Source organism: Miscanthus floridulus, chromosome 3 (genome assembly GCF_019320115.1).
Source record: "Miscanthus floridulus cultivar M001 chromosome 3, ASM1932011v1, whole genome shotgun sequence".
Lineage (NCBI taxonomy): Eukaryota > Viridiplantae > Streptophyta > Magnoliopsida > Poales > Poaceae > Miscanthus > Miscanthus floridulus.
In genome coordinates this window covers 117757550-117829638 of record NC_089582.1, presented here as the reverse complement: position 1 = coordinate 117829638, position 72089 = coordinate 117757550, and the positions used below count along the sequence as shown (strand labels likewise).

Here is a 72089-nt window from a genome sequence, read left to right as displayed (position 1 = left end):
TGGAGAATAGGCAAGGGATTGTGGTGAGAAGCCCTCTCCCTTCCCCTATCTAAGAAGAAGGCGCAATAGTTGGGGAAACATGAGGGATTGAGGCGAAAACCCCTCTCCCTTCCCCCATTCAATGCGGATGGGAAACGACGGGACACGCCCTGACCGATGGAACGACGCCTAGTTAGATGGGACATGGCCTGGGTATGGCCCACCACTACCATATGTTGGGCGTGAGAACCAAAGCGCCACCATGCGCAGGCGGCTCTCTACGTTCCCAGGTGGGACTTTGGAAGGCCCAACTACGGAATCTCCGCCTAGGAGAGACCATCGGGCTTCCTGAGTTAGTCTGATGGCTTAGGCAAACGTTAAGAGATAGGTAAGAAGTAGAGGGATGCCCCATGTGGGCCATACCAACTCTGTCATAAACGACGAGTGTGGATCCCGGCCAGACATTTCCGATTGGAGCTCCTCAAATCCCATCACTCGAGTTATCAAGGTAACATTACCAACCCCCACTATTTCTTTATATAATCATTCATTCATCTATACATGCATTCATTCATTTCATACATTTGAGGCATCACATGTGCAGTTAAATGCATCATAATGCTCTGTGTTGCACCACGAAGCAGCAGTTGCCTCACTCAATATGAGCAACGACCGACCGGGGTTCAAAGGCTGGCCCACAAAGGGCTCAAGGATGCCTCACATCAAATAGAGCCAGGAGAGAAAACATAGATGAGCCCCGATCAGTCCTCGCCCGGTCTGCCTGGAAGCAAACAGGGTCATCTCAACGTTCTCATTTGATCCTAACCTCCCACCAAACCCATAGAATCTCCATCGAGGGGAGGCCAGCGGGCCACCTAGGTCAATCTCTGGAATGACCTAGGCATCTACTGGGTTACAGGATAAGGAGCAGTGAAGTGCCACATGAGGGCTATGCTAACCCCATCACGAACGACGGATCCGGACTTCACTTGAATATGCCCGTTAGAGAGCTCACCGAGCACGTCACTCGAGCCATCGAGGTAAGCGCCGTTAGCTTAGCCCCTCTGGTTGCGAGAAACCACAGATGGGGTAACGCACTAAACTCAACCGGCCCCTACCAAAGCCCAACGGGCTCAAGAGCTCAAGACACCTAAAACTACCTCGGCTGCAACCAACGCCAGGATCCACGAGCTCTGTCTTGCCTGATCCCTAAACTGCCTCGGCTATGCCTGATGCTAGGATCCACGTGCTCTGTCTCGCCTGATCCCTAAAACTGCCTCGGCTACACCCGACGTTAGGATCCACGAGCTCTATCTCGCCTGATCCCTAAACTACCTCAACTACGACCGACACTAGGATCCATGAGCTTTGTCTCGCCCAATCTCTAAACTGCCTCAGTTGCACCCAACACCAGGATCCACAAGCTCTGTCTCACCTGATCTCTAAAACTACCTCAGCTATGCCCGATGTCAAGATCTACGAGCTCCGCTTGATCCCTAAACTACTTCGACTGCGCCCGATGCTAGGATCCACGAGCTCCGTCTTGCCCAATCCCAAAACTGCCTTAGCTGCGATTGACGCTAGGATCCACGAGCTCCATCTCGCCCGATCCCTAAACTGCCTTGGTTGCGGCCGACGCCAGGATCCGTGAGCTCCATCTCGCCTAATCCCTAAACTGTCTTAGCTGCGCTCGACGCTAGGATCCACGACCTCCGTCTCGCCCGATCCCTAAAATTGCCTCGGCTGCGCCCAACGCCAGGATCCGCGAGGTCTGTCTCGCCTGATCCCTAAACTGCCTCGACTGCGCCCGATGCTAGGATCCACGAGCTCTGTCTCACCCGATCCCTAAAAACCGCCTCGGCTATGACCGTCGCCAGGATCCGTGAAGCTTTATCTCGCCCGATCCCCTGATGCGCCCGACGTCTGGATCCGCGACTCTGACTCGCCTGATCCCTCGACCACGACCAAACGCTTGGGACCACGCTCCTAGAAATGATAGGTCAGAAACCGAAAAAGAAGAGACTACGCCCACTGACAAACCCCCCAAGCGATTCTATCTGAATCGCCTGGGGGCTCGGGGGCTACACCCACGGGTGCGCTCACGCGTACCCACTGACAAAACAAAACTTCCCCCACTGGCAACACGAAAAACCCCCTAGACAATTCTACCTGAATTGCCCGGGGGCTCGGGGCTACACCCGTGGGTGCGCTCGCTCGCACCTACCGTCAAGACAAAAATTCCACAGACGATTCTGCCCGAATCACCCAGGGGATCAGGGGCTCTTGTCGGGTTCATAAACCTAGGGTCCCTCATGTACCGGCTTCCCAACAAAGGCTCGGCCCAGCAAACAACATTGTGAATGACGCGCAACTCCTGGGTCGACCCAAATACCTAAATGACAGGTCCGGAGGGTGATCCAATCTCTGACTGGAAGGCTTGACCAAGGAGGAATGGCATCCACTTCCGACTCTAGCCCACCTCTCCGACCGAAAGACCTCGCTAAAGAGGAACAACGCTCACTTCCAACTTTGGTCCGCCTCCGGACGACCTCTCTGACCGAAAGGCCTAGCCAAACACCACTTCCGACTCTGACCCACATCTCCGACTGGGGATGCGCCAAACCCCTGCTTATATCTCCTCTCTGACTGACGCAGTCAAAGCCGACTGGGACCAACCGACCGGGGATTGTAACACCCCGGGTGTTTAAATACTAAAACTGCCATGTCATCATATGCATTGCAAGACATTTGGTCATATTAAAAACTTTGTATGCATTCACTAAAATAAGTTTGCATTTATGTTATAACCATTGCTTGGTATTGTTTGAATCAAGTTCGAAATCTTTGTATTGGTTTGAAATTCCGAAAACCCTGATTTTCAATATTTAAATGCTACCCTGAAAACTCATTTCAAAATCTAAGCATATTTTGGGGTTGAGTCCAAAAGCAAAGTGTAGAGCTTGACAAGTTAAGTAAAGTTTGTTTTTGGAGTTTTTCAAGTTGTGTAGTAAAATTTGAAGTTATTTAAAAAGGCAAAATTCCTTAAATATCCCCGCTTTGGATTCAAAAGTTCATTTCAAAATGTAGGCCGAATTTGGGTAAGGTTTCTAAAGCAAAGTTGTAGAACTTTTGTTTTTGAACAACTTTTGTTTTTGGAGATTTTTGAGTTGTTATGAAAATTTGGGAGTAATTTGTGAAATTTGGCGAATGGCAAATCTGTAATTTTTGTGAACAGTGTCCACCGCCGAAGCTACATTGCCGGCGTTTCCTTCTTCGGCGTTCTAGGCGTGGTCGTGGCCGTTTTGGCGTCGCGCTGGTGTAGTGAAGGCCACAGCACAGCTTCCTCGAGCTTCTTGGCTCCCTTTATAGCCTGAGCCACCGTCGTCTTTGCCCTTTCTTCTTGCTATGTTTTTCCCGTCGCCTTGCTCATCTCTGGCGAGCCCGCGGCGTCGTTGTTGTGCTCCACCGGCGCTGATAAGCTAGTTCTAGCTTCGCTTACTCCTTGCGCATCCAGCCAACCCACTAATTCAGCTTTTCTTCGTCGGGAACTCGAGTTGCATCGTCTTCTTCCTCGCGGCCGGCAACTCCTCCGCCGAGCACGATTCGCCGCGGCTAGAGCTCCACGGTGCATCTCCGTCCCTGGTTTTGGTTGATTCCGTTTCATTTCGATGTTGTGGTACTTAATCCATAGTTGGTTGCTCATTTTGACCACTGCAGTCGCCGGTTCTTCCCCACCAACGGTCTTTGCTCCGTCGTGATCACCGTGATCGTCGTCACGCCTCTCCGTTGCTTCTCCGACCTCGCTCCTTGCTTCAACGCGTTCAGGGTGAGCCACTGGTGCTTCCTGGATCCCTTGTTTGAGCTCTACTAGTTGCACGCTGCCGGCATAGTGCTGCCGTGCCACCGCGTCCGCCATGGCCAACGATGAGCTAGTATAGGGCCGTAATCAGTGCTGATAGGGACGTCAATCGATGCGCCTAGTCTTGGTGATCATTTTGGTACTTTGGCCATCGCCGTTGGACTCACCGTCGACGAGTTTACGTTGGTCAGCGCCGTCGCCGTTGTGGTCAAACGCGCGAGGTTAGGGATGACAGGTGGGGTCGGGTTGTCAGTGACTGAGTAGTTCAAAAATGGATTTTTCTATTTTTCAGCAATGAATGAATAGTATATGTTTTTGTTATTTTTATATAGATTTATTTAGAGCTCCAAAAATTATGAAAATTTTTGTGTGACCTCTATGTGATGTATATTATTTAAGAAAAATATGAAATATTGTTTTTCAGCACTTTTTGAATGTGATAAAAATTGCTCAATTTATTAATAAATGGATTTTCATGTTTTTTCTAGGCTTATTTAATTGTCCAAAAATTATGAAATTTGTTTTGCCACTTACTTATCATGTAATGAACATTTACAAAAATTTTGAGCTCAATTAGAATAAGTTGATTTATTTCATAATTTTGAATTAAATAATTAATTCATAAAAGCAAATAGTAACCTTTAATGATTTAGGTTTTGTTTGAAATTTTGGATTGAGTGATGACATTGGGTTATTAGTTGATAGTGATCCTTGGCAATTGATGTATGTGTTACGAAAAAGATTTAGTTGTTTGACTTGCAACTGTACCGTGAAGGAAAGTTGTATTCAAATTGTTAATTTTTGCATCCATCATCGAGCATCATGTTTCGTATTCCGCATCATGTTAAACATGGCATTGTTATTACGTGTAGTGAACGAAGGTGAACATGTGGTAGTTAATCAAGTTGTTGAGGAGGTTAATCCGTCTGTTGAGGTCGGATCGAATACTTGTGAAACATCGCTGGAACCAGACTTTTCCGTCAACGAAGGCAAGCCCCGGATGCATACAAACCTACCTTATATTTTACAAATTGATTTCGCTTTTGCTTCTCTTTACTACATTAAGTGATTAGGAGCCAAGTGAAAAACAAATTGGTGCATTACCAACCTTGTTATTCCATATTTACCATATTACCAGTTTTAAATTTGTATATGCCTAGTTTTGCTTAGCTATGCTTAGAATGATAAAAGTCGGGTGATTACCTGTCACCTGCGAACTTTAAACGGAATTTTGGCTAACTTATGCTACCATGTGATATGGGAATGTGGAGTAATAAATCTAGACCGGGCGGACTCGGGTGTGTGAGCCACAAGACATGGAGGTCTTGTGAGCGGGTTCTTTCCGCCTGTGTCGATTAAGACACGTCCGTTGTTGAATTGCATGAGGTGAGAATTTGTAGTACTAACCACATACTTTGGTAAGCCTTTACTTAGCTATTCTATTATGAGAATGGCTACTCGTGCACTAGGAGTGGAGAGATGGCGGGAATAGCGTGTACCCATGTGGCAATGGGCTGGATTGGTGGAGTACTGTATTCTCGGGTGGTGCGGACCCGTTCTTGTTTTAGAGGATCTGAGGGTAGGTTGGTATATGGAGGCCAGGGACCTGCATATGTCGTGTGGTCTGGAATTCCCAGCTGGGTTTTTTAATTGGTTCGAATCGTCGTTGCTCCTCGGTTATGGACACTCAACTCACTGTTCATCATCGTAGTATTAATAACTAGAACTTGAGAAAGGTTTGCGAAAGAGATTGATATGAAGTTCATGATCTCATTACGGATAATGTCAGATTCATATAAGGTACTTATAGAGTTTTACCTTTGAATTAAAGAATTTTGTTAAAGAGCTTTTACGCAAAAGAACTTTGATTATTGTTAAAACCATACCTTGAATCCCATGAGCCGACATTCCTGGGTTCTATCAGTTTTATTTCGGTTAAGTCTTGTTGAGTACTTTTGTACTCAGGGTTCGTTGACCCCTTGTTGCAGGTGAGCCTCATGAGCAGATCTGTTTGGATCGTGCTGTATGACTATCGTTCGTTCTGACGATGAGAAGTAAATGTGTGATCCTTGGGCAGGATGTTTATTTCGTGTGTTATGTATATGTTAATTATGCCACTCCACTACTACTATGGTTTGTAATAATTATTGAACTTAGTTTGTAAGGTTTGAAACAACTGGTTTATAAACTATGTTATCGTAAGACTTCCGCTGTTTTTACTCTGATGTATATATTTGAATTAATGTTGTAATACTACAATGACTCTGTAATGTGATCCTCCTCAGAAATCATGGATGATTTGGGGTTTCCCAAGGACACCCGACAGTCTTCTTAAGTTACTAGAAACATATGCATAAATGTCAAAGGTCATCGGACAGTGACAAATGCATGTGGGCCCTATAACTTAGGAGGTTCTGCCACAGAATGGTATTAGAGCGATCGTTACAAGGTTTTTGTTGTATTGTTTTATAAAAACTTCAAAATGATTTGGGATGACTAAATCTAACTTGATAATTTGGTCCAAATTGCTTCTGACTTATCTTATTTCTTTCTCACCATTCCATATTTGATTAAAAAGGTTTTGTGTGGTAGAGTAGTAATCTTACTATACCCTATATAAAAATAAATGTTGTTTATGTGTATTATAAACTTTGATGTTTTTTTTGTAAGAACGATTCATGCATCATGAATAATTCACTCGTTACTTCCTTCACCTCTTAGTCTAGAGTTGAGTAGTGAGACTGGTTTGAGTAATGTAATCCATCATAGCTGCTCTTTAGACTTTGATCAAATGGTCTTACTTGGATTAAATTGGCTTTCTACAGTATAGCTCGTGCCAAGATGACGCCCCATAAGTCCACTGGACCCAAAGGAGTTCCTCGTCACCAACTTGCCCCTAGAAATGATAGTGCTAGCAGTAGCAGTTCTAGGCCTGATCCCCAAGCAGAGATATAGAGGATTTCTGTAGAATTAGCACAAGCTACTAGAGAAAGGGCTTTGGATGCTATACAGGTAGGAGAATTACAGGATCAATTGAGGTGTCTCACCACCACACACAGGAACTATGAAAGCATGTTAGTTCGCACGGTGGAAGGACAAAATGAGGCTTGGCATAGGGAAAATGTAGCTAGAGCTAGAACTCATGAGCTAGAATTCTATGTAGAAGATTTAGAAGAACATAATACCTATCTACATGAGAAAGTTCATAGGCTTAGCAATCTACTAAATCTGAATCATGAGCCTCAAGCTGGTGCCATGGACCCCGGTGTCATCCTTGCCGATGATAATGAATCGGAAGAAGAAGAAGATCCTAAAGAATTAGTAATGATCAATGAAAGTGATGATGAAGGCAGTAATAATTCCGGAATGGATACCGAGCCTGAAGTTTGAAGTAATTACGAAAAAGAGTAGAGTTGTATAATAGTTAGTTATAGTTAAGCTATGTATCTTGTTTTGGTACTTACAGGTTCTGGTGTTTATATTAGTAAACCCTATGTAATGTGTCTGGAGTAAGCTTTTGTGCAATTCAATAAAGGCTTGTGAATAAAGTTTGGTTTGTTATGAGCAGATACGTCGTACGCGGGGTTCGTATATTCCTGGAACTTCACAAGATGAGGATGGTATTCTAGATCTGCCACCAGTTCCAACAAATCTGGCTGATGCTATAACCGCACTTATCAATGTGATGGCCGAAAATTCTTGTTTGCTTCATGAGATAGCTCTAAGTAATTAGAATCAGATGCAAGGAAACCGTGGTCGCCACCATAATAGACAGGAGGCTACATATGTTGATTTTACAGACACAAGACCACCGGTGTTCATCAAGGTAGATGAACCATTGGAGGCTGATGACTGGCTTTGAACCATGGAGTAGAAATTTGACCTTATTCCATGCACGGAGTATCAGAAACCTGCGTTTGCCGCCCAGCAACTTAGAGGAGCAGCAAGTGCTTGGTGGGTGAACTTAGTGGCTATGCAACCAGCTGGCATTCCAATAACTTGGGCTGAGTTCCGTACTGCCTTTAGAGCCCATTATATCCCTGAAGGAGTGATGGCAATGAAGCTAGATGAATTCCTTGCTTTGAAGCAAGGAGATCAAACCATGATGCAGTATGTGGGAAGATTCAATCACCTGTCACAATATGCATCCGAACATATCAATACTGATGCAAAGAAGAAGGGGTGGTTTATGAGAGGTTTGAATACCAAACTGCAAACAACGATGACAACTTGCACCAATGTCACTTACCATGAGGCCATAAATATTGCAATTGCTTTAGAGTCAAAGTATCGGCAGCATAAGGAGCTCAAAAAGAAAAAGAGTATGCCGTCTGGATCTTTTGGGGGAAATCAGAAGAGGTAGAGGGTGATTTATCATCCAGTACATCATAATCGTCCTCCTTACCGTCCGCCGTAGTTTCAAGCTGGGCAACAGTCTAATGTCCATCCTGCTATAACCTATCCGAACTCATAGTCAACCAATGCTCCTGGTGGCAATGCTCCAACGTCCCAGGGTCATAACTATCCATGTTATAATTGTGGAAGGACTGGTCATTTCTCCAGAGAATGTTCATATCCTAGTCAGGCTAATCAAAATTATCAGAAGGCTCCTGCAAATCAACAATAGGGTCAGGCACTAAACAAGAACACCAATCAGAATGCTCAGAAGGGCAAAGATGAGAGGAAGACAGGACGAGTGTTCTATATTCAAGCTGGAGAAATTTCGAAAGGGGAGCTAGTGATGATGGGTATGTTTCCTGTTGTCAATCACCCTGTAGTTATACTTTTTGATTTTAGTGCATCGCATTTATTCATCAATAGAACATTTGTCGTGAAGCATAAAATTTCAATTGGGGCAACAAAGGAAAGTTTCTTTATATAGTCGCCCGGGGGATGTCTGTGTACTAAGAAAATGGTATACCAGGTACCCAGAAACCTGGGTGGGCATATTTTTCCCACTACCATGATTATCCTTAAGGATCAGGATATAGATGTAATCTTGGGAATGAATTGGATGTATCAGCATAAGGCTGTTATAGATGCTTTGAATAGGACCTTAAGGGTGAGTTTGCCTGATAGTAATTCTCAACTTCTCATCCAACTTCCAACCTTAAGAAGATCAGTGGGCAAGATTTGTGCAACTGCTGTCAAAGAGATTAGAGATATTCCAGTAGTGTGTGAATTTCCGAACGTGTTTCCTAAAGATTTACCCGGTCTACCACCTGATAGGGATGTACAGTTTAATATAGAGTTACAATCTGGAACAGCTCTGATTTCTTAGAGAGCTTATAGGATGCCACCTAAGGAATTGGCCGAGTTGAAGGCTCAGTTACAAGAATTAATTGAGAAGGGGTTTATCCAACCTAGTTCCTCACCTTGGGGATGTCCGGCAATTTTTGTAAAAAAAAGATGAGACCTTGAGGTTATGTGTTGACTATCGTCCGTTGAATGAAGTGACCATCAAGAATAAGTATCCATTACCTCAGATAGATTTGCTTTTTGATCAATTGGCCGGAGCTAAAGTTTTCTCCAAGATAGATTTGAGATCAGGATATCACCAAATCAAGATAAAGCCTGAAGATATTCCCAAAACGGCATTTACCACAAGATATGGATTATATAAATACTTGGTAATTTCTTTTGGTTTGACAAATGCTCCCGCTCATTTCATGTATCTAATGAACTCAGTATTCATGCCTGAGCTAGACAAATTTGTAGTGGTGTTTATTGATGACATTCTAGTATATTCCAAGAATAAGAAAGAACATGTGGAACATCTCAGAATTATTCTGACCCGCTTGAGAGAACATCAACTATATGCCAAGTTTAGCAAGTGTGATTTTTGGCTTAAGGAAGTGCAATTTCTTGGACATGTCTTGTCAGCCGAAGGAGTTGCAGTTGATCCTGGCAAAGTGAGTGATGTGCTTGATTGGAAACCGCCAACCATAGTTCATCAAGTTTGGAGTTTTCTGGGATTGGCGGGGTATTACCGTCGGTTTATTCCAGATTTCTCTAAAGTATCAAAGTCCATAACCGAGTTATTGAAGAACCAAGTCAAGTTTGTCTGGTCAACTGATTGTGAAGAGGCTTTCCAGACCTTGAAGAGACTGTTAACCACTGCACTAGTATTAGCCCAACCTGATATCGAGAAGCCGTTTGATGTGTATTGTGATGCTTCAGGTATTGGTATTAGATGTGTGTTGATGCAAGAAGGCCGAGTCATTGCCTATGCGTCCAGGCAACTTAAGCAACATGAAGAACACTATCCGACTCATGGCCTGGAGTTAGCAGCTATGGTTCATGCTCTAAAGATTTGGCGGCATTACCTGCTTGGTAATACGTGCCATATGTATACAGACCACAAGAGCTTAAAGTATATCTTTACTCAGTCAGAGTTGAACATGCAACAAAGAAGATGGTTAGAACTGATTAAGGATTATGATTTGGAAGTACATTATCACCCTGGTAAAGCAAATGTGGTTGCAGATGCCCTCAGTCGCAAAAGTAATTGCAATTGTCTGACAGTGAGAACAATGGGTTTGAATTTATGTCAAGAAATGGAGAAGTTGAATGTAGAAGTAATTCAACAAGGAAGTTTGACCAGCATAATTGTTGAAGCCACTATTCGAGATCAAGTTATTGCGGCTCAGAAGGAAAACAAGGGTATAGCCCATATCAAGGAAAGAGTCAAGAATGGAAAAGCGGAATGCTTTAGCATTGATGATGAAGATGTGTTATGGTTCAAGGATCGCCTGGTGGTACCAAAAGTTCCTGAGTTGCGGCAGTCAATTCTAGAAGAGGCACATGCTACTAGGTTATCTATCCATCCAGGAAGCAACAAGATGTACCATTACTTGAAGCAAAGATTCTGGTGGACTAAAATGAAAATAGAGATTGCTAGATATATAGCAAAGTGTGATACTTGTCAAAAGGTGAAAGCTATACATTTGAGGTCTGCTGGTGAATTACAACCGTTACCTATTTCATCTTGGAAGTGGGAGGACATAAGTATGGACTTTATTGTTGGTCTACCCAAGACATCAAAGGGATTTGACTCAGTATGGGTTATTGTAGATCGACTCACTAAGTCAGCACATTTTCTTCCAGTCAAGACAATATATCCTACGATCCAATATGCCAAGATGTATTTAGCAAGAATTATGAGTTTGCATGGAGTACCCAAGACTATTGTGTCAGATAGGGGTACACAGTTTGTCTCTAACTTTTGGAAACAATTGCATTTTTCATTGGGTACCAAACTTCTGTATAGTACAACTTATCATCCGCAGACTGATGGACAGACTGAAAGAGTCAATCAAGTACTTGAAGATATGTTAAGGTGTTGTGTCCTTAACTATTCCAATAAATGGGATGAATGCTTACCTTTGGCCAAATTCTCATACAATAATAGTTATCAGGAAAGCATTAGGATGGCTTCATTTGAAGCACTCTATGGTCGTAGATGCAGAACATCATTGAGTTGGTCTGAGCCTAGAGAAAGAAGATTCTTTAGAGTTGACCTTGTGAAAGAAACAGAAGATAAAGTTAGGCAAATACAGAGTAATTTGAAGATAGCTCAGTCTCGCCAAAAGAGCTATACGGATAGAAGACAGAGACTATTGGTATTTAACAAAGGAGACTTTGTATATATGAAAGTATCACCAATGAAAGGAGTTACCCGTTTTGGTGTTAAAGGAAAGTTGGCACCTCGATATATTGGACCATATCAAATTTTGGAGAGGTATGGAAAAGTGACATATCACTTGAAATTACCTGAACATCTCGCAGCTGTGCATGATGTGTTCCATGTTTCTCAATTGAAGAAGTGTCTCCGAGTGCCTGAATAGAATGTTGAAGTTGAAGGAGTAGAACTAGAACCGGATTTAACTTATTCCGAATATCCTATCCGAGTGTTAGATCAGAAAGATCGTGTTACTCAAAGACGGACCATCAAGTTCTATAAAATACAATGGAATCAACATTCAGAAGAGGAAGCTACTTGGGAATCAGAAGATTACTTGTTAGAAAAGTTTCTAGAATTTCTAGCGTCAATATAGAATAAAGTAATGTTAGTTGAGCTCGGTAGTACAAGTTGTGTTTTGTAAAAGGACCTCAGCTGTTTTATGGACAAGTTTTGGATGTTTTTGGATTGACACATTTCCTTTTCCATTACTTACCCTATGGCTTTGAATCTCGGGGCGAGATTTCTTTTAGGAGGAAGGATTGTAACACCCCAGGTGTTTAAATACTAAAACTGCCATGTCATCATATGCATTGCAAGGCATTTGGTCATATTAAAAACTTTGTATGCATTCACTAAAATAAGTTTGCATTTATGTTATAAGCATTGCTTGGTATTGTTTGAATCAAGTTCGAAATCTTTGTATTGGTTTGAAATTCCGAAAACCCTGATTTTCAATATTTAAATCCTACCCTGAAAACTCATTTCAAAATCTAAGCATATTTTGGGGTTGAGTCCAAAAGCAAAAGTGTAGAGCTTGACAAGTTAAGTAAAGTTTGTTTTTGGAGTTTTTCAAGTTGTGTAGTAAAATTTGAAGTTATTTAAAAAGGCAAAATTCCTTAAATATCCCCGCTTTGGATTCAAAAGTTCATTTCAAAATGTAGGCCGAATTTGGGTAAGGTTTCTAAAGCAAAGTTGTAGAACTTTTGTTTTTGAACAACTTTTGTTTTTGGAGATTTTTGAGTTGTTATGAAAATTTGGGAGTAATTTGTGAAATTTGGCGAATGGCAAATCTATAATTTTTGTGAACAGTGTCCACCGCCGAAGCTACATTGCCGGTGTTTCCTTCTTCGGTGTTCCAGGCGCGGTCGTGGCCGTTTTGGCATCGCGCTGGCGTGGTGAAGGCCACAGCACAGCTTCCTCGAGCTTCTTGGGTCCCTTTATAGCCTGAGCCGCCGTCGTCTTTGCCCTTTCTTCTTGCTCTGTTTTTCCCGTCGCCTTGCTCATCTCCGGCGAGCCCGCGCCATCGTTGTTGTGCTCCACCGTTGCTAATAAGCAGTTCCAGCTTCGCTTACTCCTTGCGCATCCAGCCGACCCACCAATTCGGCTTGTCTTCATCGGGAGCTCGAGTTGCATCGTCTTCTTCCTCGCGGCCGGCAACTCCTCCGCCAAGCACGATTCGCCGCGGCCAGAGCTCCACGGTGCATCTCCATCCCTGGTTTTGGTTGATTCCGTTTCGTTTCGATGCTATGGTACTTAATCCATAGTTGGTTGCTCATTTTGACCACTGTAGTCGCCGGTTCTTCCTCACCAACGCTCTTTGCTCCGTCGTGATCACCGTGATCGTTGTCACGCCTCTCCGTTGCTTCTCCGACCTCGCTCCTTGCTTCAACGCGTTTGGGGTGAGCCACTGGTGCTTCCTAGATCTCTTGTTTGAGCTCTACCGGTTGCACGCCGCCGGCATAGCACTGCCGTGCCACCGCGTCCGCCATGGCCGACGACGAGCTAGTATAGGGCCGTAATCAGTGCTGATAGGGATGTCAATCGATGCGCCTAGTCTTGGTGATCATTTTGGTACTTTGGCTGTCGCCGTTGGACTCACCGTCGACGAGTTTACGTCGATCAGCCCCGTCGCCGTCGTGGTCAAACGCGCGAGGTTAGGGATGACAGGTGGGGTCGGGTTGTCAGTGACTGAGTTGTACAAAAATGGATTTTTCTATTTTTTAGCAATGAATGAATAGTATCTGTTTTTGTTATTTTTGTATAGATTTATTTAGAGCTCCAAAAATTATGAAAATTTTTGTGTGACCTCTATGTGATGTATGTTATTTAAGAAAAATATGAAATATTGTTTTTCGGCACTTTTTGAATGTGATAAAAATTGCTCAATTTATTAATAAATGGATTTTCATGATTTTTCTAGGCTTATTTAATTGTCCAAAAATTATGAAATTTGTTTTGCCACTTACTTATCATGTAATGAACATTTACAAAAATTTTGAGCTCAATTAGAATAAGTTGATTTATTTCATAATTTTGAATTACATAATTAATTCATAAAAGCAAATAGTAACCTTTAATGATTTAGGTTTTGTTTGAAATTTTGGATTGAGTGATGACCTTGGGTCATTAGTTGATAATGATCCTTGGCAATTGATGTATGTGTTACGAAAAAGATTTAGTTGTTTGACTTGCAACTGTACCGCGAAGGAAAGTTGTATTCAAATTGTTAATTTTTGCATCCATCATCGAGCATCATGTTTCGTATTCCGCATCATGTTAAACATGGCATTGTTATTACGTGTAGTGAACGAAGGTGAACACGTGGTAGTTAATCAAGTTGTTGAGGAGGTTAATCCGTCTGTTGAGGTCGGATCGAATACTTGTGAAACGTCGCAGGATCCAGACTTTTCCATCAACGAAGGCAAGCCCCGGATGCATATAACCCTACCTTGTATTTTATAAATTAATTTCACTTTTGCTTCTCTTTACTGCATTAAGTGATTAGGAGCCAAGTGAAAAACAAATTGGTGCATTACCAACCTTGTTATTTCATATTTACCATATTACCAGTTTTAAATTCGTATATGCCTAGTTTTGCTTAGCTATGCTTAGAACGATAAAAGTTGGGTGATTACCTGTCATCTGCGAACTTTAAACGGAATTTTGGCTAACTTATGCTACCATGTGATATAAGAATGTGGAGTAATAAATCTAGACCGGGCGAACTCGGTGTATGTGAGCCACTAGACATGGAGGTCTTGTGAGCAGGTTCTTTCCGCCTGTGTCGATTAAGGCACGTCCGTTGTTGAATTGCATGAGGTGAGAATTTGTAGTACTAATCACATACTCTGGTAAGCCTTTACTCGGCTATTCTATTATGAGAATGGCTACTCGCACACTGGAAGTGGAGAGATGGCGGGAATAGCATGTACCCACGTGGCAATGGGCTGGATTGGTGGAGTACTGTATTCTCGGGTGGCGCGGACCCATTCTTGTTTTAGAGGATCCGAGGGTAGGTTGGTATATGGAGGTCAGGGACCTGCATATGTCGTGTGGTCTGGAATTCCCAGCTGGGTTTTTAATCGGTTCGAATCGTCGTTGCTCCTCGGTTATGGAGACTCAACTCACTGTTCATCATCGTAGTATTAATAACTGGAACTTGAGAAAGGTTTGCGAAAGAGATTGATATGAAGTTCATGATCTCATTATGGATCATGGCAGATTCATATAAGGTACTTATAAAGTTTTACCTTTGAATTAAAGAATTTTGTTAAAGAGCTTTTACGCAAAAGAACTTTGATTATTGTTAAAACCATACCTTGAATCCCATGAGCCGGCATTCCTGAGTTCTATCAGTTTTATTTCGGTTAAGTCTTGTTGAGTACTTTTGTACTCAGGGTTCGTTGACCCCTTGTTGCAGGTGAGCCTCATGAGCAGATCTGTTTTGGATCGTGCTGCATGACTATCGTTCGTTCTGACGATGAGAAGTAAATGTGTGATCCTTGGGCAGGATGTTTATTTCGTGTGTTATGTATATGTTAATTATGTCACTCCGCTACTACTATGGTTTGTAATAATTATCGAACTTAGTTTGTAAGGTTTGAAACAACTGGTTTGTAAACTATGTTATCGTAAGACTTCCGCTGTTTTTACTCTGATGTATATATTTGAATAAATATTGTAATACTGCAATGACTCTGTAATGTGATCCTGCTCAGAAATCGTGGATGATTCGGGGTTCCCCGAGGACACCCGACAGTCTTCTTAAGTTACTGGAAACATATGCATAAATATCAAAGGTCGTCGGACAGTGACAAATACATGTGGGCCCTATAGCTTAGGAGGTTCTGCCACAGGGATGCCCGCTCGGTAAGGACCAGAAAATGGACGGAGTAAGGCAGGGCACTCAAGTCAACCGCAATACCGAGGACCGTACCCTGTACACCTTCAGGACAGTACCAACAGGGCATGCCAGAAGGGTACCCTGCAACCTTCCTGGCGTGACAGAACCCAAGCAATGTTGTGGACATCGACATTTGCCCTACAGTGTTGTGGGCGCCATTAACTCCTATACCGGACAAACACGGTAAGGCTCCCCCTACATGCCTCCATGCATCAACAGTGTTGTGGGCACCGACATTTATCATACCAGACGAACATGGTAAAACCTCCTATATGCCTTTGGGCATCATCAGTATGACAGGCACCGACGTCTGCCATACCGAAAGACGACGACGCAACCTCCCACATGCATCTGACGTTTAAACAGTGTTATGGCCGCCTACAATCATCTTGTACCCGACGGCATGGGCGACAAGACTTAGTAGCATGTGTACTCTCTCTTGCTTGTAAGGCCGTCTCCTTCACTTATAAAAGGGGATGCACTCTCTCCTAACAGATAGATCGATCAGTTCGCTCACACACAACAACAGAATCACTAGATTCAAACCTCGAGCACATGCTCGAACACTTAGCACATAGCGGAGCTCCCGTCAGTCTCGTCCCTTCAGACCAGAGTCTGATCGGACCTCTTGCACCCCCATCTTTCTCCCTTCCGTTTGTAACCCCACAGTAAATTTCGAGTACCTGGGCTCAGGAATAAAGTCATCGACCGACTTAAACTGGGCGTAGGACATGTTACCTGAACCAGTATAAACCCTGTGTCATTGAGTGCTAGACCACATTCAATCACAACGTACAACAAAACTATAAATATTTACGTGTTGATCACTTTGTGCACGGACACGCATTATCTATTATAATATACATTTGAATCGAACTACCATTGCTGAACGCACAAACGCACACAATTTTAACTCGTACATGCACGGACCATGAGTCTAACTAGGAGAGACATAAGGGTACTTTGGAAAGTAAAAAAGATACGAAAGAATCACTTCACTCTTTAATATTAGGTGTACTCTTTAATACTAGGTATAAATGTAGATGTACATATAAATAAGATATATGAAGATTGGGTTGGCCTATTAGTGCTAACTGATGAAGATATTAAGCTCGGATGTGATTCTTGCGTGTTGCTTCGTACAACTTGATAGCCGACGAACTGGAGATCTGCTCGTTCTGGATCAAATTTGATTAGGAAGGGGAACACATGAGGGGAGGGAAAGATGAGATTAAGCAGCAAGGAACCAAACACCACATAGCAACCCTGGCCTAGCTAGCTTGGGCCGGAAAACAACCAAACAGCCCCTACATATGCAGGCCCAGACTCCTGACAGCTGAATAGCTTATGCAAATATTTTCAGCGCAACTGCCCCAAATGAGCTTCTTTAATGCTCAGGTAGGGAAACTGCAATGAAGGAATCTATCACTGGGAACGCAGATCACTGTTCATATATAAGATGGCACGAGCACTGAAAACTACTGGAAACTGGGACATGCCAGTAACGGCAAGCCTGGAAGAAAATGCAGCCACATTTCCTATCCATGCTTCTAGCACAAAACAGTGAACCATGTACTAAACCAAACACTTATTGAGCAATGTTTCAGAAAAGCCGGAAGCCAAAAGAGTTTTTCTGAACAATATATACTACATAAAAGGCTCAAGTCTCGGTCCCTTACACGAAATCCTGCAGGACGAATGCAACTATGCAGGCCCCTGGATCTTTTATTTATGAGCTAAACTGGCTTCGAGCTAAGATTACCATGGACTTTACTTGTTCTGCAGCATGGACACTGCTGCCTTGTCAGTGAACCAAGTGAATTCTCCATCTTGCAGTACAGCCATCTCAACAGGCAGCAAATTCGATGAGGTTTGCTTGTCTGAAAGTGCTTTCTGCACCGCTGCAGCCTTTCCAGCTCCAGTTACCACCATTGCAACATATGCAGATGAGTTGATTACTGGAAATGTAAATGTGATTCTCTCTGGTGGTGGTTTTGGAGAATCCTTAATGTATGTGACCCATCTCTCTTTCTCATTAACAAGAGGGTGACCAGGGAAGAGAGATGCAATGTGGCCATCAGGTCCCATTCCCAGAAGCTGGAGATCAAACCTGGGAAATCCAGTCGCTGCTGACATGGAAATCACACCGTTCTTAACAAGCTGCTTCAAGCACACTTCATAGTCATCTGCCGCTCCCTCAACTGACAAGGCATCATTTATAGCATAAACTTGTCCAGGAGGAATCGGCACCTACAAAATTGAAAGACAGCACCAAGTTACTCTTAAAGATTACAGGGAACATGAAAACTGCTGAGAATGGAATGAGTGCACATAAAATATATGTTTCATATAACTTCCACACAATTGATGCTGTTATGAATCCCTCTGGGCCTCCACAAACATCAAGTAATTGACAAGATTGTTTAGAGCGCAAGCAGCATTTGAGCGTTGACAAATAAGCATATAAAACTTATCATTGAATAAAACCCAAACTAGAAACTGTATTCTTTTTTTTTGCTAATGACACCTAAACTGTTGGCCTCACTATTGGTAAACCTGAAAAATCTTAATCTAATTTTTAATACCATTTTGAAAAAATATTAAAGCAGAAACTGTATGTAAAGAACTGCAACAAAATTAGTTAAACAATATGAATGACTAGATTATAAAAGGCTACCTAAAAACGCCAAAGTTCATGAATCAGCCATGTGATTCTAATGCAAACTTGAATATCGCCAGAGTACAAGACAGTTGTATCATACCATGACCTGTTTCATTCTGAACGACCGTACCATGACCTATTTCACATTTGCATATGATTCCAAAACTGAAACTTAACACAAACATGAAGCAAAGGTACACAAGAAAATGATTGTGCGTATCTCTGCAATCTACAGGAATAATTTAGATATGTTGTCTTAACATAGCAGGTCCCAAACCCTGGTAAAGGAGGAGGGTTGTGATAGGCGTGACGAGCCAACGTTAAATCTAGCCATTCTAATGAAGATGAAACCCGAAAGAAAACCGTTGGGGCGTAACCTTCTTAGCGACGCGCCATATCGAAACCCGGGTATGGTGTTAAATGGGCAAACACCGGGTCGGCACCCCCTTGGTGACACGCCGTGTCGCGATCTGGGCATGGTGTCAAGTGAGCAAGGATCGGGTCGTCGCTTCCTTAATGGCGCGCTACATTGACGCCCGGGTGTAGTGAAAAATGAGAAGGGTCTTCACATCTGAGTCGACGGGTGCGAATGGTAAGGAAGCTAGTCGAACCAAATAGGATCCATTTAGGTAGTTGGAATGTAGGGTCGCTTACAGGTAAGTTAAGAGAATTAGTTGATACCGTGACTAGGAGGCGTGTAAATATATTATGCGTTCAAGAGACTAAATGGAAGGGTTAGAAGACGAAGGAGGTGGACAATACAGGTTTCAAGTTTTGGTACACAGGGACAGTTGCGAATAGAAATGGAGTAGGAGTTTTGATTGGTAAGAGCCTCAAGAATGGTGTGGTGGGAGTGAGAAGGCAAGGAGATAGGATTATCTTAGTCAAGCTTGTCGTTGGTGATATGGTCTTGAACGTAATTAGTGCGTATGCCCCAAGTAGGCATCGACAAGAGTGCTAAGAGACAGTTCTAAGAAGACTTAGATGGCCTGATTAGAGTTGTACCTAGTAATGAGAAACTTTTTATAGGAGAAGATCTTAATGGGCATGTAGGTACTACAAGCGCATGTTTCGAGGCAGTTCATGAAGGTTTTGGGTATGGTAGTAGGAATCAGGAAGAGGAGGAAGTTCTGGACTTCGCGGTAGCTTTTGACCTGATGATAGCCAACACTTTCTTTAGAAAGAGAGAATCTCATCAAGTGACCTTTAGTAGCGGACAACACTCTATCTAGATTGACTTTGTCCTCGCAAGAAGAAAGGACAAACGAACATGCTTGGGTTGCAAGGTGATACCAGGGGAGTGTATTGTTTCTCAACATAAGCTTTGGGTGGCAGACTTTCGTTTTCAGGTGCATGCCCGTAGGGATAAACAAGCTAAGATTGAAAGAACAAAGTGGTGGAAACTGAAAGGGGAGACGTCAGAGATATTTAGGGAAAGGGTTATCAAAGATGACTCTTGGAAGGAAGAAGATGACATAAATAACATGTGAGAGAAGATGACAACCAACATTCGGAAGGTGGCCTCAGAGGTGTGTGAAGTAACCACAGGAAATGGAGGCGAGGCTAAAGATACTTGGTGGTGGAACGAGAAAGTCCAAAGGGCTATTAAGGAGAAGAAAGAATGCTATAGACGCTTGTACCATGACAGGAGTGTGGACAACATAGAGAAGTACAAGGTGGCAAAGAAGACTGCAAAACGAGCTGTAAGTGTGGCAAAGGGTAGAACGTATGAGGATCTTTACCAACATTTGAGTATGAAGGAAGGAGAGAATGACATTTATAGGATGGTTAGGGTTCGTGAGAGAAAGACAAGGGACTTCAACCAAGTTAAGTGCATTAAGAATGAAAGGGAGCATCTCTTGGCGAAGGAGGATGAGATCCGACATCGATGACAAGAGTATTTTGACAAATTGTTCAATGGTGAGAATACGGAAACAACCTTTTAGTTGGATGACTCTTTTGATGACACAAATAAACGCTTTGTGCGGAGAATCTAAGAATATGAGGTCGGAGAGACGTTGAAAAGGATGAAAGGAGGTAAGGCGATGGGACTGAATGGTATCCTAATCGAGCTGTGTTGGTGTTGTAACCTGATGCAATATTTTTTCTGGTCTTCCATAAAGTGCCAAGGCGGATGGATCTGGGTGAGTGGGTGACATTTCATTGTGCTTGCTCTTTCTGTACCGTGACAGGTTTTCTATTAACAAATTCCTGGTATGAAAGTCTGGCCTTGATGAAAATATCTTGGCTCTGTGGATATTCAATTTCAATACACATTTAGTGGACTGCTGTAGCACGTTCTTAAATAACAAATTGCCCAAGACCATTACTGAAGAAGCAACCATGGTCTCTCTTTGAAAACCCGGCCCAGCCTGCTCAGGGCACTCTAGGGTCATGTCAGAGTTATTTATGTTTGCATGCATGCTACATGTCAGTTGTCAGGCCATGAGCTGGGAGAAAAATTTGCTGCTGAAACTCTTCCAGAATGTATGTTCTGAACATCACCAGAACTTGACATGGGCTTTGCACGACAGTTCCGGTTAGCATCTAATTTGCACCTTTGGTCGAGTAAAATGTAGATGATAGATTGTCTTTTCTGGTCCTGTCACAATTGTTTTCATGGTCTGAAATGCTAGGGAATGGAGGCCCTTTTGGTGTCCCATACGTGATGTGAACATGGCCCTTCCTTCTTGAGTTGACCATTCGATAGACTGTGTGTGCTGGAATATTTTAACAGCCTTGGCAACTGATGAGCGCTGCTTGTCCTGTGTCTGTTATATTGCGTTCCAGCAATTAAAGCATATGGTGCTGCTCAAGCAGTTAATGCATATGGTGCGTCTTTTATATGAAATTGTACGGCCGTCAAAGTGTCAAACACCATTCTCACTCTAATCCTTGTAGGACTGGTCATTCCATGCCATGATCCTGAGGTGACTAACTTATTAGCAGTTTGCATGGTAACAGTCATCAGATAGGCATGGTCCATTCTATCAATAGGGCCGATGTTAGCTGAACTATATTCTTCATATCATTTGAAGCATCCTTCACCATGTTTTCCTCAGAGGAAGAGAACTGCTTGCTTATTTGATTCTGTATCCCCTCAGTTGTGTGGGTTTCTAGAATCTGGATGGAATTTTCCTGTTCCTGTTTGTCATGTGGGCCCGTACGTATAGCCGGCGCAGAAGGAAGCGAGACGTACGCAGGGCAGCAGAACGCGCGGAGGGCGCGTTGGGCGCGCGCGGCGCAGAGGACGGCTCGGCCCCGACGGGTGGCTGCTGAGTTGGCTACGTAGTTTAGTTGGTTTCTATTTTCAGTTTAGTTGGTTTCTGTTTTTAGTCCTTAATTATAGGATCAGTTAGTTTCCTTACGTGTGAGGCCTCAGGCCATATTTATATGCTGTAATCGGATCACTTGAGGATTAAGCAAGAATATTATCTTACTCCCATCTATATCTCTCCTAAGCCTACGGTAGAGAGGTATAACCTCACCGGAGAAGACGGCCGACGGCTACGAACTCCGTAGCCGCGGTGCAGCTAGTCGAGGATTTGACGACCTTGACAACCTGGTATCACGGTCACGTCGATCTTCACCCACCCGCTCCACCCAACCCTCCACAGCCGCCGCTCCAAACCCTAGCCCGCCGCCATCGCCGTCAGCCTCCGCCGCTTCCACGACCAGCCCAACCACCATGTCTGAACCTACTCTCGCCGAGGTCATGGACATGCTGAAGGCTATGAACGCAGAGATGAAGACCCTCAAGTCCGACATGGCGACCATGAAGGACAAAGCCGAGTCGTCCGCCGGCTCCGGCGGTGACCATCGATCCGAGGGACCGCGTGCGCCGGATCATCCTCCACAGCACAAAAAGTGGGACTTTCCCCGCTTCGACGGCACGACAGACCCGATGCTCTTCCTCAACAAGTGCGAGGCATACTTCCGGCAGCACCGCACCATGGCGGAGGAACGCGTGGGACGCGCTTCGTACCATCTGGACGACGTCGCGCAGCTGTGGTACAATCAACTCCAGGAAGACGAGGGCACGCCGACGTGGGGGCGCTTCAAGGACCTCCTGAACCTAAGGTTTGGGCCTCCCCTACGCTCAGCCCCGATGTTCGAGCTTGCTGAATGTCGGCGCACGGGGATAGTGGAGGAGTACGCCAATCGCTTCCAGGCTCTCCTGCCTCGCGAGGGTCGCCTCGACGAGGCTCAACGCGTACAACTCTTCACGGGCGGCCTTCAACCGCCACTCAGCCACGCTGTCCGCATTCACTACCCGGGGACGCTTGCGGCTGCCATGAGTTTAGCACGTCAGGTGGAGTTGATGGAAGCTGACCGGCCGGCGCCGCTACCCGCGCGGGCGCTCCAGCGTGCGCCCCACCCTGCTCTCACGTCGCGGCCAGTACTGCCGGTGCCTCCTCAGCCGTTGGCTGCCTCCCAGCAGGGTCGTGGCGAGACCAACCAGCAGCGCCTCACCCCAGAGGAGATGGCGGAACGACGCCGTGAAGGCCTTTGTTTCAACTGTAACGAGAAGTACTCCCGGGGCCACAACAGGTTCTGCCGGCGCCTTTTCTTCCTCGAGGGCATGGAGATTGATGAGGCCGCCGACGTCGCCGAGGCAGCAGCTACTACCGAGGAGACTGAGGCTCCTGTTTTCTCCCTCCACGCCATGGCGGGCGTGCCCATTGCTGACATGATCCAAGTCCAGACGGCGGTCGGCGCCGCCCCCCTCCTCGCCCTGCTCGACAGCGGCTCAACGCACAGCTTCATCGGCGAGGACGCAGCACGGCGTGCGGGCCTGCCCATCCAGCCCAAGCCGCGCATGACGGCAACCGTCGCCAATGGAGAACGCGTGGCCTGCCCTGGGGTCATCCGGAACGCGCCATTCACCATCGCTGACACCACATTCCATACAGACCTTTTTGTCATGCCTCTCACAGGTTACGACATGGTGCTAGGGACACAGTGGCTTGGTACCCTGGGGCCCATTGTGTGGGATTTCGCCACTCGCTCGATGGCGTTCCAGTACGGCGGTCGGCCTTTCTCCTGGACGGGGGTCGCCTCGGCTCCTACAGCGCAGCTGCGCACCCTTGCCGCGGCCAGTGGGACGCTCCTGGACGAGCTCCTGGTCGCCTACGAGGACGTCTTCAGCGAGCCGCAGGGCCTTCCTCCGCCGCGGAGCCGCGATCACGCCATCATCCTCAAGCCTGGCTCCGCCCCCATTGCTGTCCGACCATACCGCTACCCGGCGGCGCACAAAGACGAGCTGGAACGCCAATGCGCAGCGATGATCGAGCAAGGCGTCGTCCGCCGCAGCGACTCGCCATTCTCCTCCCCGGTCCTGCTCGTCAAGAAAGCCGACGGGTCGTGGCGTTTCTGCGTCGACTACCGCGCCCTCAGCGCCCTTACCGTCAAGGATGCATTCCCGATCCCCGTCGTCGACGAGCTGCTCGACGAGCTACACGGCGCCCGTTTCTTCACCAAGCTCGACCTGCGGTCGGGGTATCATCAAGTGCGGATGAGGCCACATGACATCCACAAGACAGCTTTCCGAACTCACGATGGGCTCTACGAGTTCCTCGTCATGCCGTTCGGATTGTGCAACGCTCCGGCGACGTTCCAGGCGCTGATGAACGACGTGCTCCAGCCGTTCCTCCGCCGGTTTGTCCTTGTCTTCTTTGATGACATTCTAATTTACAGCGCGACCTGGGCGGACCATCTACGACATCTGCGCACTGTCCTCTCCATGCTCCGCCAGCACCAGCTCTTCGTCAAGCGCGCCAAGTGCGCTTTCGGCGTCTCCTCAGTGGCCTACCTCGGCCACGTCATCTCCGAGGCAGGCGTCGCCATGGACCCGGCCAAGGTGCAGGCCATCCATGAGTGGCCGGTCCCTCGATCGGCGCGGGCGGTGCGCAGCTTCCTCGGCCTCGCGGGATACTACCGCAAGTTCGTCCACAACTACGGTACCATCGCCGCCCCGTTAACGGCCCTCACCAAGAAGGACGGGTTCTCCTGGACAGCGGAGACCGCCGCAGCCTTCGACGTGCTCAAGGCCGCGGTGACATCGGCGCCCGTCCTCGCCATGCCAGACTTCGCCAAGCCATTCACCGTCGAGTGCGACGCATCCACGCACAGTTTCGGCGCCGTTCTGGTCCAAGAGGGCCACCCCGTCGCCTACTTCAGTCGCCCCGTCGCCCCGCGTCACCGCGCCCTCGCCGCCTATGAACGTGAACTGATCGGCTTGGTTCACGCCATCCCCCACTGGAGGCCATACTTATGGGGCCGGCGTTTTGTCGTCAAGACCGACCACTACTCCCTCAAGTACTTGTTGGACCAGCGGCTAGCCACCATCCCCCAACACCATTGGGTGGGCAAGCTGCTGGGTTTTGATTTCGCCGTGGAGTACAAGCCAGGCGCTGCGAACGCCGTCGCTGACGCTCTGTCCCGTCGCGATACGGAGGAAGGCGCCGTCTTGGCGCTGTCAGCGCCCCGCTTCGCTTTCGTCAGCAAGCTGCACGAAGCCCAGCGACAGGATCCAGCGCTAATCACCATCCGCGACGAGATCGGCGCTGGTACACGCGCGGGTCCCTGGGCGCTGGTTGATGACCTGCTGCAGTACAATGGCAGGCTCTACATCTCGTCGTCCTCACCATTGGCGCGGGAGATCATTGAGGCGACTCACGAGGATGGGCACGAGGGTGTCCAGCGCACGCTACACCGCCTCCGGCACGACTTCCACATCCCCAACATGAAGCAGCTCGTTCAGGATTGGGTGCGTGACTGCGTGGTGTGCCAACGCTATAAATCCGAGCACTTGAACCCAGCCGGCCTCCTGCTACCCCTGCCGATACCCCAAGGGGTGTGGACGGACATCGCTCTGGACTTCATCGAGGCGCTGCCCCGTGTGCGCAGCAAGTCCGTCATCTTGACGGTGGTGGACAGGTTCAGCAAATACTGCCACTTCATCCCTCTGTCGCACCCATACTCGGCTGAGTCCGTAGCTCAGGCGTTCTTCACCGACATTGTCTGGCTGCACGGTGTCTCGCAGTCCATGGTGTCGGACCGTGACCCCGTCTTCACCTCGACGTTCTGGTGCGAACTCATGAGGCTAATGGGCACCAAGTTGCAGATGACGACGGCATTCCACCCACAGTCGGATGGGCAGTCCGAGTCCGCTAACCGGGTGATTATTATGTATCTGCGTTGCTTGATAGGGGACCGTCCGCGACAATGGCTTCGTTGGCTTCCATGGGCGGAGTTCATCTTCAACACGGTGTACCAGTCTTCGCTACGGGACACCCCGTTCCGCGTCGTCTATGGCCGGGATCCGCCCTCCATCCGGTCCTACGAAACTGGGGACACTCGTGTTGCTGCCGTCGCCAAAAGCATGGAGGAGCGGGCGGAGTTTCTTGCAGACATCCGCTACCGGCTGGAGCAAGCTCAGGCCGTTTAGAAGTTGCACTACGACAAGCACCATCGCCAAGTTACCTATTAGGTGGGCGACTGGGCTCTGCTCCGCCTGCACCATCGTGCGGCCTCGTCTCTTCCTCAGGCCATTTCGGGCAAGCTGAAGCCCCGCTTCTACGGGCCATACCGTGTCGTGGAGTTGATCAACGACGTGGCCGTTCGTCTTGAGCTGCCTCCCCGCGCTCGACTCCATGATGTGTTCCACATTGGTTTGCTCAAGAAGTTCAACGGTCCCCCACCGGCTGCACCTCAGGCGCTACCTCCTCTCCATCACGGTGCCATCGTTCCGGAGCCAGAGCGCGCTGTTCGGTTTCGCCTGGCGCGCGGCATTCGTCAGGTTTTGATTCAGTGGAAAGGGGAGTCATCAGCTTCTGCGACGTGGGAGGACATAGACTCCTTCCGCGCCAAGTACCCCACCTTTCAGCTCGAGGACGAGATGGGTCTTGAGGGGGGGGGGGAGATGTCATGTGGGCCCGTACGTATAGCCGGCGCAGAAGGAAGCGAGACGTACGCAGGGCAGCAGAACGCGCGGAGGGCGCGTTGGGCGCGCGCGGTGCAGCGGCAGCAGAACGCGCGGAGGGCGCGTTGGGCGCGCGCGGCGCAGAGGACGGCTCGGCCCCGACGGGTGGCGGCTGAGTTGGCTACGTAGTTTAGTTGGTTTCTATTTTCAGTTTAGTTGGTTTCTGTTTTTAGTCCTTAATTATAGGATCAGTTAGTTTCCTTACGTGTGAGGCCTCAGGCCATATTTATATGCTGTAATCGGATCACTTGAGGATTAAGCAAGAATATTATCTTACTCCCATCTATATCTCTCCTAAGCCTACGGTAGAGGGGTATAACCTCACCGGAGAAGACGGCCGACGGCTACGAACTCCGTAGCCGCGGTGCAGCTAGTCGAGGATTTGACGACCTTGACACTGTTGTAGCCCTCTGTGTAGGGCCATGTTTAGTTCGCCCTACAGTAGCGTTTTGTTTTTATTTGGTAATAATTGTCCAATCGTTAACTAATTAGACTCAAAACGTTCGTCTCGCAAAGTACAACCAAACTGTGCAATTAGTTTTTGATTTCGTTAACATTTAGTACTCCATGCATGTACCGCAAGTTTGATATGACGGGAAATCTTCTTTTTGCATAGTGTCAAAGTTGAGAATTTGGGAGGAACTAAACACACCCTAGGTGATATTGAGAGACGTCAGTATAATCTGACAGGAAAACGGGCATGAGTCCATGTATTAGATTCTCATTCTGTATTAGAACAGAGCTCCGTGGCGGCGTGGCTTCCTTGTTTGTTTCTTCACTTTCTTGTACTGAACAGTCCTGCAAGTTATCATATTATCCAGGCATGCTGACTTTGTGCTTGGAATGTTCTTATCTGTTCATTGGTTTGCATTCCATGAGCTCAACCCTTGCTTTCATCGTTGACTTCCAGTTTTTTTTTTTTTTTTATCTTAACCTGCTGGATCGCTGAAACTGAATGCAGACACCACGATATATCCACACCTCGTCATTGCTGAAGCTCTTATGTTGACGTCAGATGGTTGAGAAAGTTCAGATGAGCCACCAAGTGTTGATAGAAGACAGTGGTTGTTTTGGGGACAGATTTAGTGAATCAAAACTCCACTGGTGGCAGGTGGCAACGCAATGCCATGCCTGCTCCATCCATTGGTGGGGTCTCTTATTCCCATGAGTCAACCTCGTCACGCGGTGGTGGTGCCTTGTCCATGGAGCTCTGCATGTGGTACACATCCGAGGAGGGCGGGAGCGAGGGGCAACGACGGCTCAGCAGAGTAGCTGTGCTTGGTGGTGGGGGATAGGGTAGACACGGTCGTGTGGAGTGAGCAGAACTATTCGCTGCTTGAGATCTTCAAGGAGGCCGAATGCCACATGAACCATGTCGACCGACATCGAACACCAGGAGATTGCCGCGTGCCTTGAGAAGCAGCGTGACGAGGTATGCCGCTATCTAACGCAAAGTGCTTGCTGGCTGCTTCCAGCATGTTCGGAATTTGCCTTCTCAGCAAGCGATGCCCAAGGTTGGATCATTCACGGTAGAGCAACCTAACCTAGATTGCATGTTGTTAGTTGATCTCCACCAATAGGCCCAACGATCTATTGGGCCTTTATCTCTGCTCCTTGATCGGGGGAGCCCAACCCTAATCCGGTTGGTGGGCCCCCATCGCACAGCACACATAAAAGGAAGGTGGGGGTGAGGGCTCGGACAACGAGGTTCATCGGAGCCACCACCCACCTACAGAGAAACCCTAATCCGATCCTAAAGAGTGCTGCCAGCGACGGGATGAGCCCGCCACCACCGCCGTCGTTCCCCTGCAGGCCTACACTGGACCGCCGTCTCGCCACCGAGCCGGAGCTGCCCCTACACCGGCGTCTACCCTCTGAGGTGCAGCTACCGGGAAGACGAGGATGCTTACTCGATCCTACGGTTACACAGAAAGGTACACACATCGATTCTAACAATGGCATCGGAGCCTGGTTGCCTCTGTATCCCTAACCCTAACCAGGTAAAAGCAAAGAAAAGGGACCGGGGTGGCGGAAGTCACTGTCTACCGGTCGCCACCGCCACCGCGCGGGAAAAGCGCTGCACTGACACGGCAAGAAAGAACAGATCCGTGTTCGGATCAGAGAAGAAGTAAAGAAAGGGGAAAAGGATGTCAAGAACCCTAACCCTAACCCGTGCAAAAAGCTCGGGGAAGAAGAAGAGAAAAGAACCGAATGGGTTCACGAACCCTAAACAAGTAAAAGCCTTCAACGGGGAAGAGAAACAGTACCTAGAAAGTATCCCCATCTCGATCTTGAATCCAAAAGAGAAGAAATCAAAGAAAAGGAAAGAAGGAAAGAAAAGAACAGGGGTCGGCACACGAACCCTAACCCTAACCCTAATCCCCACCTTCGGTTCGGAAAACAGAGATCAATCCAAATCGGAGAAAGAAAAAGGGGAAAAAGGGAAGAGATTCGGATGAACTCCGAAAAGGAAAAGAAATCAAAAGAAAATGAAACCCTAACCCTAGTACCCCGAATCGGGTTAATCCCAAAAGAAGAAGGGAAAAAAGGGGAAGGAATCAGTCTCGAGGAAGAACCCTAGCATCTCGATCTCGAATCAAACAAAAAGAAAACACGGATCAGGTTCAACCGAACCCTAACCTTAGATCTCCTTTTCGGGTGAACAAGCGAAAAGAAAAGAAAGAAGATACAAATCAAATCCGAAAGGGAAAAAGAAAGGAAAAGAATGGATCTACCTTGCCGTGCGTCGGGATGTCCCTTCGCCGGCGAGGGAGAAGAAGAGCCGAGCCAGCCCTTCGCCGACGCAAGAGAAGAAGACCGAGCCGGGCTCGGCAAAGGGGTCACCGTGGTCAGGCCGCTCGACGGCGACGCGCTCACCCGCTGGGAAGCGCGCACGCCGGCGAGGGGGCCGGCGGCGGTGCCATGGACGCCTCCTCTCGCTCTCGTTCGCTCGGTTGTGCTCGGCTGAGAAGAGAGAGCAAGGTAGAGAGAAGAGAGAGCAGTGAGGCGAAGAGAGAGAGAGACCGAATGAAAATGACCTAGGGTTTGCTCGGGGGCGCGCGGCGTCGTGGTTTTATACTCAGCGAGATGCGCGCTCGGCCGTCGGATCAAGACGGACGGTCGAGATTGGATGGGCCAACCCACGGCCTTGGCGGGCGAGCGCACCGGCGCGGCTTTGCCGGCCCAGGCCCAGGTTGCGGCCTGGGTGCGGCTTGCGCGCGCGCGGTGAGCTGGGCCGAGCTGGCTTTTGCCGGTTTTGGGCCGACAGAGGCAGATTGAGCCCAAGATCAAAGAAAAGTGAGAATTTGAATCAGTTTTGTTTTTTCATTTTCCAGTAAAGATTTTATTTTTTGGAAAATGAATAAATGACTCAAAAGGAAAATAGAAAAAGTAATTTTTCCCTGTGGGTAAAATTCAAGAAATTGAGCATACGTTTTCCGCTGCTAAAGAAAAAGTATATTCTCCAGTGATTTTTAACCGACATGATATTTAACTGGAGAAAAGAAAAGTTTTTCCACAGCTAGAGAAATTGTTTATTCTCTAGTTAATTTGTACCAACGTGGTATTTAATTAGAGAAAAAGAGATTTTTTCCGCTGCTAAAGAAAATGTTGATTCTCCAGTTATTTTGAATCAATGTGGTATTTCATTGGAGAAAAAGAGTTTAGATATGATTATGATGTTGTTGTTTTCTGATCAACGTTGTTAATAACAATATCGTAATGTTAATGATTTATGCATTAATTCTAATTCTGCCCAACGGTGATGTAGAATTAATGTATAAGAACAGATATTAATTTTAATGATTTATGCATTAATTCTATTTCTGCCAAACGGTGATGTAGAATTATTGTATAAGAATAATTGTATGTTTTGATTTTGACCAACGTTGGAATCAAGGCATGCAAATGGTATTATTTTTATGTTAAGAAAAGTTTTGACCTGGTTTTCATTTTGTCTAAGGTGGACTGGGTAGTCACCTCACCATGTTCCACTGAGTTTGTGGCACCGGTGAGGGAGACAAAAGAGATTGATGCCACTTGGGCAACTAAAGAAAGGGATTTTGAATCCCAAAAGATATCCTATGACTCCTTGGGCATAGGAAATGAATCACTACCAACACGAAAAAGTTTGGCTATGATAAAGAACATGATTGAACCTGTAATTATGGGCTCAATCCCAGAATGTGACACGGTCACCGAGTACCTCGATAGAATAAAGAGTCAGTCCACTGGCTCTTCAAAGACATGCCACTTAGCTGATAAAGCAGCTGGTCATAGAGTGTTAATCTAGAAAAGGTGGCATAAGAGAGCTCACGATGCGTTGTCGAAATTATGGCACTGTCGTTTAGGCCATATTTCGAGGGGGAGAATAGAAAGACAAGTTAAGAATGATATTCTTTCTCCATTAGAGCTCTCAGATTAAGTTCAATGTAGAGAATGCATAAAAGAAAAGTATGTAAAGAAGATTAAGAAAGATGGCAAACGAAGCGTAGGAATTTTACAGATTATTCACACAGACATCTGTGATCAGCTTTCCTGTAAAGAGTGTGGATGGTTATGATTTGTTCATAACATTCACATATGAGTAAGTATGTAAAGAAGATTAAGAAAGATGACAAACGAAGCGTAGGAATTTTACAGATTATTCACACAGACATCTGTGATCAGCTTTCCTGTAAAGAGTGTGGATGGTTATGATTTGTTCATAACATTCACATATGAGTACTCCCATTATGGCTATATTTATCCAATCAAAGAAAGAAAAGATGTACTGGAAAAATTCAAGATATTAAAGATTAAGATAGTCAGGTCTGACCATGGGGGAGTACTGCGGTCGGCATACCCTAAAAGAATGGTATAGTAGCCCAATATTCTATACCGGGTGAACCTCAACAAAATAGAGTAGCTAAAAGAATCAATCGCATCCTGATGGATATGGTGAGCAGTATGATAAGTTACTCCACCTTACAGTTGAGCCTGTGGATGGAGGCGTTGAAAACGGCCATTCATATTCTCAATAAAGTATCAAGAAAGTCGGTGCCCAAAACACCGTATGAGTTGTGGACAGAAAGAGTACCCTCACTAAACACTTGAGTGTGTGGGGGAGTCCTGCTGAGGCTAAAGTATTTAACCTAAACATTGGGAAACTGGATCCCAAAATAGTAAGTTGCCATTTCATTGGCTACAAAGAAAAGTCAAAAGGTTTTCGTTTCTACTATCCAGAGTGACATACAAAGTTTGTGAAAACGAGACACGCTGTTTTCCTAGAGGATGAAAAGATGAGGGGGAGCATGGTAGCTCGAGAAATTGACCTTGAAGTGAAGCGGATGTATGCGTCCACTCCAATTATTCATGAGCCAATTTTCTCACTACCTGCTGTCGCTGCACCGACAGTGCTAAGTACTATGGTGCCAGCACCTGTTGTTATCCCACCTGTGGCAATAATGAATGACGATGATGAACTTGTTCTTCAGGATTCTATAGAACCTATTGCCACACATGAGGGGGGGCAACAGCAGCCTCAAATAAAAGATGTGCCAAATGTAAAGGCCCCTAGTAGGTCTCAAAGAGTTAGAAAATCAGCTATTTCTGTTGATTATGAAGTGTATAACACTAAGGAATTTCAAATAGAGGATGATCCCACCTTATTTGAAGAAGTCATGAGAAGTGATCATTCATCAAAGTGGCTTGAGGTCATGGAAGATGAAATGAAATCGATGAATGCCAATAGAGTTTGAGACTTGGAAATAATTCCTAAAGGAGCCAATACAGTAGGCTGTAAATGTGTCTACAGAACAAAACTTGACTCTCAAGGGAATATAGAAACATATAAAGCGTGACTTGTGGCAAAAGGCTTTATGCAAAGAGAAGGGATTGATTACAATGAGACATTTTCTCCAGTCTCATGTAAGGATTCCTTCAGAATTATAATGACATTAGTGGCACATTACGATTTAGAATTACATCAGATGGATGTAAAGGTAGCATTTCTCAATGGAGACTTGGAGGAAAATATTTACATGGCACAACCGAAAGGTTTTGTCATGGAAGAAAAAGAACGAATGGGATGCCGCATAAAGAAATCCATTTATAGATTAAAGCAAGCTTCAAGACGGTGGTACTTGAAGTTTGACCAGTCAATAAAGAATTTTGGGTTTTAAAAGAGAATGTAGAGGACAATTGTGTCTATGCAAAGTTTAAGAATGGAAAGTTTATCTTCCTTGTCCTGTATGTAGATGATATCTTACTTGCTAGTAGTGATGTCAGTCTACTATAGGAGACAAAGAAGTTTTGTCCTCAAAACTTGATATGAAAGATCTTGACGAAGCCTCGTTCGTTCTAGGGATCGAGATTCACCGAGATAGAAGAAAAAGGGTATAATGACTGTCACAAAAGGCATACATGGAAAAGATCTTAAAGAAATTCAGTATGCACAAATGTAGTCCCTCACCTGCTCCTATAGTCAAGGGCGATAGATATGGAGATTTTAAATGCCCCAGGAACCAATATGAGCTCAATCAATAAAGTAAAAGTGGTTCCATATGCTTCAGCTGTTGGAAGCTTGCAACATGCTCAAGTATGTACGCGCCCTGACTTGGCATTTGTTACCGGGTTTTACTTGGCAGATTCCAGAGCAATTCTGGAAAAGAACACTGAAATTAGTAAAGAAAGTCTTGCATTATTTGCAAGGAACGAAAGGCCTCATGATGACATATAGAAGATCTGATTCACTCCACATGGTGGGATATTCAGATTCTGATTATGCGAAGTGAATGCATATCCAGACGTGGATTTTCTATCATCTCGCAAAGGGGAGCTATTTCATGGAAAAGCTCAAAGCAAACTGTCACTACATCGTCCACAATGTATGACAGTTTGTAGCGTGTTATGAGGCAACAGGCAGGTGAACTAACTAATAAAGTTCATACCCGGTTTGAAGGTGGTTGACGACATCTATAGACCACTAAAGTAATACTGCGATTATAATCTGGCAGTACAAGATGCTCACAACATAAGTCAAGTGATGCTGCCAAACACATTGACATAGAGTATTATGTTGTGAAAGATAAAGTCCGAGATCAAGTCATAAGTCTTGAGCATATAAGTACAGAAAGGATGCTCGCGGATCCGCTTACAAAAGTCTTACCACCCAACACGTTTAGAGGACATGGTGTTCAGAGAACATATAGCTAGCATGGGTTTAAGGAAAAGCCTATAAAATTCCTGGACAAAAGAAGGCCCAAAGATAAGTATCTATTTCAGAACAGAGTAGTGAGTTGTAGCTGTTAAATCTATCGGCAATGGACCGTGACGATGAGACATGCTATATGAGCTAATCTGTAATGGAATGAACAAAAGTAAATGATATGAAAGTGAAAGATGGAATGAGATCAAGGGGGAGAATGTTAGTTGATCTCCACCAATAGGCCCTTTATCTCTGCTCCCTGATCGGGGGAGCCCAACCCTAATCCGGTTGGTGGGCCCCCGTCGCACAGCACACATAAAAGGAAGGTGGGAGTGAGGGCTCGGACAACGAGGTTCAACGGAGCCGCCACCCACCTACAGAGAAACCCTAATCCGATCCTAAAAAGTGCTGCCAGCGACGGGATGAGCCCGCCACCACCGCCGTCGTTCCCCTGCAGGCCTACACTGGACCGCCGTCTCGCCACCGAGCCGAAGCTGCCCCTACACCGGCGTCTACCCTCTGAGGTGCAGCTACCGGGAAGACGAGGATGCTTACTCGATCCTATGGTTACACAGAAAGGTACACACATCGATTCTAACACATGTATGTCCTGCCTTGGCCCTCCAGCTCCCACAATGCTGCACGGAACCCTCAGCGAAGACGTAGCATGAAGGGGCACCACATTGTTTTGGTGTGATGAGATGTTACTAACCTAGTGTGGCTGTGTGGCCCTTAATTGTTTTGTGGATGCCGCTGTTGCATTTGAGCTAATGTGGTACCAATGACTTCTAGGGAGTTTAAATAGACACTAGACAGACTATAGGATCTTGCTCAGGTCTGGTGTTATCTGTGCATGTGTGATTTAGACAGCTAAAGAGTCCATGCTAATACATGTAGCTCTGGTTATGTATACACCACGAAAGAAATGGTATTTTGAAGAAGTCATGTGCTCTATTGCCTTCCACTGATTGTCCTCTTGGGTCCAACTGTTCAACATGTCCTCCGAACATTTTTTTTTATATCTTTAACTTGGAATTTACAACTTGTCTGCTTTCTTCGTCATCGTTTGTTGTGCATATCAAGGTTGATGTTCATTCTATTCTCTTTTAGAAAAAAAAAACTTGTTGCAATAATGTCGTTCGGTCTGGTAAATTAATTTAAATGATGCTTATCTTATCTTTTGAGCAAGCACACAGCATCTGTATCATTTGGTCATGTGGCCCCATGACATTGAAGAAAGAATGATTATTGTTTGTGTTGTCAACTCTATATGATAATAAAGTTCTGCCACCATCAAAATATCTTCCTGACATGCTGGGAAAGACATGATTATTTGTTGCTTGATGCTTCTTATGGCCTCTTTTATTTTTGTGATTACAATTTTTCATTGCATAAATGATATTGCAGAGTCCCAGCAGGAATTTGCTACAAGAAAATGAAATGATTGATGAAACTCAGCATTCCTTCAAGTTTTTAGGAAGGAGGCCTTGGAGATGTGTCAGGACAAGCGGTGTCAAACAATGACGAACTAGAATCTGTAAAAGCAGTGCAGTTTCCTCTATATTTGTTCTGTCTAGGTTCCCATATCTTTATGTGGAGTTCAAAAATTTGCACAAGATATGGAGTCCAAAATTTGCCACAAGTATTCTTCAACCATCGGTTGTTTCATATGGTGGGCTTTGCTTGGAATCACATTCTGGTACACTGTTAGGAGAGATCTTGATAATGCCCAACTAAAAAAGGTGCTGCATTTGCTTTTGTTAGATTTAAACGTAAAACCAGGCAATGTGTCTCTAAAAGCTTTTTCACATATTCCAGAACTATACTGCCTGCAGGCCTTGCTCTGCTGGAATGGTAGAACCCTTGAGTTGAGGTACCTTAATGTCAGTTGATATTGATAGTGTGGTTCTACATTTCCTGTTGCACTGCACTGCTACTTTAAGGCGAGTTTTTAATCTCTTTCCTATCAGGATATTAGCTTCTGTGAAGAATATACGAGATCAGTAATTATATATTTATATTGCTTGCTCTGGAGTAACATGCAATACAAATGATACCTTAGATTCATCAGAGATTTTTTCCCTCTGTGCATTCAAAGTTTCATCACATGCACCAAATAATTATTCCCAATCCATAGCTGGGTTTTCTCCTATCTACGCTGATCTTTTGTGGGATACATAACTCATAAATTCATTGTGAGCATGAATTTCACTTCCTTCTTTAGTTTCATACCCTTTATAAGGACTGGCGTAGATTGCATCTGTTTGTGTTCAACCTCTATCATTCGTAATCATCCAAGATTTGAACATTCACTTGGATCAACGCTTCAGAATGCCCGTTTCACATTGGGATGAAAAGCAGTTTTTGATGAAGTGCTGCACAGCCTTAGTTATCCTCCATTCAGCTGTCATCCTATATATAGAGAATTTACTAAATCATATGATCTACTCTCTATATTCTGATGTAGTCACATAAAAAAGAATCATTTTATGGTACCTTTATTCAGTAAATAGTTGAGCTGTGTGTAACCTGATACAATACTATTTTGGTCTTCCATAAATTGCCAAGCCGGATGGATCTGGGAGACATCATTGCATAACAAACATGTGTCATCAGATTGGTTGCAACTGTACTTCTGTATTCAGAAGGATGCAGAACAGATATTTTCACTATTATGAGCCTCGACAGCGTGCACCTAGGGTGCTTATTCTTCATCCATCAATGGTGATGGACGCACCTGGCCTACAGGATGTTGCTGGCTACAGGAAGATGACACATGTCTCATCTCCATGCTTAGTTGTGGCAGGTTGGTGCTGGGAAAGTGCCTCATGAACCATTACCTGGATAAGGTTTACCTTCTCATATGCACTTTTATTATTGTTTCAATCATTTCATGAACAACGTAGTATTATTTTCTCATCCCCATTGCTTGGTTTTGACTGCATTATATGCAGGAAGGTATTCAGAGATAAGAGAATTAATGAAAACAAATTTCACATTCATCTGGTTTTCAAAGAAAAAAATTCACATTCATCTTGTTAGTTAAGATCTAAAAGTAATTTACTAATTTTGTTGCGAGGCTGATCCCTGAAGTGAATTTTTGGAAGCTGCTTTCTAATGGAAACTGTTGCCTTCACGAGCCTACAAATTGCATACCGGTGCTGCTGCCAGTCTTTACTTGTTCACATGCAGCTGTAGTCGGCGCTTGTCTCTGCCATTAGATGCCACAGTAGTATGTTGTCAAGTGCTAACTTACAGGCTGCTGCCAGCAGGCAGTAGCTGCTTGTGTCATTCGCCATTTCAAGTGGCTACTGCATCAAACCATATATAAGAGGAGGATGAAAGCGTGTGCAGTTTACTGTTAAATGATAGAGTCGGTGCTGCAGCACATCTTTTTGGAAAGCTGGAATGTACATATGTCAAGTATCTGATGAATGGATTAAAAATTCAATATCTCTCTTGACTATTGACACCTGCTTAATCTGGAATTTGTCAGCTGTTGAAAAATATTCTCTTTCTAGTCCCGATAGGTTGTTGTTATAGGATTTGTGCTGATCAAATTAGACTTTCTTAAATTGATTAGGTTTGTAGAAAATATTAGCAACATTTGTATCTTCAAATAAGTTTATTATGAAAATATATTTAATGATTCATCAAATTATTCTTATTATGCATTATGAAGGGCAGGCCTGGTGCAATGGTGAGAGCTGTCTCACTGAGTCACCAGGTCGTGGGTTCGAAGCAGCCTCTCCGCAGATTTTACGGGGGGAAGGCTTGCCTCGGTTTTTCCCTTCCCCAAATCCCACTCATGTGGGAGCCTCCGGCACTGGGTCTGCCCATTCTTATTATGCATTATAAATATTAATATTATGTGTATATATTTAGTCAAGTTAAAACCGTTCGACTTTTCAGGAAGTGAAAAAATAGAAACTTTAAGGTAGGTATCTATTTTTTTTAACAAATAGGTATATAACTATTCTAAGTACATATATAGGAAATGGAACCAAATCTAGGATGACATTCTTGTAATTTTAGAGTGTAAGCCATCAAATAGTTATCCTGAACACTTCCATATGAAATATCATGCAACTTTGCACTCTTTTATGAAGGTGTCAAATTATATTTTAAAATATCACTTTAATTTCATATTAGCGTTAGGATTGGAGATTGAAAAATGGTAACATGATTAAGTGAACTAATGAGAAATCATTTCATGCAGTATGAGTATGACATATGAATATGTGATTAACCGAAATACAAAGTAGATATCATAAGTTGTTGCCCACAAATTACTTATCATACACATCGTTCTCATACAGAGCATGAACCTAAACCTGTGATTTCAATGGAATAAAATAAAATGGTTCAGTGTAAAGCAAAAATGAATCATTTTATACCTTGTGAGATGGTCACTTTGTCTGAGAATAGAGGTTTCATGGATTTATGGTGGTAGCAATAGTCGAAGTTTGGTGACACTGTTTAGGTAGGCACGCTAATTAGCAGAACAATTAAGTATGACATGTGGAGGAGGTGCATATGAATGGTCATTGTCAGGTGCTTACTGAAAACTATTGCTGAAACTTCAGGCATCCCACATAATATTAAAGGCCTCATGCAGATCAATTGTTGGTCAGGTGCTTAACTCAACGTATTGCTGAAACCTCAGGCACACCACATAATATTAAAGGCCTAATGCAGACCACCTGCAAAGTATTCATATCCTCAAGAATAAATATACCGGCTCACCATCATGCATAAATAATTAGGAAATTTGGATGTCTCAATCACTATGGGATAAAGTAACCGTTCAGTTGGATTGGTTCTATACATTCTCTACTGAGGCGATGAGGTGAAGAATTTTGGACAAATGGGAGATGGTTAGCAGACCTAAAGACCAAGGTGGTTTGGGGATCATAAACACCAAAGTCATGAATGAGAGTCTTTTGGTCAAATGGATTTGGAAAATTCATCAACAACCTGATGAACTTTGGTATAGAATCCTACAGGCCAAGTGTCGGTGCAAAAAGTGACCAACTAGTAAATATTTATAGTTTTGCTGCACATTGTGATCGGAGGACACAGGATTTATACTGGTTCAGGCAACGTGCCCTACGTTCAGTCGGGGTTGGTCGGTGACTTTATTCCTGAGCCCAGGTGCTTGAAGTCTGTAGTGGGGTTACAAACGAGAAGGAGAAAGGAGGGGGAGTACAAGAGGTTCGGTTGGCTCCGCCCGGAAGGGTTGCGGTCGGAACTTGGTGGTCCTGCGGTTGGGAGTGTTGATATCGATCTAGTGAGTCTGAGCTTGAAGAAGTCGATCTCCCTTTGTTGGAGGGAACGCACCCCCTTTTATAGATGAAGGGGATGGCTTTACAGGTGAGAGAGAGAGAGAGTATGGATGTTTCTTGGCCTTGCTGCCCACGGTGATGAAAACTGGATAATGGTTGACACCCCCAATACTGTCGATGTCGCTGTAGGATGTCAGATGTGCACGGGAGGTCGAGCTATCTTCTTCAGGAAGGATGACGCCGGTACTTGCAAAATACTTCTTGATACCTAGTGGCGTGTGAGGAGCCGCGCTATGGTCACCCGGTATGGCAAATCCTGGAGCCCATACTGCGATCAATGTCTAGAGACACGTGGGGGGCTTACCATACGGGAGTTTCTAGCGGCCCCTACAATACTTTATGTCAGGGTGGCTACAGAGCACTGTTTCGTGTAGGGTATGGTCCCTGGTACAGTGGTTTTGACTTGTGAGCCATGCCTTGCCTTTCTCCGCACGTCTTCTGGTTCCTTCCGAACGGGGTGCCCCCGGTCGGATGGCTCTAGTCGGCTCTTAGTGCGCCGGTCGGAGAAGAACGGTGAGTAGGGTTCCCACGAGCCCCAGTCATGGGGTCAGAGTTGGAAGCAGCGTTTTGGGCCAGGCCTTCTGATTGGAGAGGCTGCTTGAAGACGGCTGGTGCCTGAAGCGAGTGCTCCGGTCGGAGAGGTGGGTCGAACAGGTTGACGAACGGACACTTGTTCTTAAGGGTAGACCTTCCGGTCGACGACTGGACTACCCTTCTGGCCCGCTGTGTTTTAGATTTTTGGGCCGGCCCATGAACTATATGTTGTTTTCCTAGGCCGAGCCCGGGCGTGGAAGCCGGTCCTCGAGGGACCCTGGGTTTATGAACCTGACAGGAGCCCTCGAGCCCCCGAGCGATTTGAGCCGAATCGTCCGAGGGATTTTTTTGTCTTGCTAACGGGTGCGCGCGAGCGCACCTGCGGGTGTAGCCCCCGAGCCCCCAGGTGGTTCGGGCGGAACCGGCTGGGGTTTTTTTTGTGTTGTGCCTGTGGGTGCGCGTGTTTTGAGTTTTAAGACATAATTTTGTTTAACCATGGTGTCATTGTGCAGCCGAGGTGTTTTAAGCATGGGGATTGGATTGAGATAGAACTTATTAATCCCGGCGTCGGTGCACGCCAGGGATCGGGCGAAGAAGTTTAGTTTTGAAACAAGCCCTGGCGTCGGTGCGCACTGGGAACAGAGATAGCTTAGTTTTGGATGCAATAGAGTTCGATCTTTGGCGTCGATGCACGCCGTGGGATCGGGTAAGGTGGAGTCGCGAGTAGACCCAGGTGTCGGTGTTCGCCATGGATCGAGAGAGTTAGTTTTAGTTAGTGAAGCCGTTACACGAGTTCGGAGTCGCGGTCCTAAGAGCTGTAGTTGGATGTCGCCGATCCAGTCGACATGAGTTCGGAGTCGCGGTCCCAAGAGCCGTAGCCGGATGTCGCCTATCCTATCGATGCAAGTTCGGAGTCGCGGTCCCAAGAGCCATAGCCGGATGTCGCCTATCCTATCGACGCGAGTTCAGAGTCGCGGTCCCAAGAGCTATAGCCAGATGTCGCCGATCCTATCGACACGAGTTTGGAGTCGTGGTCCCATGGCATTTAAGCCCTCGAGCCTTGTTGGGCCTTCATGGGGGTCGATGTGAGTTGTTTTGCGCTACCTCATTCGGTTCCTCACAACCGGAGGGGCTGAGTTTTGTCGCATGTCCTGATCGTTCAGGCTCGAAGACTAGCTCGGTGAGCTCGCTAACGGGTGTGATCGAGTGGAATCCGGATCCGTCATTCGTGATAGGGTCGGCATAGCCCTCTTGTGGCATTCCACTACTCCTTTACCTGTAGCCGGGCAGATGCCTAGGTCGTTCCATAGATTGACCCAGGTGGCCTGACGGCCTCCCCTCGATGGAGATTCTGTGGGCTTGGCGAGAGGTTCAGGATCGAACGAGAAGGTTGAGATGACCCGGTTTGTAGACCGGGTGAAGATCACACGGTGCTCATCTACGGTTTTCTCCCCTGGCTCTGTTTGGTTGCTCATGTCGAATGAGGCAAGCCGCCGCTTCATGGCGCAACACAGAGTGTTTTGGTGCATTTCGCTGCACGTGCGATGCTTAGTTCCCAAGCCCCTGGGCGGTTCATGCCCTAACCGTCCGGGGGGTTTAGGCATATGAGATGAATGTGTGTATGGATGTATGAATGATTTGTAATGAAATAGAGGGGCTTTGATAGTGTTTTACCTTGAAGACTGGAGAGACGAGGTTCAAAGGGCTCTAGTCGGAAACATCCATCCAGGACCTACGCTCGTCAATCGTGGGTTAGCCCTCGTGTGAATAGTTTTGTATTTAAAGAACACATGCTCACCTTGATGTCCTGAGAGACAAGGTTCGGAGAGCTTCAGTCAGAAATGTCCGACCGAGACCCGTACTCGTCATTCGAGACAGAGTCGGCATGGACCGCATGGGACGCCCCTTCGCTTCCTACTTGTATCTCAGGTGCTTATCCAGAGTGAATCGATCGACTTAGGAGGCCGGTTGATCTCTCCCAGTAGAGATTTCGCTGTTGGATCTCTCTAGATCTGGCCTAAGGAGACAGGGAGCCATTCACGTGCGGTGGTGCTTTGGTTTTTGTGCCCGATGTGCGGTAGTGGTTGGTCGTGCGGTAGTGGTGGGCCATGTCCCGATCATGTCCCGTCTGATCAGGAGCCATTTCATCGCGCTGGGCATGTCTCATCGATCAGGGGGCATCCCATCTGCATTAAATGGAAAAAGAGAGAGTGGGTTTCTCGCCCCGCCGCTTCACCTTCCCGATCGGCATGTCCTTTCCTAACCGCTGCTCCCCTTCCCTTAAGTAGGAGAAGAGAGAGGGTGTTCACCTCATTCTTTTGCCTGTTCATCGTCTGCCGCCACCGTCTTTCTTTTTCCTCCTCGTCGAGAGTGTTCCTAAGAGCTACGGAGGTTTCTAGGAAAGGAAGAGGGAGAGAGCGAGGGAGAAGAGGAGAATGTACTAATCCTTTTTGCAAGCTAGAGCAAGATGTCGGACTGGAGGTTGTCCACCGTGAGGAAGTCGGTGCTAGAGTCTTTCGTTAAGAAGGGTTTTCTGCCGCCGTAGGAGGTGGCGCACTGGAGGGTCCCTAAGGGAGAGGAGTTCCCGCGACCTTGTCCCGGCGAGGTGGTGTCCTTCCTTACCTTTCATGAGCGTGGGCTAGGATACCCTGCGCACTGGTTCCTGTGCGGGCTCCTCAACAAGTGGGATTTGGAGCTGCAACACCTCAATCTGACGGGGGTGCTGCATATCACTGGTTTCATCACCGTCTGTGAGGCTTTCCTTGGGATGGAGCCGCACGCGGATCTCTTCCAGTGGTTCTTCTCTGGGAGGACCTTAATGACGGGGAGCTCGATTGAGGTCGTGCCGGTGGGGGGTTTTGCCCTTCAGAGGAAGCCGAGCATAGGAGGTTTGTACCCCGCATACACCCCTTGTAGTTCCAACCGGGGGTGGCATGGGGAGTGGTTCTACATTAGGAACCCAGAGGTGGTGCCATTCCCGGTGTTTACCGGCAGGAGGCCGGAGGAGCGGGAAGCTGGTCGTGGGGTTGTGGCCGTAAGGAGAGGCACAAGGTGGAGGCCATCGAAGAGGAGCTCCAGAAGCTCATGAGGCACGGCCTTGATGGAGTGCGGGTTTTCTACACCCTCTACCGCCGCCGGATCACGCCGTTGGCGTAGTGGACGCAGCCGATGTGGGAGTATGGCGGCCAGTCGAACCCAAACCGTGTGTCACCGGAGGAGCTATCGGACAACAAGGTCTAGAGTCACATTGGCTAGGTGCTATAGCCAAGGCCTAGGGAGACGGTCATGGGAAAACCCATACCGCTGAATGCCTCGATCGCGTCCACATTGGTGCGTTCCCTTGTTTTCTTCGTGCTTTTTCTCTGCTCTTTCCTATTTCTTTGATCTAGTTCATTCATTTTGTAGGGGCTTGGGAGGTATAAATCCTGACCGCACCTTCCCAAGGGACCAGAGGGCATGGCTTAGTAGACCACTCAGAAGAAGGCGGCCGAGGCTCGGAAGAAGAAAAATAATAAGGAGATCCTGTGGAAGCAAGAGAAGGAGCAGGAGATCGTCCAACACACGAGGGCCGGGGAACATAGGAGCGACGTCGAGTCGGAACTCACGTCGGACGATCCTACAGATTTGGATGATATGGTCTTCTTTGATGAGGAGGAGAGCAGGGGGGTCGTTGCGACCTCGGTGGAGCATCGTGATACCACGACGTCGTCTGCTGGTGATAAGCTGGTGGCCACGTGTCGTGCAGTGGATCCCTCGTTGAGGAAGCGCGTAGCGGGCGCGGACATCATCGGTGTGCGGGCATCAAGGCAAACATGGTCACCGTGCCCCTTAACAGCGTCACCGGCCCCATCCTCACCTGTTGTGGATGTGGCGGAGCAAGGCGGGTGGTCTACTGAGGAGCAGACTGACACCCGCATGTCGCTCGGACCGGTGCCGATGCATGGCTCATAGTGGGGGGAGGACTTGCCTGCTGTGGGTGTGGTCGAGCATGCCAGGCGGTCTGAGGGGCAGACTGGAGCACGTGTGCCACAGTCAAAGGATACTGCGCCTGTTGCTTCGGTCGAGGATTCCCGAGCCAGGGGTTGGGATGACCCATAGGCCAGGCAGGAGCCAGTAGGGACGTCTTTGCCCCCTGCCAAAGTAAAGGAGCATGGGTCGTGGTCTAGAAGCGGTCCTCGATGCGCGGGCCCATCGACATCGATGTTGACCTTCAGAGTTGTGCCACTCGCCACTCGGTATATCTTTCTCTGTTTTCTTTTAGTTTATTGCTGGTTGAGTGTGACTGACCTGTACCTTTCGTTAGTGGCCTAGGGATGTTGGGGATGAGTATTGCCCCGACTACCATGCAGGAGACCTAGAAGCCCGTTCTGCAGCGTGTCACGGTGGCAAGACCTTCTGTTCTGGGGATGGTGCCCCCCGGTTCGGCTGTTGATGAGGCGGCATCTGTGGCATCGGTGTTGGTGGTGATCCCAGTGCCGATGGCGATGGTGGTGTTGGAGGTGACTCTCGTGGCTTCCCCTCCACCGGTTGTGGTGGAAGAGGCAAGGGATACCGAGCTCCCTGTCTTGCTAGGTGGAGGGTCACGTGGCTCACCCTTGACGTCGGAGCCGAAGGTGCTGGGGGAAGACATGGCTGGGTCGAGGTCAGGACACCCGGCGGTGGCCCAGGCCAACGAGGTGGTAGAGATCATGTCTGATGATGAGGCGGATGTCATGGTGGAGCCATTGGTGCCATTGCGGCAACTCGCTGGTGATGTCACGACAGAGCCGTCGGCGCTGTCGTGGGGCCTAGCGGTGGTCCAGTCAGTGGTAGGGACCTCCGGCGGGCTGGTGGTGTCGCCGTGGGATCTAGCGGTGGCACGGTTGGAGGCTAGGCCCTTTGGCGAGGTGTCGGAGGGTGACCTAGAGTGGCCCTGCCCTGAGCACCCAGCGAACACGCGGTTCATCCGCTGGGACTCTCGGGAGCATCAGCTATGGGACATCTTTAGGGGGGGCAAGGGCACGTCATGGTATCAGAACTCACCAAGCTAACCGCGCAGCTTGGAAGCACCCGGAAGCAGGCTCTGTTTGCCCGACAGTTGGTTGAGGGCAACATGCTGCTTGCGGCGGAGGTGAGTTTCTGGGACTCGTCCTTTACCCTTTGAGTCCCTTGTCGGTTGTTTTTAGCGTGCTTACCTTTCGTAGGGGAAAAGGAAGACATCGTCCCGCAAGTCCCACTTCCTCCAGTCAAAATATGCCCGGGTGGCTAAGCTCAAGCGTCGGGCAGAGTCCGCCTGCCGTGAGTCCCGAGACCGGGCGATCGAGGGGGCCACGGCGTGGGCGGAGGGGCAGTGTGCAGAGGAGCAGGCGACTATGGCCAAGCAAGGGCTCAAGGCGGCAAGGGCCCGTCAGGCAAAGATTGAGGCAGAGTTGAGGGCATCCCTGGTGAACACCGAGGTGGTGCTTTAGGAGGCTTTGGAGGCCCTTGATCCGGAGCACGCTGCCCTGGAGTCGGCGGAGAAGGCCCTGGAGGTGGCGCGGAAGGCCCGGTCGTAGGTAAATCGAGAGGTGCTTGCGCTCTGGGGCCAGGTGATGGAGACGGAGGATGCGAGTGCCCAGCTGCATGAGCAGATGACCCAGCTACGTGAGTAGGTGGCTCGATAGGTGGAGGATCTCTCCACCCTTGAGGCTTCTCATGTCGGTTTGTACCTCATTGTTTTCTTGTTGCGTTGGCTTTTCCCTTAGCCTATTTTCTGAGCTCGTTGCTCTTCTCGCAGAGCTAGGTGGAAAAGTGAAGGTGCTGGAGCGAGACCTGGAGGCGACCAAGGCGACGCTTGGCTGGAATACGGAGGTGCTGGCCAAGTCCCGTGAGGAGCGTCGTGCTCTTGAGGGGGATTTGGACCAGATCCACAATGTTGCCCAGCACGTTGTCTCGGAGATCTTCGGGTCGGTGCTAGGCACCAGCGCACCCGCTGTCCAGCTAGTGGAGGTCTCGAGGGAGGTCCATCCAGGCTATTCTACGAAGCATTGGGGGTGCTGACCATGGTGGGGATGCACCATCCGCACCTAGACTTCACCACCATCTATAGCGGATACGCTGAAGGCATGAGCATGGTGGACATCTAGTCGATCGGGGAACACTTGCTGCCGCACGCATGGTCAGTGGCAGATCAAGTCTCCGCCGAGTGGGTGATGGATGTCCACCGTGAAGACCTGGCCAAAAGCACGTGTGGAAAGGATGCTACAGAGCTTTCGGATGGTGAAGAGCCTGTGTCAGAGGTGAACATCGCCTCGGCCTTGATTGAGCCAAACATTGTGCTGCCAGGGAGCGAGCAGCCTGCGCCTTCATCGGTCGCGCTGGTAGCAGATGCCGCTAGGTTGGTTTAATACCTTTTTAAATATAAGTAGTTAGTAAATGTAAGAAGTTTAAGTTTGGGGGGAACCCCTATGTAAAATGTTCGTGTGTGTTTTAATGATTGCAATCGGTTTTTGTTTTTGTGATGGAGTTGCTCCGTTCAGGGAAGCTTGTTCCCTTTCGTTCCTTAGTTCTCCCTTAGCATAATTTTGTTTTAAATTTCTTTCTCTCATACCTACCCATTTGTTCCGTGGGCTACAACTTTGCGAGCCCGGAGCATGGCTCGCGAGGCTCGGCTAGTCGTAGCCATAGGAAAAGGCGAGGTGCGATCAGCCGGAATGTTCTAAAGCAAAGTTACGTAAGGTAAAACAAAGGAACGAACTACCCTTTTGTTCGGGTAGGAAGGAGTTTCTTCATACAAAAGAAAAAGAGTACTTAAGGTAAAAACAAAAACAGAGGGGTAGTAGAGCCTCCTAGTGGAGCCCCCGAGCGCCCTGAGCCAAAAAATGTTCGGGTCGGGGTGCTCTTATAGGAGCATTCACTAAGTAAAGATAAGACTAAAACTTAGGAAAAGAAGAAAAGACATAGCTGTTCCAAGGTCCTCGGAGAGAGCGTCGTCGTCGTCCTTCAGTCGGTAGGCTTCTAGTCAGATCACTTCATGCTCCAGTCATCTGGATCCTTGCCTGCTGTGCCCCTGCCCTTGGCTGCTGCTTCCTTGCCTTCTTCTTCCTTTGGCCTGCCGGCCTACCTCAGCTGGCGTTTGAGGAGCTGACAGTCCTTGTAGAGATGGTTAACGGGATAGTTGTGGTTGGTGCATGGGCTCTCCATGAGCTCATGAAAGTGGCCTAGAGGGTCTTGCTAGGGCTGAGTGCCCGCGTAATCTGCCACGGCGGCCAACGCGGAGTTGGCTGGTCGGCGGTGATCCTTTCTGTTCTTCTTTCCCCTCTGTGTGGAGGGGCCCTCGTCTTGATCCTTGTGCTTGGCCTTACCTTTGTCGCAGCCCCCATTGAAGTGTGGCAGAAAAGGCGCTTGCTGGGGGTGTTGGACAAAGGTCCGTGGTTCTAGGCTATCAGGGCTAGGACTCCGGTCGACGCTGTGCGCATCTTGGTTTGGCCCAAGTCATGCGTAGATAGGCGGTCGGCACGGGGCGGTCGGCAAGTCAAGACGAGGAGCGGTTGTGGCTTCTTGTGCCGTAATTGGTGGTTGAGACGATGACAGGGTGTAGTGCCCCATCTGTTGCGTCCCTGTTCCCCAGACGGGGAGTGAGGTCGTGAGTTGGCATCACGATATGGAGTACTCTGCCTATTGAATGGCGGCGGTCTCCAACAGTGCCCGGAGGTTCTAGTGGATTGCCCGTCTACGAGGGTCGTTCGGCTTGGGCAGGTCATGCAGGAGCATTGCCGCGGTGGCAATGTTCTGACTGGCTCGAGCGAACTGTGGGGGGTCGGTCCCCTAAACCAGAGCATTGCGCTAGGGCTGACGGGCGTGACCCCAGGCGCCACTCATTGGTCTATGCGCATGGGGCGTAGTGTGGTGCGCCATGCGCGTTGGTGCAGTTGGTGGCTGATGCGGCCACTGGCGTCGTAGATCCTCCATGTGCTCATGTGTGAGCTCGAGGGTCTCCGCGTGAGGGCCCAATGGGGGCGTGGGTCCAGAAGGACTCCATTACCCCTAGCGGCTGTTCCGGGGCATCTGTCACAGTGTACTCCCAGGACCGATGGTGGCTAGGTGCCACGTCGCCGATGCTAGAGCCGTCGCTCCCGACGTCGTCATCCATGATGTCGAGGAAATAGGTGGGAGCATAGCTCGCCATCCCCACAAACTTAGACATGAGAGGGTGCGGCGCCAGCACCTTTTGGAGTCCCTAGGTGTATGCGTCCACGGAAGATGCAAGGCCATAGGGGAACTGGCCGTATGGCGGCTGCGATGGGAACAATGGTAACCCACCAGGTATTTGGTGGAAGATAGACTGTAGTAAGTAAATAACATCTTGTATATTACTCACAACGGGGTTTGAGCAGAGAGTTTGCTCGGAATGAAGCGTAGATGCCGCATCGTCAAAGTCGCGCGTCCCAGAGTCGGTGGAGGATGTCCCTCCAATGGGTGCTAGGTCGCGAGCCTCCTCACGGAGGTGGAGTACGCCGAGCCAGTCAGCGACGAAGTCTAGGCTCCCAAAGCGGAAGGCCTGGGATGGCTCGAAGGCGGGTGGAACCTACATCCCAGTGAGCGAGAGCATGGGGAACTCCAATGAGCCAAAATGAATCGTATCGCCCGAGCCTGCCATGGTGGGGGTGGCGGAAAAATGGGCCATCCGATGACCAAAAGAGTGTTGAACGTACAACATCTTCCCCATGGACGGCGCCAACTGTCGGTGCAGAAAGTGACCAACTAGTAAATATTTGTAGTTTTGCTACATGTTGTGATCGGAGGTGGCCTAGCACTCAATGACACAGGATTTATACTGGTTCAGGCAACGTGCCCTATGTCCAGTTAGGGTCGGTCGGTGACTTTATTCCTGAGCCTAGGTGCTCAAAATCTGTAGTGGGGTTACAAACGAGAAGGAGAAAGGAGGGGGAGTACAAGAGGTTCGGTTGGCTCCGACCAGAAGGGTTGCGGTCAGAACTTGGTGGTCCTACAGTTGGGAGTATTGATGTCGATCTAGTGAGGCTGAGCTTGAAGAAGTCAATCTCCCTTTGTTGGAGGGAGCGCACCCCCTTTTATAGATGAAGGGGATGGCTTTATAGGTGAGAGGGAGAGAGTACGGATGTTTCTAAGCCTTGCTGCCCACGGTGATGAAAACTAGATAATGGTTGACGCCCCCAATACTGTCGATGTTGCTGTAGGATATCAGATGTGCATGGGAGGTCGAGCTATCTTCTTTAGGAAGGATGACACTGGTACCTGCAAAATACTTCTTGATGCCTAGTGGCGTGTGAGGAGCCGCGCTATGTTCACCCGGTATGGCAAATCCTAGAGCCAATACTGCGATCGATGCCCAGAGACACGCGGGGGCTTACCATACGGGAGTTTCTAGCAGCCCCTATAATACTTTGTGTCAGGGTGGCTGCAGAGCACTATTTTGTGCAGGGTATGGTCCCTGGTACAGTGGTTTTGACTTGTGAGCCATGTCTTGCCTTTCTCCACACGTCTTCTGGTTCCTTCCAAATGGGGTGCCCCGGTCAGATGGCTCCAGTCGGCTCTTAGTGCGCCGATCGGAGAAGAGTGGTGAGCAGGGTTCCCACAAGCCCCAGTCGTAGGGTCAGAGTCGAAAGCAGTGTTTTGGGCCAGGCCTTCCGATTGGAGAGACTGCTTGGAGACGGCTGGTGCCTGAAGTGAGTGCTCCGGTCGGAGAGGTGGGTCGAACAAGTTGACGAATGGGCACTTGTTCTTAAGGGTAGACCTTTCAATCAGCGACCAGACTACCGTTCTGGCATGCTATGTTTTAGATTTTTGGGCCAGCCCATGAACTATATGTTGTTTTCCTAGGCCAAGCCTGGGCGTGGAAGCTGGTCCTCGAGGGACCCTAGGTTTATGAACCCGACACCAAGTATTTAGGGGATAGTGGTTTTTTATTCTACTAGGACAGGGGGTCTTAGTTTTGGAAAGGGCTACATATAGTAAAGCATCTCTTCAAATGGGGGCTACTTTCAAAATAGGGGATGGGAAGCTAGGTGCAGGAGGCCCCGGTTAAAATCCTCTATACTAATTTATACAGATTGGTTAGGAATCCTAATTGCTTTGTCAATGAATGTTGGGTGGATGACACTTGGTGGGTTGACTTCAAAAGGAGCCTATCTGTCTATGATCATGAAAGATGGCTTGGTCTGTTGCATACACTGAATGACTGTGCTCTAACTGACAATAAAGCTGATTGTGTGCAATGGGCTCTAGATAAGAAGGAGCAATTCACCACCAAATCTCTATATAGGTTTCTAACTGACAGGGGGGTCAGTAGTTGGGTGGCTTGTTTTATCTAGAAGAGTAGAGTCCCTTTGAAGATCAATTTTTCTTTGGTAGTTACTTAATAATAAGCTCCAAGTTGCGGTGAATCTTGTCAAAAGGGGTTGGAAGGGCTCCCCTCTCTGTTGTCTCTGTGGGTGTTTCAAAAATATTGACCATATCTTCTTTAAGTGAATCTTGTCAAAAGGAGTATTTGGCAAAACTGGTGTGGGAAATCATTGCTAAAATCTTCCAGTTGTCATCTTACCCTACTTCCTAGGAAGATTTTTGTGGTCCAGGACGACAAAACACCGGAACTTTTCCTGAAATTGACCAAAGAAAATGAGACCCGATGGCTGCAGGAAAGCAATGCAAGTATTAAATAGGCTTGAATTACTCACTTATTTTTCTTGGAAGCCTCATCGTTCGGTGGAAGAAAGCTAGTAAACTAAGCCACCAGCTCCCTCCAGTGATCGTTGTCAACTATCCCTGTCACTGGAAGTTTCCCCAACCGAAGGCCAAAAATAGCCTTCACGTCCTGCATGGTCAAGGTCATCTCACCACAAGGTAGGTGGAACATGTGGGTCTCAGGCCTCCACCTGTTATAAGAATAGAACGACTGTTAGTTGCCTCAAATTTGTCACAAGAAAGCTTACATACAAAGAATGCACTCACACCTGTTTGCAGCTGTAGTAAGTAGTGCTGGGTCAAGGGGCGGAAGACCATGGTTGACAACATGGACAAGCTCGAGGAAGCCGGCATGCCGTATGTATGGCATGTAACGCTCGTCCCACTGGTACGCCCTGGTGTGCATGCGGGGCCTCAAAGGAGGCAAGGCCACCTCTGTGTCGTTGTCACTCAAGATGTGTGCTCGGTGCTGGTCATCGTACTCTACCTCAAGAATGGGGTACAACGGGTGCTGCGTGGGAGGACCATCCTGTTACAAATTGATAAACAAAGCGTTAGAGTATTCAAATTAACAAAATTCAAATTAACATTACGTAGCATTGCAAAATTTGAACTACTTGTTATGCAATATGAAAGCACATGCATATATTCAAAGTAAAATTAACACACATATCACGCACTAGTAACATAAACAACTTCACTAGAAATATAAGCATTTGACGAAACTTCATGAAGTCATCAAAATCGATGTATCATGCACTAGTAAGTACTGACATTTGTAAACTAGTACCTATACCCAAAATACCTAACTAAATAGCTAACTATAAACTAAATAATAAATACCTAATCAATCCCTAAACCCAAAATCCTAACCTCAAACCTAAAAACTACATACGTAAATCACAAACAAATTCACTAACCTAACTATCCTAAATCACTAACTATCATAAATCAATAACAAATCCTATATTACTAGTTACCCTATATTCACTAACCTAACTATCCTAAAACTCTAACTATCCTATATTACTAATTATCCTAAATCACTAATTATCCTAAAACAATAATAATCAAAATAACATGAAATCGTACCTTAAGAGCGGGCGGCCTTGACGCGCTGGCGTTCGTGGCGCGGCCGGCATAGGCGAGCGCGGCATGGGCGGGCACGGCCACGTGGGGGCACTGGTGGTGGGCGGGTGGCTGGCGGCGGGCGGGCGGGCAGGTGAGGGCGGGGGCTCGATCGCGATATTTATTTAGCTCTGTCGCGCCATGAATCAGGGCGTGGCAGTGCTGCGCCAAGATCGGTGGCGCGGCAAGCCCTTCCGGTCGTTGCCACGTCAGCTCGCTGCCGCGCCACCATGCATTGCGCGGCATAGGCATTTGGCCGCACTAGGGCAATAGGCGCGGCCAAAAGTGTTAGTTTAAAAAAAACCGATCGTGTTAGATTTAAAATTAGTTTTAAAAAAATGTTAAAATTAAAAAAAATCTCTGTCTATGATCATGAAAGATGGCTTGGTCTATTGCATACACTGAATGACTGTGCTCTAACTGACAATAAAGCTGATTGTGTGCAATGGGCTCAAGATAAGAAGAAGCAATTCACCAACAAATCTCTATACAGGTTTCTAACTGATAGGGGGGGTCAGTAGTAGGGTGGCTGCTTTTATCTAGAAGAGTAGAGTCCTATTGGGTACCTAACACTAGGGTACCCTAGGAGGTGGAACCAATAACCATCAAACATTAAAAATCTCTCAGACGAACAAGGACACCGCTGCTTTCCCTGCCCGAATAACGGAAGTTTGGTTCCACCTCGCCCGACGCCCTTGGGCCAGCTCTACCTCGCCTGAGGGCTAAGGGCTAGACTCCGCCTCGTCCAATGTCCTTGGGCCAGCTCCACCTCGCCCGAGGGCTAAGGGCTAGACTCCGCCTCGCCCGACCCCCGAGGGCTAGGCTCGGTCTCACCCAAGGGATAAGAGCTAGCTCCACCTCGCCCGAGGGCTCAGGGATAGACTCTGCCTTGCCCGACCCCTGAGGGTGGACTTCGCCTCACCCGATGTCCAAAGACTGGTTTCATCTCGCCTATCAACCTCTCCCCGTCCCCTCATGATGATAGGTATAGAGTAGGATAAGACGACCAGGTCAACCGCGGCTTCGAGGACCATACCCTACGCCCCGGTAGGAAAAGTACTGCTAGGGAACGATGGGATGGGTGCTTTAGACCCTCCTAGGTGTAGCAGAGCCTGAAAAGTGTTGTGGGTGCATGCTCTTCGCCCTACAGAGTTGTAGGTGCCGCCTTCAGCTCTCGGACACAGAACCCGACGTAGACATACGACAACCACTACGGTCCAGGAAAGAACTCACGTCCTCCACAAATGATGGATGTGATGTCACCACGTTATGGTCCCAAGGGAGCGGTGCCCGCTTCATGGCCCCTTGGGTGCACCAGATCAGAGCACTCACTTCAGCCTCCAGATGCCCTCTTCGATCAGAAGGCCTTGCCCACAGTGCTACTTCGGACCCTGACCCCGCGTCCCTCCGATGGGGATTCATAGGAACCAGAAGGCATGCGGAGCAAGGCTGGGCAAGGCTCATAAGTCAAAACTACTATACCAGAGTCCATACCCTACGCGGAGCAGTACTCTATAGCCATCTTGACATTCTACAATGGCATCAATAGTATTGTAGGCGCTTACCATCCTCTCGTACCCGCCGGAATGGACTACAAGGCTTGGTAGACGTGAACAAAAAGGCTGGGTAGCATATGCACCCTTGCCCTCTCACTTGTAAAGCCGTCCCCTTCATCTTTAAAAGGGGATGTGCTTCCTCCAACAAAGGGAGGGACTTTGGACAACACGAAACACACCACACACAGTCAAGTTGCTACCAAGCTCTTGGCATCCTTTTGACCCTTCCATCAGAGACTAGGGACCAGTCCCTCTCTTGACCGTTTGTACCCCCTGCTATGAACTATTTTCGATGCTAATAACACGAGCAGCAATAGACTAGACATAGGGACATTCAGCCTGAACTAGTATAAATCTTGTGTCCTTTAATGCACCATCCGAGCCTAACGCGCATCACTATAAATTTACTTGCTGGTGCTTGTACAAAACTCCGACAGTTGGCGCGCCAGGTAGAGGAATTTGCGCGTTCCAAATCAAGCCTCGGATGGCCAACCACGCAATTAGCTAGGTCCTAGGCGCACACGTGCATTTCGGTGACCTAGATTTCATTGTCACACTGGGAGGAGAGCTGGCACTGGCCCACACGGTCGTCCAGTCTCTCCCTTCCATCAGCTTCAGCCACTAAAGGCTTGAGGGCTAGCCCGATGACTTCCTTGGACCCTAGTCATCTAGGGAGGCCCCGCACTACATCACTCTCTCTCTCCGGAATGCCACGTACGGAGAGCCCCGATAGCATCACCGTTTGGTCTCCGCAACACCGCAGCGACCGCTATCCACCTTCTGGCGCTACGTATGGTTCAGTCGCCCATGAACCATGAGTTCATGGGGATAATTGAACATGATACAGAGACTCTCCACAAGCTTCTCATGGAGGAGCCAGGATCGTCCTCCAGCTCTGACTCCAGCAGGGGGAGCCATCACCCTTCCTGGGAATGCTTCATGGCGCAAACCCCCAAGGGGCGCGTCGAAAGCATCTCCAGGGAAGAGACTACCCCGACAAGCAATCCTGATGGTAGGTCTAGGGGGAGGCAGCAGCCCCATCTTGCTTGAGGATGGAGCAGCTGAGAGCCCGCAAGCTAGAGATCGATGAGGCCGGACAAGGGCTCGTCCGGGAGTATGCGGGCATCAATCGCGAGATCGAACGCCGCAAAAACGGTGGGCGCGCACGTGCCACTACCCACATGATACACCAGAGGATCCTCACCGATGATAGGACCCTCCCTCACTTTGCTCGGGTGAGCCAAAACATTGCCGCTACGACGGCCTTGCTGCACGGCCTTCTAGAGGCCGCAACGTCCGAGGATCGTCGGGCCCGCCTAGAAATTCGCACGTTGCTCGAGCGTGCGGCGGTGCAGCAGGTAGAAAGCTCGTTGTCTCGATGATGTGAGCCCAATGCCAGCCAGCGCATGCCCTCGGTGTGCCCCACCAAGGATGCGTCCATTCACCAGACACCGCCAGGCGGTAGGTGGCACACCACCGTCTCGATACATCAACGTCTCGGCCACGACCATGACGTGCGTAGCACCATCAACGCCCGTAGGTGCACCCATGATGACGCAGGGGAGGGAGCCCACTATGGCTACCATCCTCAATGTGGCGAACGCTATGGCAGTGGCAAAGACTAGAGCCCAAGCCCTGGCCAGCCAGGCCCTCAGGCCTTCGGCCGACACATCCTCAACGCTGCCTTCCTAGCAAGGTACCGACCGTCAACCAACATCCCTAAATATTCTGGAGAAACAAACCCCAGGCTTTGGCTCATAGACTATCACCTTGCATGTCAAGCCGGTGGTGCGAGTGATGACGATTTCATTATTCGCAATCTCCCACTATTCTTGGCCGATTCGGCACGAGCGTGGTTGGAGCACCTACCGTCCAACGCCATTCAAAGTTGGGCGGATCTCATGGAGATCTTTGTGGGGAACTTCTAGGGCATGTACAAACACCTCGAAAACCCATGGGACCTCAAGAACTGCCACTAGAAGGCCAATGAAACCCTCCATGAGTACATCCAGCGCTTCTCTTGGCAGTGCAATGAGCTCCCTAACGTCGCCGATGCCGACGTGATAGGAGCCTTCCTATCTGGGACAACTTACGAGTCTTTGGTTCACAAGCTAGGGCATAGGGGCCCACAGACCACCAAGGAGCTCCTAGACATCGCCACCAGCCACGCCTCAGGAGAGGAGGCAGTTGGAGCAATCTTCGACTACTCCAACGGCAAGGCGAGGCAGGACGAGGATGCCGGCGAAGGCACCTCCAACCGTCCCGCCAAAAGAAAAAACAAGAAGCAACGGCGCAACAACTCGCTCGTGGCCACTGCTGACCACAAGGGTGGTCGAAAGCCCATGGAGGGCGCTCTGAACTACTTTGAGAAAATGCTCGAGGGGCCATGCCCAAACCATGCTTTCCTGGCCAAGCATCTATACAAGGATTGCGGCCTCATGCACAAATACTTGTCCGAGGGCCTCAACAAAGGGGAGCAGGGGAAGGAACCTGCCCCCACCATAGATGACGCAGAAAGGAAGGACAGCACCTTCCCAATGCCGAACGGTGCCCTCATAATCTTTGGAGGATCAGCGGCCTATGACTCCAAGCGCCGCTAGAAGATCACGTGTCGTGAGGTCTATACGGTCGGACCGGCCACGCCTGCCTTCCTCTGATGGTCAGAATCTGCCATAACCTTCGACCGAATTAACCATCTGGATGCCATCCCACACCCAGGAAGGTACCCGCTTGTTGTCGATCCAATCGTCGGCCCAAAGCGACTCACAAAAGTACTGATGGATGGAGGCAGCGGCCTCAACATCATGTACACCAAGACGCTCAATGAGATGGGCGTCGACCGAACGAACCTTTGCCCCATCCAAGTGCCTTTCCATGGCATCATACCTAGTAGATAGGTCATACCGCTAGGGTAGATCGATCTACCCGTCACTTTCGGGGATTAGTCCAATTATAGGACTAAGACCCTCACCTTTGACGTGGTAGGATTCCCCAGAACTTTCCTCGCCATCCTCAGACGTCCATGCTACATGAAGTTCATGGCCGTCCCCAACTATACATACCTCAAGCTGAAGATGTCGGGCCCCCATGGGGTCATCACTGTCGGCACCTCCTTCCGTCGCGCTTACGAGTGCGAAGTCGAATGTTGCGGCCACGCCACAGCAGTCCTCGCCTCTGAAGAGCTCATCGCCCTCAGGGAGGAGGACGTTGAAGAAATGCCCGACGCAAAGAGGTCATCCAGATCATTCAAATTGGCAGAAGGGTCCAAGGAGGTCCTCATGGACCCCAGTAGCTCTAAGGGCAAAAAAGTCCACATCGGAACCATGCTCTCCTCTAAATAGGAAAGCGCGCTCATCGACTTCCTCCACGATAACAAAGACATCTTTGCGTAAAAACTCTCGGATATGCTAGGCATCTCAAGGGAGGTCGTCGAGCATACCTTGAAAATCCACCCAGGCTCCAAGCCGGTGAAGCAACGCCTGCACCGCTTTGACGAGGAAAAACACAGGGTCATCGGTGAAGAGATAGCAAAACTGTTGGCTGCTGGGTTCAACAGGGAAGTACACCACCAAGTGTGGTTAGCAAATCCTGTTCTTGTGCGAAAGAAGAGCGGGAAATGGAGGATGTGTGTTGATTACATGGGCCTCAACAAGGCCTGCCCAAAGGACCCATTTCCTTTGCCACGCATAGACCAAATAGTCGATTCCACCTCATGGTGCGAAACCCTCTGCTTCCTTGACGCATACTCCGGCTACCACCAGATTGTGATGAAAGAGTCCGACCAGCTCATGACGTCTCTCATCAGCCCTTCGGATCATTCTGCTATGTTTCCATGCCGTTCGGTCTAAAGAACGCAGGGGCGACATACCAGCGCTGTATGCTCAACTGCTTCGGGGACCTCATCGAGCGGACCGTTGAGGCCTACGTCGACGACATCGTAGTTAAGTCCAAACGGGCTAACCATCTTGTCGCCGACCTCGAATGAACCTTTGCGAAACTCCAGGCAAATAGCATCAAACTCAATCCTGAAAAATGTGTTTTTGGGGCCCCGAGGGGCATGCTGCTCAGCTTCATTGTCTCTGAGCGCGGCATCGAAGCCAACCCAAAGAAGATCTCAGCCATCACAAGGATGGGCCCGATCCAGAACATAAAGGGGGTTCAGTGGATCACGGGGTGCCTTGCTGCCCTCAGCCGATTCATTTCGCGCCTTGACGAACGAGGGCTCCCCCTTTATCAACTCCTGAAGAAGTCCGACCGCTTCGAGTGGACAGCCGAGGCCTAGGAGGTGCTTGACATGTGTGGGGGTATTAACCCCTATACCCTTATGGCTAAGCTTGGACTGGCCCGGATCGATGGGTCCGGTCCAACCGAAAGACAACATGCGGCCCAGTCAACCTGGTTGGAGTCCCGCGCAAGGAGTCAAGGCGGATTTGGCGATCAAGCAGGATCCTGGTCGGTTAGAATAGGAATCCTTATCCGGCCACATATGGCAATTGTAACTGACTAGGATTAGTTTGCAGATCTATAACCCTGCCCCCGGACTATATAAGGCGGGCAGGGGATCCCTCTAAAAAACATCTCTCATTGACATACAGCAATACCAATCAGACGCAGGATGTAGGTATTACGCCTTCTTGGCGGCCGAACCTGGATAAAACCTCGATTCTATCTTGTGTCACCATCTTGTTTGTGACTTGCGCATCTGTCTGCCGACAATCTACTACCTTGGGCATACCCCTAGGTAGACTGCCAACTATATTTCGTTGACAGTGGCGCGCCAGGTAGGGGGTGTGCGTACTGCTCTCCAAGCAAACAAGACGGTCATCACCTCCGGCTCCATGGCTACGCCGAACGGCCTCACGTTCACCGTTGGCCAGATCACCTGGACCACTGGCTCCGACGACGCCATCGCCATGACCACGGAGGAGGCGTGGATTCAGTCTGCGAAGACCACTACTTCACTTGCATCGGCTATGGCTCCGACCACTACGGATACGGCTCCGACCACTATGGATACGGCTCCGACCACGATGGATCTAGCCCCGACCATGGTACATCTAGCTCCAACCACGCCTACGTAACTTTCAGCCACGCCGATGACCCATCATCTGCTTCCCCGCTATAATGGGAAGCAGATCGACAACACCGACCTGCTCGACTCCATCGATCGGGTCGGCACCAAACTCGCTGAAACCCTAGCTCTGGTAAGTATGATTCAAAGTCAACCTAATGAGCAGGTAACCGCTCCCCACAACAGATCTATTCGACCAACTCAGACCAATCGTCCTACATGACTTGGAACAGATCTCGTGGTTATATCTACTCTCGAGGGGCGCTCCGCTCGTCGCCAGCCGACCTTCGCAACAGGTCTCCAACTCTCCGAGTACGAAGCCTCAACGGAGAACCACCAGGTCCAACCCTATGGCCTGTGAAACACTGCTTCCAGCTACGCGTACAACCTACAACGCCGCTCGGATCTGTGTTTTATGCGCCGACCTCGGCAGAAGCCATGCAACTTCGTCAACATGGTCTGGATTGAAGATCATCGTGAAGGATCCGTCCACATGATCCAAGAGGGTGACTCCAACTTCTCGTCTGGCACCGCATCTGATGCCTCCGTCCACACCAAGCTCTAGCATCACGAGGATGAAGGCGTCGAGTATGATCTAAATATCCCGGATCACTCCCCGAGATTCCCGCAATTCCTGTCTTTCCTGCCAAGGTGAGGGGGTTTGATCAACGTAGTCAGCAATGACGAAACACCGGTAGTTGGTGAAATAGAACAAGAAAGGATTGCATGCGAAGCATGCAACATTGACCGGTTTAATCGCTGGCAAATTGAAGCCGAAGCAGACCAGGAGGCACGGTGCATAAGGGTCCAGCCACGTGACCTCAACGACGCTTTCGACAGGGTGGGAGACAAACAAGTCTTCAGGACTCCAAGTGCTAATGTAGCCGTCGCCATGGCAACAATGCAATGGCTACCGAACACCCCAGAAACCCAAGCAGTTCGCAATGAAATACAAGCCTATCTGATGGCTACTATGGCCTAGACCGCGGAGATTGCAAACCAAGCTCGGGCTCCATCCGTTTCAGTCGAATCAAGCCACAGCCACCAATACTCAAGTCGCTCACAGCCACTCAACCAACATGGCTTGTGCAACAACGACCCATCGGACAACCGGCAAGGCGGAAACGGTGGTCATGATGGTGGTCGGGACGACAACCGCCGCCGGGAGGATAACCGCCATGACGTTCGAGATGACAACCGCCGAGAAAACCGCATCAATCGCCGTGATAACCATGGTTGCAGGGCTAACCCAGATGGCAATCGAGATTGCCGCAATGGCAATAACGATCTCCACCATTACCTCGGTGGACGTGACCTGCACGCTCGCATCAACCAAAGAGCCAATGATCATGCATCTCATGAAAGCTATCGCCGTATGGAATATGACACTGCCTACGGCCCGCCGGGTCTGAAGCAGTTTACTCCACACCTTCGCCAAGTCATATGGCCCAAGAATTTCAAGCTCGAGAAACTCCAGAAGTACGACAGCAAGGAAAACCCCGAATTATGGGTCATCCTCTACGAAACTGTGTGCCGATCAGCCATGGCTGATGAGCACATCATGTCTAACTACTTCCCAGTCGCTGTTGGTCATGCAGGTCACCAATGGCTGGTTAGCTTGCCAGCAAACTATTTTGATTCTTGGCAGGAGCTCAAGCAGGCCTTCATCGACAATTTCATTACTACTTGTGAACAACCCAGCAACAAGTACGATCTGCAACGGATCCGAGATCAGAAAGACGAACCACTGTGCGAGTATGTTCGACGTTTCTCAGAGATGCGTATCAAGGTCCCATCAATCTCCGACAATGAGGCAATCGAGGCTTTCGTCACTGGCCTCCGCTTCCATGACGCCCTAAGGGACAAGCTCCTCTAGAAGAGACCTGAATCAGTCACAGCGCCCCTGGCCACCGCCAAGAAATACGCGGATGCTGACGACGCTAAAAAGATAATTGTTGAAGAAGCAGCAAGGGTTCCACGTTCCGATCACCCCCACACCGCGACGATTACCATGACAGTCGTGGTCGGAACGACAATTTTGACCGCTGCAACCAGTGCAACAACTCCCGCGACCACCGTGACCAACGTAATCAGCGGCGTAACCGCCGTGACGATTACAGGAGCAAGCGCGCTCGGGAAGACGACGGCGAGGTCAATACTATTAAAAAGGGGGGCGAACGTCGTAACTACGAAGACGACTACGCCAAAGCATTGAAGGGGCCCTGCCAGCTCCATCCTAAGTCGAACCATACCATGGAGAATTGTCGTGTCCTCAAAACTATCTACACGCGTCAATAGGTTCTGGATACGTCCGACAAGCCTAACGACACAGGGGAACAGCACAATAAGGATAACAATGACGATGATGCAGACCCTCATCATAAATACGTCAAGCCAACTGATCGCGTGCACACCATCATCGGCGGCAAGGTGTCCATTGAGACCAAATGAGAACGCAAGCTGCTCGCCCGCGCTTGCTTGAACGTAGCAAACACCGACAACCTTCTCACCGATCCGCGTCTCCCTCTATGGTCTCACCGTGAAATCTACTTCAGCAGGAAGGACCAATGGGCCGCCATACCAGAGCCAGGGCATTTTCCCCTGGTCCTCGATCCTTGTATCAACAAGGTTCAGTTCGATAGGGCACTTATCGACGGCGGCAGCTCCATCGATATACTATCCAGGAATAGCCTGCCCGCCCTGAAAATAGCCCAGGCGGACCTGAAGCCGTACGAGGCATAGTTCTGGGGCGTTCTCCCTGGACAGAGCTCTACATCTCTCGGGCAGATCATGCTACCTGTGCAATTTGGGACTCTGGACCACTTCCGCACCGACTACGTCAATTTCGTGGTCGCTGACTTCGATGGCACCTACCATGCTATTCTTGGTCGACCGTCGCTCACCAAGTTCATGGCCATACCTCATTATAGGTATCTAGTGCTCAAGATGCCTACTGAGAAAGGGGTCCTAACCCTTAGGGGCAACGTATACGCAGCTTACACCTGCGAGGACGACAGCTTCAAAGTAGCAGAGGCCCACGACCTCTCTATTCGCATGGCCGAGACCGTGCTCGACGCTAAGAAGGCCTTAGCCGAGCACTTGTAGATCCCAGACCTCGAGACTCCGCGCAAGAACATCAAGTCAAAGGAGCATAAGGTGATCCAGCTGGTCGATGGCAACTCCAGCAAAACGGCCCTTATTAGGGACAACCTAGATCCCAAATAGGAAGACGCGCTCGTCGGGTTCTTGAGGAGCAACGTGGATGTGTTCGCATGGAAACCTGCTGACATGCCTGGCGTACCTCAGAACTTGATCGAGTACTCCTTAAATGTCAACAGCAAGGCCAAACCAATCAAGCAGAAGCTACGACGGTTCGCTTGCGACAAAAAGGACGCGATTAGGGTAGAAGTTACACGGCTTTTGGTAGCCGGATTTATTAAAGAAGTGTATCATCTGGAGTGGTTAGCCAACCCGGTTCTTGTACGCAAAAAGAATAATGAATGGAGAATGTGCGTTGATTACACTAATCTCAACAAACACTACCCTAAGGACCCCTTCGGCTTACCTCGCATAGACGAGGTCGTAGATTTAACCGCCGGTTGCGAGCTGCTTTCCTTTCTCGATTGCTACTCTAGTTATCACCAAATCGCTCTTAAAAAGGACGATCAGATCAAGACGTCTTTCATCACGCCTTTCGGCGCCTACTGCTACACGACTATGTCGTTCGGGCTCAAGAACACCGGGGCTACACACCAACGCGCCATTCAGGCCTGCCTCACAGATGAGATAAAAGATGACCTAGTAGAGGCCTATGTGGACGATGTAGTTGTCAAAACCAAGGAAGCACACACCCTTGTTGACAACCTAAAACGTACCTTTGCGGCCCTCAATACATTCCAATGGAAGTTAAACCCAAAGAAGTGCATCTTTGGTGTTCCTTCTGGTATATTGCTAGGCAACGTCGTCAGTTACAACGGCATACGTCCTAATCCGGAGAAAGTCAAAGCTGTCTTAGACATGAAGCCCCCCAAAAAGGTGAAAGATGTCCAAAAGCTTACCGGATGCATGGCCGCTCTAAGCCATTTTATATCAAGATTAGGAGAAAAAGGGCTACCGTTTTTCAAACTGCTCAAAGCATCTGAGAAGTTTGAGTGGTCGGAAGAAGCAGACGCTGCCTTCACGTAGCTAAAACATTACCTTACATCACCTCCAGTCCTCACTGCTCCTAGAGAAGACGAAACCCTCCTACTTTACATTGCAGCAACCAATCGGGTGGTCTCCACTACCATGGTGGTCGAGCGCGATGAGCCAGGCCACGCCTATAAGGTACAGCAGCCAATTTATTTCATCAGTGAGGTACTCAACGAATCTAAGACCAGGTACCCATAGATTTAGAAACTGCTCTACGCCATACTGATAACATCCCGAAAGTTAAGACATTACTTCGATGGATATCGTGTGGTGGTCATGACCGAGTACCCTTTGGGGGACATCATCCGCAATAAGGATGCGAACGGGCGCATCATCAAATGGGCAATGGAGCTATGCCCCTTCTCCTGGGAATTTGCAAGCCGTACTACAATCAAGTCTCAGGCACTCGTCGATTTCGTCGTCGAGTGGATAGACTTAAGCACACCTGCCTCCTCGGGATCTGACGAATATTGGACGATGTACTTCGACGGCTCTCTCAACATTGACGGTGCGGGAGCAGGAGTTCTTTTCGTGTCACCATCCAAGGAGCAGCTTCGGTACATCCTCAGGATTTATTTCTCGGCATCTAATAATGCTGCCGAATATGAAGCATGCCTTCATGGTTTACACATCGCGGCTGAGCTTGGTGTTAAACATCTCTATGTCTATGGGACTCGGCTCTGGTCATCAACCAACTCAACAAGGACTAGGACACGACCAGCGAAAAGATGGATGCATACTGCAAATCGATAAGAAAGCTGGAGGGTAGGTTCTATGGCATCGAGTACATACACGTGGTCCAGGACAAGAACCAAGCAGCGGATGCGCTGTCAAAGTTAGGATTATCCCGAGCCAAGATCCTACATGGCATATTCGTCCAGGACCTGCTCATGCCTTCCATTGATGACGAAGATTCCGTGGTCGACCAAGCTCCAGACAAGCAATTAGTGGCTATGGTTCCGACGCCGAGCACAACCGAGCCGCCTCTGACCACTCATGAGCTAGACTGGAGAACACCTTTCATCAAGTACTTAATAGATGGCAGTGGTTATACTGATCGAATAGAAAACGAGCGCCTGATGCGTCGCAGTAAACAGTATCTGCTCGTCGATGGCAAGTTATGGCGCAAAAACGCAAAGGAGGAAATCTTGATGAAGTGTATAACCCAGGAGGAAGGCAAGCATCTCCTAGACCAAATCCACTCTGGCTCCTGCGGCAACCACGCGGCCTCAAGAACACTAGTCGGTAAGGCTTTCTGAGCAGGGTTCTATTGGCCGTCAGCAGTAGCTGATGCAGAGAAGCTAGTCCGCCGCTGTGAGGGTTGTCAGTTCTTCGCCAAGAGAATCCATGTACCAGCACATGAGATCCAGACGATTCCAGCCTCTTAGCCCTTCGCATGCTAGGGACTGGACATGATTAGGCCTTTCAAACCGGCTCCTGGGAAATTTACATGTGTCTTCGTGCTGATTAACAAATTTTCTAAGTGGATAGAATACATGCCTCTGGTACAGGCATCCTCAGAGAAGGCTATCACATTCCTCGACCAGGCTATCCATCGTTTTGGCGTACCCAATAGCATCATTACTGATCTGGGTACTCAGTTCATCGGGAACGCTTTTTGGGACTTCTGCGATGAAAGGAGCATAGTAGTAAAATACATCTCGGTGGCGCACCCTAGAGCTAATGGACAAGTTGAGCGGGCAAATGGCATGATCTTGGACGCACTAAAGAAGAGGATGTATAGAGAAAACGACAAAGCTCCTGGAAGATGGCTCAAGGAGTTACCAACCGTGGTCTGGGGCCTCCGAACTCAGCCCAGTCGTAACACCGGCGTCTCACCATACATTATGGTTTACGGCGCTGAGGCAGTCCTCCCACCAGATATAGCTTTCAGATCAGCACTGGTAGAGAACTTCGACGAGGGCAAGGTCAATGAAGTATGGGAGCTAGAAGTCAACAGCACAGAGGAGAAAAGGCTCGATTCTTGTGTACGTACGGCCAAATACCTTGCTATTTTGCGCAGGTACTACAACAAGAATGTTAAAGAACAGTTCTTCATGATCGGGGACTTGGTCCTGAAGTGGAAGACAAACCAGGCTGGTGTACACAAACTCGCAACTCCATGGGAGGGACCCTTCATGATCAAGGAAGTCACACGACCAACGTCTTACAGGTTAGCTCACCTGGACAGTACGAACGTACCAAACTCATGGCACATCGACAAGCTCAGACGTTTCTATGCTTAACTACTGAGATATGTACTTCTCTTGTACTTTTGATTTAATTCAATAAAGCAATTATGATTTCTCTGAGCACTCTAATGTGTCACTTCGAGTTTTATGGTTATTCTAACTTAGCCAGTAAAAGCCGACCACCACCCCTTCTATGATTTTCGGAGAAGGCCCTGTCTCTGGTTCCTCCCAATACGTGCATGGGATCCGCTCTCTACGTTACGGGTGATCGGCAGGTCCCCCTTGGTTTAACTTGTCTGTGTCTACGTGTGCACAGGTCACCAGACCTCACACTCTGACCACATGGAAAACTAGGGCCACACAAACTTTTCGGGATGATGTGTCGAGAACGATGGTACAAATAAATAGAACGTTAATATGTTCTTACTTAGTTACACCAACATAAAGTATCAAGCTTAAATACGCTTTCTACAAAGCAAACAAGCTTATAATAATATACAGTTACGTTATTACAAGCTTGCCTGAAGAGGCTCAAGTTCACAATAACACAACTATGTCCTCCTTCTACAGCTCTAAGCCTATTACATTGGCTGGTCGGGGCGCAGGGCACTTATTGCTCGCCACTTCCGATACCCTACTCGAGTCCCGGGGACTCTTGTGCTAGTCGAGCTGAAGGGGATGGCCCGCCGGTGCCTGGCTGGTCGAGACCGCAGGCTTCGTTGGTTGGCTTGCAGCTGATGGCATTTTCAGTTGACTCGTCGATGGCGTACCCTGTACAGGTGCTGTCCCACCTCCACATAGGTTAATATTGCCAATTATCTTTAACGACAAGTCTAGCTGGGTCGTCCGAAGTTCCTCTGCCGTGTCTGGGTCTACCTCCTTTGGGTACCCAGCCTCCAGGCGCTTGAGGTCGATCAGGGGGTAGTGGGCACGCACCATGCTTAGTACATGGGCACCCGTGTACTCACCAGCCTCCTTCACGAACTCTTGGAACCATCCCCACGCTTGTCTGCATCTCTCGACCAGTTCGAGCTAGGGCATCCTCAGCTCTTCCTCTATGAGTGCCAGGTCGATAAGGTCGAGGATGGGCACAATGCCAGTTGCCACTTCTTGGCATCGGTTCTTCCACGTGTCCCGCTCCTCGGTGGCCTTGAGGCATCGTGCTTTCCAGTCGTCACGCTCTTTGATCACGGCCTCTAGGTGCTTCTTGGCATTGACTTTCAAAACTAAACACAGTACAAAACATCAAATGTGATAACATGACAAGGCAAGGTGGGCAATAGAATGAGAAAGGTGATCTAGAATACTTACTTTTTAGTTCCTCCTTCATTTTGTTGGTGTGGCCTTGGAGTTGAGACTGGCTGCATGCTAGCTTCACGTTGTCCTCCTTCAGGTGACCACACTCTACGGTCACACGGCTATTTTCCCCTTGGAGGCGGGCCACTTCAGCTTCTAAACCTGCATTACAACTGTTACTACCAAGAATACAACAACACAAGTCCTGCACTTGCTATGATAAGATGAAACTTTACTTGTTTTCTCCAGCTCTTTATTATTGAGCTGGCCGACCAGGTTTTGGTTCTATGTTTCTTGATCTGTCCTCTCCTGGTCGGCGGCATCAAGTTGGCGCCGCATGCGTTCCACTTCACCCACTAGTTCTTTATTGGTCGCCGTGATTCCTTCAATCTGGTCGAAGCACCTCTTTTGGTATTTTGTGGTTTTCATCAAGTCCTGCATACAGACAAGCTAAGTTAGACAGTTTGACTACATAATAGGGTCAAGGATTCAAGCCAAACATACCAGGACTTCTGTCACCAGACGCTTGGCCGCCCATTCGACTCTTAGGGTCTCTTTGACCTCTGGGATTTCTTCATGCATAACCCATTCGTCGTTCCGATAGCGTGGCACATATACATGTTGTCGCCTATCTTGGGGATGGCCTAGGACCTCTTCTACTTCTTCCTCTTTAGCCTCCTATTTGGGAGGCGGCGCTGGTCTGGAGTCTGCAGACTCCACGACCACCAGGGCTTTTCCACGAGCCGTCGCATCGGCAAGAATGCTCTAGGCCACTTCTAGCTGCTGCTCCTCGGCTAGATCCGGCTCCCTTGGCGCCATGGTATCCGCCTCAGCAGGGTTCGTGCTCAGAGCACTTGTACTCTGCTCGGCTATCTTCTCGACCAGCTGCTCGAGGACTAGCATCTGGTCATCCACCCGCTGAGGTCCAGGCAGAGTTCCTACTACAGGCTCCTCCATGGCTGGTTGCTGGGCAGTTTGTCCCGCCATTGCTGGCAAAGTTGTGCCACACCCGGCTAGCTGGTCGGGGTTCTCGGTGGATGCCGACCTAATATATCAGAGACAAGTTTAGAAGATAATAGTATCCAATGCAAATTACAAGCTTACATCAAAGATATAGATACTTACATATTCGATTTGTGGAATGATGTGGCGAAGGAGCGTCTCCTCGACCGCCCCTGCTCCGCGTGCTCGGCAGGTTCCACCGGGTCTTTTTCCACCTCCGGTATAGGCATCGAGGTTTGATGCTTGATGTTTCCCTCGCTTGTCCTCTATTTGTAGTGGTCGGTGATGCTACCACTGCTGGCACGGAGGAGCCACCCTGCTCTGACGACTCCATTTGTCTTCTCCTCTTTCAAGGGATGAGCTGGAAGATTTCCGCATCCTCTGCTTCATCGTCCGACAGGGGGAAGATGGCTTGGCGTCGTTTGCTGGCTGCCGGACGCTTGCCAGTGGCTCTGGTCGATGCATCCTCCATAGTCTCGAGTGCTGCCCAGTGGACATCGTCGGTCCTGGCGCTGGTCTGGGCGGTTGGGCTGGCAGCTTGCGGCCAATCTACACCGAGGGAGGTGACACGAACACTACTGCCCGGTCACGACCATTACACTGCGAAACAAAGCGGGGACAACAGTCAATTTCTTGTTACAACATGACTCTACAGTTAAAAGGAGGCATCATTTACCTTTGGGGGAGGTTGAGCCAGCTTAAAGGCGTGCTCGATGTCGTTCAGCCTGACGTAATTGGGATCGGCCAGGTTGAATAGCTCCCCAATCCTGGCCTTGATTTCCATCTTGTCGAGCGGCTCCTTCCTGGTCCTTGTTGGATCATCGCTCCCTTGGTACTCAAAGCCTAGATGAACCCTCTTCTGGCAAGGCTAGATCCTTCAGCTGATGAAGTTCCCGACCACACTTGGGCCATCTAGCTTTCCCCATGGGATCATCCCGAGCAGTTCGGCGATCTGCTCCAGGTTCTCGGGTTTCTCTGTCCAGCTATTCTTCTTCTCTGAAATCAGTCCCACGTCACATAGGGTGATGGTGTTTGGCTCTTCACGGATGTAGAACCACTTCTTGTACCACTCATCCAGCGAGGTGTTCTAGGGGCAGTGCAAGTATTGTGCTTTCATGCCATCGCGCAGATTTAGGTAGACGCCTCCGACTATCTTCGAGCCACCGCTCCCTTTCTTTTGAAGACAGAACAGGTGGTGAAAGAGGTCGAAATGGGGCTGGAAGCCACCATAAGACTCGCAGAGATGGATGAAGGTGGAGATAAGGAGAATCGAGTTGGGATGTAGATTGCAAATCCCAATCTTGTAGTACAAGCAGAGACCCTGAAGGAAAGGGTGCACTGGAATCCCGAAACCCCATTTGAAGAAGTCTTCGAAAACCACAATCTCACCTGGTTGTGGATCAGGGAAGCTTTCTCCTTCTGGCGCATGCCATCCCGCGAGTGCCTTGTTGTGGAGCACTCCCATGGCGACAAGGTCCTCGATGGTCTGCTCATTGCTCAGCGACTTCCACCATTCCTTCGCCATGACCCCGCCTTTCTTCTAGGCATCTCTCTTCACCATTAGTCTATCCTTACTAAGGGGGTGGATGCGGTGGCGAGGGGATTGGCGATGATTTTTGGAGGAATAGGGTTTGGCAGGAGAAAGAAGAAGGTTGCGGCGGCGGATGACAATGGGGAACGGTGTGAGTAACTTACCAGATCTACATTATATAAAACAAAGAGCTCCATTGTTTTGTTCGCCTGAGATTATTGAGAGTCGTGCGCACGCGCTGCAGACGGTTGTTCACACAACCTTGAAATCTACGCCAATAAACGCGCTCCTTCGTTACCAGTGTACGCGCCTCTTCGTTGATAGTGTAAGAGGGCCCACACTGACGCACCTCCATACAGGTGTCAAGCGACTGTTTGCCAGAAAAGAGTAAGAAGACAGAATGATGTACTATACCTATTTGCTTTTTTGACCAGGCGTGTCAGACTGGACTTGGCAGAGAATAGAGATAAATAAATACACCGAATAAATACATTAATGGCGTTTGAGTTTTTGATGCCTGTTTCACGCTCAAGGATGGATCAGACTCTTACAATGCTCTGGGACCGCCCAGACCACTGCCATGCTCTGGGACCGCCCAGACCACTGAAGTGCTCGGGGACTGCCTAGACCACTGCTGTGCTCGGGGACTGCCCAGACCACTTCCATGCTCGTGCACCGCCCAGACCACTGAAGTGCTCGGGGACTGCCCAGACCACTGCTGTGCTCGGGGACCGCCCAGACCACTGAAGTGCTCGAGGACTGCTTCGACCACTAACGTGCTCAGGGACTACTCCGACCACTATCGTGCTCGAGGACTGCTCCGACAACTGATGTGCTCGAGGACTGCTCTGACAATTGATGTGCTCGGGGGCTATCCCGACCACTGATCAGAGAATTGTTCTCCTCGGCTACATGTGATTTGTACTCACATACAGTTGAGAGATATTTATTTAGACCTTGCTACAAGGCTCATACTTCGCCTTCCAGCAAGCTCGAGGACTACATCGGTACGATGCACCTGCCGGTGCATCTTGTATCGCCTGTACGACGATTAGATACTCAACTTAACTGGGAATTCTTTTTAGACCCTGGCACCATGTGCCTACTTCACCTACTACCAGGCTCGGGGACTAAGTGGACACACTTCACCTTGCGGTGAATGTGTTTGTTTTTCGACCACTACGCCTCTGATGATCAAAGATGCTACGCTCCAAGATGCACTTACATTTCTTTTCAGAAATACAAGTGGGCACACTTCTCGGGACAGAAATCTTTTTCTTTTTTCTTAAGAGCACCATACATTCTTCGGACAACCTATTTCTTCGGCAACGACGGTGGTCGAAAGATGTCAAGGACTCAGGCATAACTTGTCGGAGAAGGTCGAAATGGCGTGTCGCAGCATAATACATGGTGCTTGGGGACTAGCTGTGGGGGTATTAACCACTATACCCTTACGGCTAAGCTTGGGCCAGCTCGGATCGATGGGTTAGGTCCATTCGAAAGACGACGTGCGGCCCAGCCAACCTGGTTGGAGTCCCGCACAAGGAGTCAAGGCGGATTTGGCGATCAAGCAGGATCCTGGTCGGTTAGAATAGGAATCCTTATCCAGCCACATATGGCAATTGTAACTAACTAGGATTAGTTTCCAGATCTGTAACCCTGCCCCCAGACTATATAAGGTGGGCAGGGGATCCCTCTAAAAACATCTCTCATTGACATACAGCAATACCAATCAGACACAGGACGTAGGTATTACGCCTTCTTGGCGGTCGAACCTAGATAAAACCTCATGTCTGTCTTGCGTCACCATCTTGTTTGTGACTTGCGCATCTGTCTGCCGACAATCTACTACCTTGGGCATACCCCTAGGTAGACTGCCGACCATATTTCGTCGACAACATGGTCAAGCAATTTCTAACCAAACCCCTGGTCCTAGTTCCCCCAAGCAACGGAGAATCCCTCCTCATGTACATAGCGGCCACCATGCAAGTGGTTAGCGTCGCCTTAGTAGTAGAGCAGGAAGAAGAGGGGCATGCCTTCATGGTATAGCACCCTATATATTTCATTAGCAAGGTATTATCGGAGTCCAAAACCCGCTACTCCCAAATCTAGAAACTCCTCTACACCATCCTCATCACCAAAAGAAAGCTACGCCACTACTTCGAGTCACACCCTGTGATAGTCGTGATGTCGTTCCCCCTCGGCAAGGTTGTCCATAGCTAGGATGCTATAGGAAGAACCGCGAACTGGGCGCTCGAGCTGATGGATCAGGGCATTACTTACGCCTCCCGAACGGTGATCAAATCCCAAGTGCCGGCTGACTTCATCGTGGAGTGGACCGAAGTCCAGATGCCACCAGCAGTCGTCGATCAAGAGTACTGGACGATGTACTTCGACGGATCACTGATGAAAAGGGTGCTGGCATGGGACTAGTCTTCATATCACCCCTTGGGGTCCACATGAGGTACATGGTTTGGCTCCATTTCCCCTCTTCAAACAATACTGCAGAATACAAAGCGCTCTTCAATGGCCTCCGAATCACCATTGAGCTAGGATCCAATGCCTCGACATCAGGGGTGACTCCCAGCTAGTTGTCGACCAAGTTATGAAGGAGTCAAGCTACCACGACACCAAGATGGTGGCATATTGCCAAGAAGTCTGATGATTAGAGGGTAGATTCGATGGCCTCAAGCTCAATCACAACCCAAGGTGCCTCAATGAAGCAGCCAATGCACTCGTGAAAGCAGCGTCTAGCCAAGAGCCAGTTTCGGTGGGTGTCTTCGCCAGTGATCAACACAAGCCCTCAGTGCGCTACGTGGGGTCGGAACAGGCCGACAAAGGCCCATCTGATCCGGCCTCGAGGGTCGACCCGCTAACTGCTCTGACTGACCCTGAGGTCATGGAGCTTGAAGAGGGTCCAGCAGCAGAGCCCGACCCCCTCGATGACTGGAGAACGCTTTACCTCGACTACCTCCTCCGTGGCACTCTACCGGTAGACAAGACGGAAGTCCGACGGCTTTCAAGCTATGCCAAGTCCTTTGTTCTTATAGAAGGCGAGCTCTACAAATAGAGCCACATCGGGATCCTACAGCTCTGCATCCCTAGCGAACAGGGAAGACTTCTACTGAGCGACATCCATGGTGGGTCTACGGTCACCATGCTACACCAAGGACCTTGGTTGGAAACGCATTTCGACAGGGCTTCTACTAGCCCGCCGCAGTAGCCGACGCCGAGCAAGTTGTATGCACCTGCGAAGGGTGTCAGTACTACACTCGACAGATTCACCTTCTGGCCTAGGCGCTCTAGATGATCCCCATCACATGGCCCTTTATGGTCTAGGGGCTTGACCTGGTTGGGCCACTCAAAAAGGCACCCGGGGGCTTCACCTATCTACTTGTCACCATTGACAAGTTTACAAAATGGATTGAAGCTCGACCATGTCACAGAACCGACCAATTTATAAGAGCACAAGTACAAAAACAATCGCCGGAACGATCAAATTCTCGAACTTGAGCCCATATAAACCCGGTAGTCAACCGAAATCTTGAAGGATTTCAAACCAACTTGCATACAACCAAGATCATAGTAATTCAACATAACATATCGTACGTTACAACATTTCACAGACATTCGCAAATAGATTACACCATCACAGAGTCATCGTTATTACAAAACAAGTCTTGTAGAACATGCGGAAGCAAATAGTTTAACTCACACACCGAGTTCAAATACACATACTGGTTTGCTGATCACAGACTGCAAAAGCATTCAGATAAGAGAAAAGAGATCATGCCCATGATCTAGTCTTCATCCCCCGCCGGGTGGAGACAATACTTGTAGAATCCCTGATATAGAAGGTCATCTGCAACAAGAGGGAATAAACCCTGAGTATAGGAATGTACTCAGCTAGACTTACCCGCCGAAAACCAACAAATGACACCAAAGATTATGCATAGCTTAATGTAGTGGAGCTGGCTGACACTTTCTTTTTGCAGAAAAGCATAAGTAGTATGATCAACTCTTATC

General features: G+C 48.5%; 1 protein-coding gene across 1 annotated transcript; it reads right to left on the bottom strand.

Moving 5' to 3' along the window:
* Positions 1-17442: 17442 nt before the first annotated feature.
* On the bottom strand, positions 17443-22057 carry LOC136542911 (probable 6-phosphogluconolactonase 4, chloroplastic). The gene is made up of 2 exons (XM_066535530.1): positions 21962-22057; positions 17443-17955 (listed from the first exon to the last, which is right to left on the bottom strand). Exons 1-2 carry the CDS (start codon positions 22055-22057, stop codon positions 17476-17478), a joined length of 576 nt encoding a protein of 191 aa, XP_066391627.1. The 3' UTR covers positions 17443-17475.
* Between the last annotated feature and the right edge of the window lie 50032 nt (positions 22058-72089).

What these genes read in the sequence shown, in the direction of transcription:
- LOC136542911 (XM_066535530.1), bottom strand. Translation starts at nt 22,057, where the DNA reads ATGGTGGTTGGGCTGGTCGTGGAAGCGGCGGAGGCTGACGGCGATGGC. An exon ending in TGGAGGGTTGGGTGGAGCGG is followed by an intron (nt 17,956 to 21,961) that starts GTGGGTGAAGAT and finishes TCAATTTTGTAG; the next exon opens with GTGCCGATTCCTCCTGGACA.